Genomic DNA, 62,352 nt, shown 5'->3' on the forward strand with positions numbered 1-62,352 from the left:
TACATGACCCGAACCCGATGCATAGAGTATGGTTTTTAGAGACAATAATCAGACCTGAACCCAACCCGGGTATTGTCAATACCAGTGCCGAAGATTCCTTAAGGCCCGGGGTGGCCCCCCTTATTTTTTTACGTGGTAGTGTAAATTTACCTGTTTTCGTCCGGAAATTTTTATACGTAGTGTATATTTAGCCGTTTTCGGCCCAAATTTTTTATACGTAGTGTAAAATTTAGCTGTTTTCGACCGAGTTTCTTATACGTAGTGTAAAATTTAGCCGTTTTCGGCCGAAATTTCTTATACGTAGTGCAAAATTTAGCCGTTTTCTACCGAAATTCTTTATACGTAGTGCAAAATTTAGCCGTTTTCTGCTGAAATTTCTTATACGTAATGTAAAATTTTGCCGTTTTCGGCCGAAATTTTTTATACGTGGTGTAAACTTAGCCCTTTATGGCCGAAAATTTGAGTCCGGCCACCTTCGTTTGTGAAATTTTGTATACGTTTAGAATCCGCCCCCCCCCCCCCCCCCGGATGTCTTGGTCCAAGCTTCGTCACTTGTCAATACCCGATTTTCCAATACTCGGTCATACCCGAAACCGGGTTTTTAGAAAACCGAATTTATACACCTCTACTTGGAACTATTAGTATCAAGTATCAACTACGCTCCCCCATCGCGTAAAAGGCCCAAAAAAAAGAGTGGCAAAAGACCCACCGCACGAGAACACTACTTGACATAAGACATATATAGTCACCACACGAGTTCACTACTAGACATACAAATACAATGTTTGTTTATGACTTCTACGAGTTTATTTTTTAGATACACACATATGTTATGTCTATATGTCAAATGACAATACATATACATTAACAATATATACATACATGTTAAGTCCTGACATGCATTCTCATATGAAATTATGAATTACACATTTTCAAAATAACTCAGGTCATCACAAAAATTATAGTACTGTTCTTGCTCACATTAAAGGTTTCATGACCACTAACAATTCATTAAGATATTGAATGGAAATGGATATATGTACCTGTCAATTCATAACAAGGGAGGCGACGAGTTTAGAAACATGTCGTCTCAAACTCTTAAAGTAGCGACAACGTTAGGCTAGTAAGGAGATAATGAGGGAATTTGAATTCTAATGGGACATATTTGGAATCTCTCTATAAAACGACGACAATTTGAGAATTTTCTTTAGAAGTTAATGTTAATACCTGAACTCGTTAGGAAATTAAAACCTTAAAACCCAGACGTGTTACTTTAAAACCTTAGTACCTGTAGGTGTTACTTTACTCAAACCACATGCACTGTAACTGTTTCGAATTGAAAATACAATTTAATTTTTATGCTAGCGGGTGTTTGGATGAGCTTATCGAGTGAATAACGCAAGAACCATTATAACAATGGCCTTATCGAGTGAATAACGCATCTTCATCCATTATTTTGTTTCAGTCTAAATTCTAAATTAACAAAACATTAATCAAAGTGTGTTAGAACTCAAACTAGTTATCATATAACCTAAGTATTTAACTTTCTAAACATATAGACTCCTAATATGTGACTAGTGGGCTATTTATGTAATTAACTCCACACTTTTTATGTTTCATTGCATTGGACAAGTACCCTTCTTGTTGCAAAAATGATAAAATTTAAATTTTAACTTTAGGTTTTTAAAATCCAGGAACAACCCTTCATTTATATCGAACATATGTTTTTACTCTTTTTCATGTTAACAAACTTTCAAAATAAGTATTGCTAATATATGAGGCGTATTGGTTTTATTAATCTCAATTATTATCTTTTTGTCGTTGTCGGTCCCAATTAACGATTTGACTGATAACAATTCCACCTTTTATCATATTTGTTTCCAACGATCTACGATTAACAGAATTCTAATGGCGTTAGTTGCAGGTCGAATTAACGTTTTTAACCGTAAAACTAACTTTTTTCTCGAAAACTCAACAATTCCGTCCCAAACAACTTTGTAACCTCAGACCGGACATTTAGGAACCTTTTTTTTTATAATAAATTTTTTTATAATAAATGCTCCAATTATTGAGGTCGCCCGAACCCTAGAACCGTCGTCAGAATCGGTTGGCGGTGCTTGGTTGGTGGTGCCGGCGGGTTTCAGGTGACTTTTCCGGCAAAAAATGTGACTATTTAGGTCAAAATCATTTTTCCGAGGACCTGCAAGTAACGACGTTAGGATTCTGTTAGTTGTGGACTTTTAAAAACAATACGTTAAAAGATGGAACGTCAGCAAACAATTCGTTAGTTGGATCCGATAGCGACTAAAAGATAATAATTAAAATTAATAAAAATCAATTAACCAATATATGAAGTACTTCTAGCACATAGCACATGTTGAAGATTTGGCTTTCAATAGGAGTTGGATTTAACTTATTTGAGTGAGTACACAGACTATATAAGATTGCACATTAAGGCTTTTAAATTGCTAGATGATCGAATCGAGTAATAATGATTTTTTTAGTAACTAAGTTTAATTATCATTTGATTTTACTCATGACAATAATCACAACTTGGCCATAAACTTGATATAAAATATTGGGGGTTATCCAGCATATTCTTCTTGTGTTTTTTCGTTTGTGTTCATATACGCCTTGTTCTTGAGTTTTTTAATCAATGAAAGAAAAAGAAATGAGAGTGAAGGATAAGAAAGAGAAGCGAAGGGAAGGAGTTTTTTTTTAATTATGTGTGTTCTTGAGTTGTAAGGAAATTAGAGGAAAGGAAATAATAACTATGTTAAAAAATAGTTATCCTTAGTAATCATCTCATTTTAGGGATGATAACTTATTGGGAAAATACATTAATTTAATCCATCATAACTCTTTCTACTCATTTCCTTTCCATCCTAAAAAAAACTCAATAACACCAATTTTTTAACTATCCGTAGTTTTTCTTTTCTTTCTCTCCTTTAAAAAAGCTCAAGAACCGGGCGATAATGAATGTTGATTACTTAAAATCGCTAAAAAATGAAGAAAAAAATGTATAAAAGAGGGCAAATTGACTGATGACAAGTGGCGGTGTTATCCTAGTTCGACATGATTTCCGTGATATAGTCAACTGAATGATAAAGAGAGAAAGTTTGAAGAAGTTGTGTTTAAAATGGCAAAATAGTTTAAATTGTTTAACAACTCTTTTTTTTTTTTTTATCAAAATAGTTAATAAATTTCAAATATAGAATTTCACATTAATTTGATTAAAAGCTTGCTTAAAGATTATATAAGGGCTCTTTAGTAGTCTCTTTATTATTTGCATTAAGAGAATACGAGGCTGCATTTGATTCGTTCAAAGGCAGAGCATGTTCTATTTATTTAAAAAAAAAATCCTTAATGATTCATGAAACCTTTTAATGAGTAAGTTTTAAAAACATACCGACCCATTTAAAGACTATCTCTTAATCAATCAAACTTTTTAATAACTCAACGAAATTATCATCAGCCAATAAGCCTGAAAATTGATGTTTTATTAAGCATGGGTACTCATGGTTTCATATGTCCACATGACTGGTAATATCTTTATATAATTTGTAATGTGTTTAATAACCACCTTGGGTAATTTGTTACTACATTCCTTGTAAACAAATTTGTGTATGCAAGTAATTAATTAACGAATGTTAATATTTTTTATGTGGGCCCAAATGTTAAAGACCGGGCTATTATGTTTCTGGAGGCCCAAGATCGCGCTACAAAAGGTGGCCTACAAAAACGGACATAACTTGGCCCACGAAGCTCCGTTTCAGGCCCATTACCAGTCAAATCGAAGCTTGAGACGATGAGCACGTTATGGCAAACGTCCTACAGTAGTTTGACCCCTGTTCGAAGCCCAAAAACGCCTTCTAAATAAAGTTATAGGCTTTTTATGTTTTTTCAGTACTTTCTATGTTTTTGTTTTTGGGTTAGTGTTTGGCCCGTGACCATTTTTAGATCCATTTCGTATTAGAACCTTTATTTATATACTAGTTATGTAATTTGGACTGACGGACTTTAATTTTAATAATAATCATTTTTCTCTTCACTTTCTCTAACCTTTGGGAGGGATTTAGGTGTTTTTGAAATTTCATCACGGGTATTCTTTGAATCAACATGATTCAATCTTCATTATCGCATTACCGCTACATCAATTTTGGATATTAAGTTTCACATACCTTGAATACAAATCTCTTGGTATAATAATAAATATATTAAAGAAAAACATGTTTGTTTCAAAAGATGTAAAATAAAATCCCTTTATTTAAAAGCTTGTTTTCCGCACAACTCACGTCAAGGATCTCATAGTGATACTCTTCTAGAAAGTCAATTAAACCTGTTTTATCATAATATTAATTTCAACATTAATCAAGACGTAACATGAAACCATTAACATCTACATCTACATGATTCCTTATTATGAATGAGCTGTAACACTAAACCAGGGCCGTCTTTAATATTTCAGATGTCTAAGACGAATACTAATAAATTGTCTTTGTATAATTTTTTCCTTAACTGATTATCCATATTGATTGCTTCATTGCTAGGCTCGAACTCATTAATATTAGATTACTTAATGTTTAATCAGCCCGTCTAAGAGATAGCGAAATGAAGTTAGATACGTCTTTAGACCCTCACTTTCTAAGGCCTCCAATTTTCAAAACAAAATTAGTAAGTATATATACAGATGTAATTTGAAATTTGGATTAATATGTGTGATTTGAGCCGCTTTTAACCCAAATTAGGTCTGGGAATGTGTGAGAAATTGTATTACTTATGTATTCGTAAAGAATGATGACAAGCTCTTAATCTATTTGAAGGAAAAGTAAGATAATTTTTACAATAAGACCTCATTTTTAAACATAGTTTTAGGCCACTAAAGTGGTTGGTTGCTAGACTTGTGTTTAATGAACATGTTCAGATTTTTGGCCCCTTACTGGTGTTTTTTTAACAACCATTTTCAGTCTAATTCATTAGTAACGGTTAAACAAAGTTATACACATACATATTTTTTTAAAAAACATTTTGGACACTTATCGAGATTATGTCATATATAAACGACGACCGAGCCCTGTATGAGATCTAATACGACCCTACGGCCTACACTAAACCTTCAAACTTATAACAGGAAGATGTAAGCAAATATATGTGTACTATAATACTATTAGTATACATGCACAAAATTAAATGTTGAATATACTGAATATGGAAGAACATATTTTACGTCTAATCTACCACTTCCTTTATTATTATTATTATTATTATTATTATTATTATTATTATTATTATTATTATTATTATTATTATGATTATTATTATTATTATTATTATTTTATTTTTTCGAACGATAACTTTCACAGTTAAGTTATCTACTGCGCGAACACATCGCGCCCCGCCACCCCACTCAGGCCAACTATGTTGACATGATCGGGATCCACGCTGGTATCCGAGTTTGGCTTGGCGTTCCCGGTAAAACCCAATTGGCTCACCCCGCCCGAAGGCACGACAGGTTTTAATGCTCTGGTAAAATCTGGTCGGAATCAGGATTCAAACCCGGTCATCCATTATGTTCCCGGCCATTGGGACAAGCCCCGCTGGTTATTATTATTATTATTATTGACATAAACCATTACGTCAGCAGAATTATATATTTCGTGATTAAAAGGAAACACGAGTTCATTCACGCCATGTAATCATGTATATATATAGTAATACCTACAATATTATCATCCTTCATTCATCAACTAATATTCTTAATCACCTTCCATCAAAATGCAGAAAATCGACTACTCCGAATTCGCACCGAGCTTCAGTTGCTACACTTCCAACAGTATAACATCCAACGTTGTCTCCAAAGTCATCCATGAAGAAGATGCAACTCGCTCTCAGGATATCTGCGACGATTTTGAGTTTTCGTTGGTGTTAATCGATGAAGAAGTTTCAGAGAAAGATATGGATTCACTGTCCACGTCATCGTTAACCAGAACAACCAGAACAATTCTGGTTAACGATGACGTGGATTCACAATCTATGTCGTCATCGTTAACCAGAACTAGAACAATTCTGGTTAACGATGATGTGGATTCACGATCTATGTCATCATCGTTAACCAGACCAACCAGAACAATTCTGGTTAACGATGAGGTAGATCGTGAAGTTATATCTTCGTCTTCTTGTTCATCATCAGAAGCTGACGAGTTGGAACGTGCACGTTCTGGAGCTTACTGTGCATGGACAAAGGCGGTTATAGCTAAATGCGAGAAGAGTAAATCTACAGGATCTGGAACTGGATCGAAGAAGTGGAGATTGCGGTATTTGCTTCGACGAAGCAACAGCGAAGGTAAAGAGCCGATGATGTTGTTAAATCCGAAGAAGGTGGATTGTCCAAAACAACAAAAACCGAATTCGGGTAGGGTGTCGGGCGAGGGGTGGAGGGCGCAAAGTCCGGTTCACGAGCAATTTTACGTGCAAAGAAGAGCGGAAAATGGAGTCGGAAAGAGAAGGTCGTATTTACCTTATAGGACGGATCTCGTAGGGTTGTTTGCGAGTGTAAACGGAATGGGGAAAATGCTTCCGTTCTAAAATCAAATCAGTTTACAAACTTGTTACTTGTTTGCCTTCTATTATATTTTAATGTTATAAAATTATTAAATTTTGAAGGACTAATTAACTTCATGTTCTAAATGTAAATATACTTTTATGTAGCTTTTGTTGTTTTAAAAGGTGTGTATATATTTTTCCTTTTCTTTAACTACAAATATTAAAATAATTTTATGATTTGAAGAGTAATGAGATAAAATTCACTTTTTATTTAAATATAACACGTATTTAGAAATCTCAAATATTTATTCGTATATTTCCCTTGACCACTAATTTATTAATTAATGTTAATTAATTACATAACACGGTTTTTAAAAACAATTATAATTTAACCGGTTTGATCAGTGAACCATTATACCGAGTAAGGTATTGTAGTTTGTACATGGATATGTAGTGACAGAAAGAAAGGTGTGAAGTGACTCCTTAACATAATATAATAGTTGTTGTTAGGTATCATGTAAATGAGTTGTCAAAATCACTAACTAATTAACATCATAGTAGTACAACATATTTATGTTGATAACAAAACATGTTTATATATAATGAGAGAGATTATTTTGGAGTTTACTTAATTATATGTGAATTTAATGGTGGAGACGCGTTGTTTGAACCTTTAAACTTTCACAATCAATATGATAAATGATAATGTTTGAATTTGTTGTAGCATTTAGCCATTAGCATGCAAGCAACACATTATTAGTTATATATGTTAATTAAAATTAAGAGTGAACTGTAATTTTCGTCTATGTGATTTGTTAAAATCTGTGGTTTTAGTCAAATAGTTTCGAATTTGTGATTATCGTTTATATCGTTTCATTTCACTTGCAATTAAACCCGACTACACTAACTCCGTTAAGCCTTGTCGTTAAAATCCATCAGCGTGCCCCTCACGTTAGGGCGGTTTTGTCCTTTTTTCCCCAAATACATCCCAACCCCTCAAGTGAGGGGGCTTGTGAATTAAGACTGGAGATTATTTCGGGATAAAAAAGACAAAACTACCCTCACGTGAGGGGAACGATGATGAGTTTAACGACAAGGCTTAACGGGGTTAGTATAGTCGGGTTTAATTGCAAGTGAAATGAAGCCATGAGAACGAAAATTACAAATTCAAAAGTATTGGATAAAAACCTCATAAAAGAAAACCGTAGTTTACTCTAAAACTAACAAATATCATAGATGTTATCACCTAGCGAGTTGTTTATTTATTTATTACTTGTACACATTTAAACACACATGAGTCCAGTTATAAGTTTAATTATATTGAAAAAATATATTAGCATATTAATCTTACATTCAAACATATATAATTATTTTATCCGTTAAGTAATCTGAAATTATAATTTGTTCTGATATATTCCAATTCATTTTTTATTTCAACGCACCTATAATTTCATGTGCTAGCTTTTAAATCTATGTTTTTTAAACTCTAAACTCAAATATAAATTTTAATCTTCAGCCAAATTTCAAATTGTCAATTGGATAGACGTACATATTCAATCTCAATATCGAATAATCACTTCGGGTAAGATAACTAGCTCGTTTTAAAAACCATGAGTCCGAGTTAGGACTTGCGGATAATACATACCAGTATGTATGTTAGTCGAGTTACTTAACAATGTCAAAACATATCTTGTTCATGTGCGACATGCACGACTTGTCATGTACAAACTTCTCCTAAAGTGTTAATTTCAGGTGTGTGATTCTCACCTTGATAACGACATAATATGTTCAATTGGACGATTTTATTATAATTTAACAAAATCTAATCCAACATGGACTATCAAGGTTGTTGGCCTAGCCTAAGGACTAGATGTTCTTAAAACTATATACTTGATGTATGATTTCCTATACAAAATATACAAACTAATCCCTTAATTAATGTTAAATGTGTAAAATGAAGTTTCTTGCTTTCCACACTTTGCTGTTTATACTCTTCTAGAAAGTCAATATAATCCTCTTTTATTATTACATATTAAAATATGTGACGTCTTCTTTATTGTTTTAAAAAAGCAAAGGAGGAATACAAGATGACCTAAATATGGCAATATCATTCATACATGCATATTTTAGCCAGTGGTATAGAAATCAGTAAACTGTGTAAAATTAATTATCGTTTAATTTTGTTTCATATAATGTAATAATAAACTAGTTTTAAGAGTAATGAGATAATATTCATTCTTTTACATTCGAATATAACACGTATTTAGAAATCTCAAACATTATATTATATATACTTTAAAGTTGGTATACTGTAAAAAATAATCAAAAGCAAGTATTATTCAAGGTTTTTGAATTAATAAGTATGGGAAGGTTAACGTACAAATGAAATTAACTTGCTAAATGTAAGAATCAAGTAGAGTAATTATATATACAACTAGAGCAATTATCTAATTACATCATAGAGTAATTACATAATTACTCTACTTGTATATATAATTGCTCTACTTGATTTTCACGTGTAACACGTCAATTTTATTTGTATTTGATCAAAACCTTTAATAAGTATAGATAATAATAACAATAATAATAATGGTTAATTAATACACTTATAAAGCATATGGTTTATATATTAAAATTCAAAATAGACCATAAAAAGTTATATTCACTGTTAAAAAAAGGTGTTTAAGTTCAACCTTGAGCTTGTTTAAGTTCGGTTCGGTTTAAGCTTTTAACGCAAAGCTCTTATTTAGTAGTTCACGAGTGGCTCGACTCGTTTACAAATTTATATTAGCTTATTTTTATAAACTTTAATTATTAGACAGATTTATTATTACCTGTAATTACCAAAGAAGGATTTATAAACAAAATATAAATGTATTTTGTTACCAGTAGCCTACTTTAATAACAAAAAGTGCATACCATTTTCATTTTTTATTTTTAATCAATTGAAGTTTAAAGTTGAATTTACATTATTACATCTTTTTATAACTTATATTTTTAAATTATAAGTTTTGATGCTAATTAATAGATAATAATATAAAAATGTAAAATTAGAAATTACGAAAATGAAGTGACGAGTTGAATGAACACATAAAATACCTATAATTTTATTATCGTTTAACTGCTTTATGTAAAATAGAAAAACTTGGTTGCTTTCCATGCACACAACTCATGCCATGGGTTTGTTAATTATTTTTATTATTATATTAAGTTAAAGTAAAATTGGTTGCACCTTCTTTGTTTTTATAAACTAAAGGAGGAAAACGAGATGACCCAAATACGGCAATGTCATTCCCAAATGCAAGTTTCAGCTAGCTGAACAAAACTAAACCGTTCACACGAAAGACCAACTGATCCAATGATAGCTTGCAGCTTAGCTCCTGATTTTTTTCATGAAAGGTCGCGGGTTCAAGTATCGTTTGGAGAAATTTGCTCTAGGTTGAGTAGAGGGTTTTTCCCAGTTGTTTGTTTTCCTTTATACGTCCTGGGTTTCAGACGGAATGGTTGGTCTATTTTGCTAGCGTTGAATACCCTACACGTATAGCACGTGTAAGTAAAGCATTCAATTTCACAAGTCATAATCTTTAATTTCTAAGCATCTTCGTTAGTGGGTTATGATTATGATTATGAACAGTATAAAAACGACTAAGCATTATAATGACTTAAGAGACAAAAGAGTTAATTTCATTATGTCTTGAAGGTGCTAAATATTGGACGGTAGCAAGGGAGTCAAATCCAAAAACATTATAAAAATTTGACTACCTGCATAATAATATTATTATGCATCACATTTCTCTTGCATAAAGCAATAATACTTAACTTAATGATTTGTTTCATCTGTAAGAAGAATATTTCAAGTGCACTTCTAGAAAGTCATTAGTAATATTATTAATTAAATCTTACCTTTATTAATTATTATTTAAAGTAAATGAAGAAAAACGAGTTGACTCACCAACAACCCCCCCCCCCCCCCCTCGCGGGTAAAATCAGAAAATACAACAATGATCATATCCAGTAAAATTTGAAGAATATGAAATTTTGACTTGTGTATTAATTAATCATAAGAACGTATCTACCTTTATATCCTCAACAAATTTGTAGCCTGGTATCCTCTTGTTATCGAATAGTCTAGTTTCTTTCATAACTATAAAAACATAGTTTGATATCCTCTTGTTATTGAACAATCTTCAATTTAATTAATCACCATGTCCCATGGTTGCAACTTATTCATTATAACCAGTGCTGCAAAAATCTCGACTAGTCACTGATTAATCGCTAGTTCTCACTTCACTGATTAATTTTGGGCCAGTCGGCCAATTAATCGGTCAATGGAAAAATCCGGCCACAATCGGCGGTTTCCGGTCAAATCCGGCCATAATCGACGGTTTCCGGCAAGATTCCGACCAAAATCAGCGGTTTCCGGAGAAATTCCGACCAAAAATCAGCGGTTCCGCGTGAGATTCCAGCAAAAACCAGCGGTATCAAGCGATATTCCAGCCAAAATATGTTTGTGTATGTATTAAAACTGAAAATTGCATTTAAAAATTTGTGCGTGCATATATGAAACTGAAAATTATAATTTAAAGTCCAATCAGATTAATCCTTATTAATCCCGATTATCGCTAGTCTCCACCCTACCGCCCGATTAGCGATTTTTACAACATTGATTATAACCTTTAGAACTTGCTCCTTTAATCTATTATATTCCATGGCTATATAAAATAATAAAAATGAAATTTACTTTAATCTTACAAAAAAGTGTATACACTTTGTTCATGCTAATTATGCTAAATTCTTATGGTGATAACAACCGGCCATCATACGACCACTAGTTTTTAGCTTCATTAGTCCTCTCACAACAATCAACATTGGTACCTGAAATCAGGTATTATTATTATCTATCAACCAGGACAAAAACATGTAAACCACTTCAATCAACCACCACAAAACTGAAGCATTGCCTCAGATGCAGGCGGCAGGGGAGCCATGCATATAGCCTACTTTTATCGCATTGAATTATATATAATAAGACAGTATCAATGATCTAATGATCGGTCTAGTGGTATATTATTTGTCCATTTAAAAAGTTAGGTGGCGGTTTAAATCCTTACAAATGCAAGATGAAATGGATTTTATATATAAAAAATGACAACAATGACAAAAGGTATACTTCGTTTTCATTTTTGATTTGTTTTAAAAAGGTTACAAATTGAATGAAAAGCTTAACATACTTTCTATTTTATGTAAGCATATATATATATATATTATCATAACATAAGTAGGGGCAAGATATCGTACAAAGGGCTTAACTTGCAAAACGTACAAAGGTAGCATGATCACACATGAAATAAAATAATTACGTATAAAATTAATAAATAACCAATGTTTTCATAACCGGATCGGCATGGCCGGCTCAAGGAACGTAGAGGCCTAAATCGAAATAAGATATTGGGGCCTTTTTGTGACAATTTACTACAAGTTTTGAATTTATAACCTATACTTTAGTAACAACCAAGCCTACCACCACATCAATACATTACTTTCAAATGTACTTTACTAATTATAATATATCTATATATAATGTTTTTTTATACTTGTAGGCCTTAATTAAGTGTGAGCCTAAAGCCCTAACTTGTTTTCGCTGTCCCACTATCCGGCCCCGCGGATCGGGCATCAAACCGGACAGGTAACCGGTTGAACTGGTCGTACCAGCCGATCAACTTTGAGGAAAAAAATGACGGGTAGGGCTGAAAAAGGTTTTTCGAAAAAAATATATATATTTTTTTCATAGTAAAATAGTTCACTGAGAGCCAAACGAACTACAGAGAACCGGACTGATCGGTGGAGCGAATCCCAATCGGACCGGTCTCAGCATATATAAATAATTACGCAACTTAAATATCCGTATCCATGTACAGTTATTACACAAATTTATAAAAAAAAGTTACACAACTGATGTTATTAATTATGCATCCTATATATATTTAATTATTTTTTCGTACGCGTTGTTTTTTTTTTTTTTTTTTTTTTTGAACATTCAAGCTTTTTCTTCCTACTATTTACATTATACCGCCAATGCCAGGAATCGAACCCTGGACCTCTCACTAAAATGCCAAAGCCTTTACCATCCCACCAAAGTGGTGATGGCTTTTCGTACGCGTTGTGCTTTAACACTTTACACTGCTTTATATTTAAAACTCTTTAAAAATATCTATGTCCATTAAATAAACATATGGGGACACTAAACAACTTTAACTAGCTAGTTGCTTTACTTTAATAATAATGAATTAATGACAAAGTAATTATATAATCTTAAATTCAATATTAGCTCGTGACTTAATTAAAAACTAAAAAACAATACTCACGCGGTCACAACAAAAAAACGCGATAACATATTATAATTATTAATCACATTCCTAATTTCTCATTATAAATACTTGTGCTACTAAAACTCTCATTAATCAACCTTACTTTCAACTTTTCTAGTATTAAATCCAAGCACTGAAAAATATGAAGAAAATAGAGAATTTGGAATTCGCCCCGAGCTTTAGTATTTACTCTTCTAATAGTATAACATCCACAGCGGTTGCCAAAGTGATCCGTGAAGCTGAGCTAGCTCAGTTTCACGGAACTGGAGAAGATTTTGAGTTCTCGTTAATTTTAAACATTAACGACGTTGATAAACAAGAAGAATCGTCTTCGTGGTCATCATCAGAAGGTGACGAGTTTGAAAGTGATGTAAGTAAATGTAAGAAGAGTAGTTCCACGGGATCAAGGTCCAAAAGGTGGATATTTAGGTGTTTGCTTCGATGGACGAATAGTGAAAGTAAGGATGTGAAGAAGGTGGACAATTTGAAACAAAAACGGAGTTTTGAGGGGCGGTGGAAGGTGCAAAGTCCGGTTCACGAGCAGTTTTACGTGCAAAAGAGAGCGGAAAACGAAGCCGGAAAGAAGAGGTCGTATTTGCCTTATAGGAAGGATCTTGTAGGGTTGTTTGCAAGTGTCAATGGAATGGGAAAAATGCTTCCATTTTGAAATTGATTTAGATAAAAAAATTTATTTTCATCAAACATTTGTAGGTGATTTAGTGCAAATGTTTTTGAGTGAGTTTCTTCTCCATGTTGAATCCGTCCAAAATTTAATTCTAGATTGATGATATGAAATTAATTTACTTGGGAAATTTTAAGTGTTTGTGTAACATATTTATTTTGATTGTGCATTAGTGTGCTCATTATTGTAACAATCTCACTTAGCCGCTGATTAACACTAGCCGATATCTTACTGATTAATCGCTGATTAATAGCTATATGGTCAAAATTGGATAAAATTAAAAGATATGTATATATAACTTGTTATACATATGTTTACTTGAAAAACTGCATATAAATTTCAATATGATTAATTTTTGTTATCCCGATTAACTGCTAGTCCTACTCCACTGCCCGACTAGCGCTTAACGAGTTCTACAACACTGAATGCGCCACAACTTGAGTTTTGATACCAGACTTGATTTATGTGAGATAAGGCCAATGGTTGACATGAAAAAGGTTAAAAACGGGGAAAATCAATTTCTAGCCCGAAATCGCCCCACTTGTAACATCCCGAAATTTCCAAAATAATATTAATTATATTACTTAATAATGGAGGGAAAGTTTACTCGGGTTATCGGGAAATAAATAAATAGAGTAGAAGTTGGTATGGGTCGGGCTAGTGTTGGGTAATGGATATGGGTTATGGACTTGGGAAGGAAGGAAGAGATCCATAATTATATAAACCTTAATCCCCATTTTCAATTCATTTCACACATATTCCATACACCACCAAAACACACACTTAGCTCTCTCTCATCCTACTCTCTCTCTCTCTAGCCGAAATCAAGAGGAAGAAGAAGGATAAATGATTTCCGACCCGAGGTAATGATAGTTTAATATTGTACGAGCCTAAAACGTTAGTTATAGTCGCGTAACGACGAGCCGACACCGTTAAACTGTTTAAATCACAAAATCCGGGTGAAATCGGGTATAAACCGGACCTAAGATGAGTTTAGGGATCACCCTAGCTCAAATCTGGATCAAACGGGACGAAAAACGATGAAAACGGTGGAAGAACGAGTGAGATCTCGTTTTTCCGGCGAAAACGCGGTTTTCTGGCGAAGACGGCGCCGGAAAGGCGGCGCCGGAAAAGATAAAGGTGTCAGGGAAGGTTCCCTGACCTAACCCTAGTTCGCTAAGGAAACTTAGAGAACTAGAGGGTGATTCGTTAGCTAATTCGCTAAGGAAACTTAGAGAACTAGAGGGTGATTCTTTAGCTAGTTCGTTATGGGAGCTTAGCGAATCAGAGGGTGATTCGTTAGCTAGTTTGTTATGGGAGCTTAGCGAATCAGAGGGTGATTCGTTAGCTAGTTCGTTATGGGAGCTTAGCGAATCAGAGGGTGATTCTTGTAAGGCCCCGAACCCGGTGACCCTACTTTTGCGTCGGATTTACTCATAAACACAGTTCTTCAAATCAGAGTTTTTTTAAAACTTTTCGCGGAATATAAAACATCAATCATTTGTTACAAAACATTAAATCTTTTCTTTGATACCATAACACAAAACTTTATTTTTAAAACATCTTTACTTCTTTCTTCAGATGCCAGCCGTTCAATCCATGCCGTGTGTCATCCTCATGCTAACTCTATAATCAGCTCACCTGCGTGCATACTAAAAGTCAGCTACGCTGAGTGAGTTCTAGTTAATCAGGCAACATACAATTTATTCCCATATATTTCTTCCCGTATCCGAAGACACATATTACTACCTTACCCTCGTATAAATATCCATAGGAGGATCGTCACGTAATATCTATTAAAAGAACCATTACCATTACCATACTATATATAATTTCCATAGGAGGAACACTCTGTATACTTTCCATAGAAGGAACACTATACTTTCCATAGAAGGAACACTATACTTTCCATAGAAGGAACACTATCTATAAGTTATTATTTAATATCCATGTAAGGAGCTATTCACTTCCCTTGACGATACGTGCAATATCCGAAGATCGTTCACGTACCGACAAGCTTTCATTCATAATGTTCATACATCATCCTTACATTACATACAATATTAATATCTTTATTTATATCCCGACAGTACGTGCAATATCGAATATTAGTAGGGTTCGGTTCCCTAGTTCTCGAATATTAGTAGGGTTCGATTCCCTCTTCGTTACCATACAACCATACATCATACCTCGAGTATTAGTAGGGCTCGGTACCCTTTTCGTAACCATACAGCCATACATCATACCTCGAGTATTATTAGGGCTCGGTACCCTTTTCGTAACCATACAACCATACATTATCATTTCTTTCTTCTATTATCTCTATCATGTTCATACACATAAACATACATTACATACTTACCTTATACATAGCGTTACAACCTGACAGTACGTGCAATATCCGAAGATCGTTCACGTACCATCAAGCAATCATTCATACATTTCACATTATCCACATAAGGCATACACTTATCTCTTAGGATAAGTGTATTAACAAACATATTGAGTATGCACACAGCCCCGAAAACATAACAAGGAATGGGGCTAGAAACTCACCTGAACTCTGCTTCTTTTTCTGATAGCTGTAAATCCCTTCTTTAACTGAGCTCGGCTGACTGTACAAGTTACACGTATCAATACTCGCCTGATCTAATCTGGTGGCCTAGTATTAGCTTACTTTAACTTATCGCTTTTAATTTATTTTCTAATCGAACTTGGCTTTAGGCGAAGTTAAACCTCAGGCGAACTTGGCTTTAGGCGAAGTTAAACCTTAGGAGAACTTAGCTTTACAGCGAAGTTGTCATCAGGCGAACTTGGCTTCAGGCGAAGTTGTCATCAGGCGAACTTGGCCTCAGGCGAAGTTACCAGTTAGGCGAACTTAACTTTACAGCGAAGTTGCCATCAGGCGAACTTAGCTTGCAGGCGAAGTTCATCAGGCGAACTTAGCTTGCAGGCGAAGTTCATCGCTTTGAAGGCGAAGTTGCCCAGATGCAGGCGAAGTTGCCCAGACAGCCGCTGTTCGGTTTCTTTCCAGCATTTCGAGCGATTTTAACACCCTTTCTATGGTTCAATATCACCCACTACGCTTTCCGACCATTTTCGGTCGCTTATACACTAAAAAGCTTGGATCTTTAAACTTCAAAGATCAAGAATCATACCTTTTTGAGCTTGTTTGGATCTCGTTTAACTTGTTAACACAACTAATCGCTCTCTCTCTCTCTCTCTCTGATCTCGGTCTTCTCTCGTCCGGGCCGCCGGCGAAGTTGGTGGTGTGTGTGTGTTTTTGGAGTGTTAGAGAGAATAAGGAATGAAAGATATTTTGGGTTTAGGGGATATTTATATCCCTGAAATCCCATGGACCTAAGGCCCATTCTCATTTAACCCGTCTCAATTAATCCAACACTAGCCCGACTCATACCAACTCCTACTCTATTATTTATTTCCTGACAACCCGAGTAAACTTTCCCTCTATTAGTAAGTAATATAATTAATATCACTTTGAAATTTCGGGATGTTACAAGTCTTCCCTCCTTAAAGAGGTTTCGTCCCCGAAACCTAACTTATTCCCTATAAAAGGAAAACTTCTTATATTTACACGCTTTATTGAATCGCCTTCGTTTTCTGAGTTACCCTTCTTACTTCCGACTTTGCAGTCATCGAATGGTGGTCGTGTGTATTAGCTATTTAAGGTAGCTTGTCCATGAGGCCCTCAATGTACCAAGTCTCGTTTCGATCTTCAAAAGGCTTTGTCTTATATCATATTAATGCTAAAGCCTAAGTCGACACTCTATCACAACACAACAATTTATCATGACTAACATGCATTCAGACAATTCGTACCATAATTAATAAACACTAGTCTAAACTTCAACATAAAACAACACGCATCGAGTCATCAATAAGTTACACATAGATTTAATACTTATGGCTAGCATCTAGCCTTCTTGAATGGCTTCTCTAAGCATACGGAGGAATCTGTTTAACCTCAAGCACTCTTCTCTCCTTCATGTCCTCCCTTTGGCTTCTTGCAATCCCTTGCTAGGTGCCCACGTCCTCCACAGTTGTGACACCTATGGTAATCATTACATTCCCAAGAGGAATGTCCTGCTCTTCCACACCTGTAGCAAACACCTAATCCCATTCTGCACTCTCCGGAGTGTCTCTTCCCACATTTTTCACAAGCAGTGAACCCCTTCTGCCTTGCCTTCTTCTTGCGTGGATCCACCTCATTGGCTTCCTTTGGTTCTGGGGTTGGGTTCTTTTTCTTCGGTTCCATCTTCTCCTCTTCACAGCTGGCAAGGTCCTCATAAATCATCTCGGCCAATTCCACGGCCGAGTCAAATGTTGCGGGCTTACTAGACTTAACCAAAGTGCGAACATTCCGTGGAAGTCCCCTTACGTAACACTTGATCCTTTTAGCTTCGGTGTTCACCATGTCAGGTACCAACCTAGACATGCGGTTGAATTCAGTAGTATACTCCCGTTGTGTCACCTCTCCCGCTTTCAAGTTCAGAAACTTCATCTCCACTCTTTCAACTTCTGTATCAGCGCAGAACCTCTTCATCACCATGTCTTTTAGGTCATTCCATCTCATCGCCTTGATCTCTTCACGGGTCTTCCTCTGCTCCACACTCTCCCACCAATACATAGCCTCATCTTCAAATGATTGGGTGGCATAACCGACAGCTTGGTCAGGACGGCACTCGCTAATGCGGATAACCTTATCCATGGCGGTTATCCATTGAAGAGTAGCGATTGCGTCTCCTAAACCAGTCAGCTTAGGCGGGTCACAACCTTTGAAGGACCTATAGTTGCAACCGCCTCGGCCCCTCTTCCTATCATCATCTTTCACAGATCTTACCTCACTTGAGTCACCCCTTTCCCTCTCGTCATCCTTTCTATTATTACCACCTGCCCCTTCAACAGTTCTTTCACGGCTTCCAGCAGACCTTCCCGGGGTAATATTCTTCACAGCAGTGGCCACAGCTTGAACAATAGCTGCTTGAATGGCGGGATCCAGTTGAACTCCTTCATTGTTTTCCGGGTTTCTTCCCGCTGCGCTTCCTTCAGCTTCGGTGTTGGAAGCTGTCTCAACCGAAGGTTGCTGGACACGACGAGGCCTGCCGCGTCGTCCGGTGCGACCTGCAGCTCCAACAATGTCTCCAGCTCCAGCCATTGTATTCTAAGGGAAAACACAAACATCATCACTCCAGGAACCGTTTAGTACAAGGATAGTAAGGCTAACAGGTAATCACAGTGGCCGGCTGTGATTAGCTGATCACGTTACTTTCCGTGTCCTATACACTTCCCTTTATGAGTCTATTTGTGCTGGTTCTACTTAAGCAGTTAGCCAATTCAACAATCAATTATTCCTATCCCTGCCGTTCACGTATCCTTTCTTTCTCATTAACATATATCATTCAATTATACACTTTACCTTTACTCATCTTGCTTGAGCGACACATGGCATTCTTGAACTGGCATCTTCTTTCCTTTCTTACTTAAATCCCATTCTCTGTTCGAGTCTAAGCATGTAGGATGCTTAAATCTCTCAAACTTTGCTCTGATACCAACTTGTAAGGCCCCGAACCCGGTGACCCTACTTTAGCGTCGGATTTACTCATAAACACAGTTCTTCAAATCAGAGTTTTTTTAAAACTTTTCGCGGAATATAAAACATCAATCATTTGTTACAAAACATTAAATCTTTTCTTTGATACCATAACACAAAACTTTATTTTTAAAACATCTTTACTTCTTTCTTCAGATGCCAGCCGTTCAATCCATGCCGTGTGTCATCCTCATGCTAACTCTATAATCAGCTCACCTGCGTGCATACTAAAAGTCAGCTACGCTGAGTGAGTTCTAGTTAATCAGGCAACATACAATTTATTCCCATATATTTCTTCCCGTATCCGAAGACACATATTACTACCTTACCCTCGTATAAATATCCATAGGAGGATCGTCACGTAATATCTATTAAAAGAACCATTACCATTACCATACTATATATAATTTCCATAGGAGGAACACTCTGTATACTTTCCATAGAAGGAACACTATACTTTCCATAGAAGGAACACTATCTATAAGTTATTATTTAATATCCATGTAAGGAGCTATTCACTTCCCTTGACGATACGTGCAATATCCGAAGATCGTTCACGTACCGACAAGCTTTCATTCATAATGTTCATACATCATCCTTACATTACATACAATATTAATATCTTTATTTATATCCCGACAGTACGTGCAATATCGAATATTAGTAGGGTTCGGTTCCCTAGTTCTTGAATATTAGTAGGGTTCGATTCCCTCTTCGTTACCATACAACCATACATCATACCTCGAGTATTAGTAGGGCTCGGTACCCTTTTCGTAACCATACAGCCATACATCATACCTCGAGTATTATTAGGGCTCGGTACCCTTTTCGTAACCATACAACCATACATTATCATTTCTTTCTTCTATAATCTCTATCATGTTCATACACATAAACATACATAACATACTTACCTTATACATAGCGTTACAACCTGACAGTACGTGCAATATCCGAAGATCGTTCACGTACCATCAAGCAATCATTCATACATTTCACATTATCCACATAAGGCATACACTTATCTCTTAGGATAAGTGTATTAACAAACATATTGAGTATGCACACAGCCCCGAAAACATAACAAGGAATGGGGTTAGAAACTCACCTGAACTCTGCTTCTTTTTCTGATAGCTGTAAATCCCTTCTTTAACTGAGCTCGGCTGACTGTACAAGTTACACGTATCAATACTCGCCTGATCTAATCTGGTGGCCTAGTATTAGCTTACTTTAACTTATCGCTTTTAATTTATTTTCTAATCGAACTTGGCTTTAGGCGAAGTTAAACCTCAGGCGAACTTGGCTTTAGGCGAAGTTAAACCTTAGGCGAACTTAGCTTTACAGCGAAGTTGTCATCAGGCGAACTTGGCTTCAGGCGAAGTTGTCATCAGGCGAACTTGGCCTTAGGCGAAGTTACCAGTTAGGCGAACTTAACTTTACAGCGAAGTTGCCATCAGGCGAACTTAGCTTGCAGGCGAAGTTCATCAGGCGAACTTAGCTTGCAGGCGAAGTTCATCGCTTTGAAGGCGAAGTTGCCCAGATGCAGGCGAAGTTGCCCAGACAGCCGCTGTTCGGTTTCTTTCCAGCATTTCGAGCGATTTTAACACCCTTTCTATGGTTCAATATCACCCACTACGCTTTCCGACCATTTTCGGTCGCTTATACACTAAAAAGCTTGGATCTTTAAACTTCAAAGATCAAGAATCATACCTTTTTGAGCTTGTTTGGATCTCGTTTAACTTGTTAACACAACTAATCGCTCTCTCTCTCTCTCTCTCTGATCTCGGTCTTCTCTCGTCCGGGCCGCCGGCGAAGTTGGTGGTGTGTGTGTGTTTTTGGAGTGTTAGAGAGAATAAGGAATGAAAGATATTTTGGGTTTAGGGGATATTTATATCCCTGAAATCCCATGGACCTAAGGCCCATTCTCATTTAACCCGTCTCAATTAATCCAACACTAGCCCGACTCATACCAACTCCTACTCTATTATTTATTTCCTGACAACCCGAGTAAACTTTCCCTCTATTAGTAAGTAATATAATTAATATCACTTTGAAATTTCGGGATGTTACAAGTCTTCCCTCCTTAAAGAGGTTTCGTCCCCGAAACCTAACTTATTCCCTATAAAAGGAAAACTTCTTATATTTACACGCTTTATTGAATCGCCTTCGTTTTCTGAGTTACCCTTCTTACTTCCGACTTTGCAGTCATCGAATGGTGGTCGTGTGTATTAGCTATTTAAGGTAGCTTGTCCATGAGGCCCTCAATGTACCAAGTCTCGTTTCGATCTTCAAAAGGCTTTGTCTTATATCATATTAATGCTAAAGCCTAAGTCGACACTCTATCACAACACAACAATTTATCATGACTAACATGCATTCAGACAATTCGTACCATAATTAATAAACACTAGTCTAAACTTCAACATAAAACAACACGCATCGAGTCATCAATAAGTTACACATAGATTTAATACTTATGGCTAGCATCTAGCCTTCTTGAATGGCTTCTCTAAGCATACGGAGGAATCTGTTTAACCTCAAGCACTCTTCTCTCCTTCATGTCCTCCCTTTGGCTTCTTGCAATCCCTTGCTAGGTGCCCACGTCCTCCACAGTTGTGACACCTATGGTAATCATTACATTCCCAAGAGGAATGTCCTGCTCTTCCACACCTGTAGCAAACACCTAATCCCATTCTGCACTCTCCGGAGTGTCTCTTCCCACATTTTTCACAAGCAGTGAACCCCTTCTGCCTTGCCTTCTTCTTGCGTGGATCCACCTCATTGGCTTCCTTTGGTTCTGGGGTTGGGTTCTTTTTCTTCGGTTCCATCTTCTCCTCTTCACAGCTGGCAAGGTCCTCATAAATCATCTCGGCCAATTCCACGGCCGAGTCAAATGTTGCGGGCTTACTAGACTTAACCAAAGTGCGAACATTCCGTGGAAGTCCCCTTACGTAACACTTGATCCTTTTAGCTTCGGTGTTCACCATGTCAGGTACCAACCTAGACATGCGGTTGAATTCAGTAGTATACTCCCGTTGTGTCACCTCTCCCGCTTTCAAGTTCAGAAACTTCATCTCCACTCTTTCAACTTCTGTATCAGCGCAGAACCTCTTCATCACCATGTCTTTTAGGTCATTCCATCTCATCGCCTTGATCTCTTCACGGGTCTTCCTCTGCTCCACACTCTCCCACCAATACATAGCCTCATCTTCAAATGATTGGGTGGCATAACCGACAGCTTGGTCAGGACGGCACTCGCTAATGCGGATAACCTTATCCATGGCGGTTATCCATTGAAGAGTAGCGATTGCGTCTCCTAAACCAGTCAGCTTAGGCGGGTCACAACCTTTGAAGGACCTATAGTTGCAACCGCCTCGGCCCCTCTTCCTATCATCATCTTTCACAGATCTTACCTCACTTGAGTCACCCCTTTCCCTCTCGTCATCCTTTCTATTATTACCACCTGCCCCTTCAACAGTTCTTTCACGGCTTCCAGCAGACCTTCCCGGGGTAATATTCTTCACAGCAGTGGCCACAGCTTGAACAATAGCTGTTTGAATGGCGGGATCCAGTTGAACTCCTTCATTGTTTTCCGGGTTTCTTCCCGCTGCGCTTCCTTCAGCTTCGGTGTTGGAAGCTGTCTCAACCGAAGGTTGCTGGACACGACGAGGCCTGCCGCGTCGTCCGGTGCGACCTGCAGCTCCAACAATGTCTCCAGCTCCAGCCATTGTATTCTAAGGGAAAACACAAACATCATCACTCCAGGAACCGTTTAGTACAAGGATAGTAAGGCTAACAGGTAATCACAGTGGCCGGCTGTGATTAGCTGATCACGTTACTTTCCGTGTCCTATACACTTCCCTTTATGAGTCTATTTGTGCTGGTTCTACTTAAGCAGTTAGCCAATTCAACAATCAATTATTCCTATCCCTGCCGTTCACGTATCCTTTCTTTCTCATTAACATATATCATTCAATTATACACTTTACCTTTACTCATCTTGCTTGAGCGACACATGGCATTCTTGAACTGGCATCTTCTTTCCTTTCTTACTTAAATCCCATTCTCTGTTCGAGTCTAAGCATGTAGGATGCTTAAATCTCTCAAACTTTGCTCTGATACCAACTTGTAAGGCCCCGAACCCGGTGACCCTACTTTAGCGTCGGATTTACTCATAAACACAGTTCTTCAAATCAGAGTTTTTTTAAAACTTTTCGCGGAATATAAAACATCAATCATTTGTTACAAAACATTAAATCTTTTCTTTGATACCATAACACAAAACTTTATTTTTAAAACATCTTTACTTCTTTCTTCAGATGCCAGCCGTTCAATCCATGCCGTGTGTCATCCTCATGCTAACTCTATAATCAGCTCACCTTCGTGCATACTAAAAGTCAGTTACGCTGAGTGAGTTCTAGTTAATCAGGCAACATACAATTTATTCCCATATATTTCTTCCCGTATCCGAAGACACATATTACTACCTTACCCTCGTATAAATATCCATAGGAGGATCGTCACGTAATATCTATTAAAAGAACCATTACCATTACCATACTATATATAATTTCCATAGGAGGAACACTCTGTATACTTTCCATAGAAGGAACACTATACTTTCCATAGAAGGAACACTATCTATAAGTTATTATTTAATATCCATGTAAGGAGCTATTCACTTCCCTTGACGATACGTGCAATATCCGAAGATCGTTCACGTACCGACAAGCTTTCACTCATAATGTTCATACATCATCCTTACATTACATACAATATTAATATCTTTATTTATATCCCGACAGTACGTGCAATATCGAATATTAGTAGGGTTCGGTTCCCTAGTTCTCGAATATTAGTAGGGTTCGATTCCCTCTTCGTTACCATACAACCATACATCATACCTCGAGTATTAGTAGGGCTCGGTACCCTTTTCGTAACCATACAGCCATACATCATACCTCGAGTATTATTAGGGCTCGGTACCCTTTTCGTAACCATACAACCATACATTATCATTTCTTTCTTCTATTATCTCTATCATGTTCATACACATAAACATACATAACATACTTACCTTATACATAGCGTTACAACCTGACCGTACGTGCAATATCCGAAGATCGTTCACGTACCATCAAGCAATCATTCATACATTTCACATTATCCACATAAGGCATACACTTATCTCTTAGGATAAGTGTATTAACAAACATATTGAGTATGCACACAGCCCCGAAAACATAACAAGGAATGGGGCTAGAAACTCACCTGAACTCTGCTTCTTTTTCTGATAGCTGTAAATCCCTTCTTTAACTGAGCTCGGCTGACTGTACAAGTTACACGTATCAATACTCGCCTGATCTAATCTGGTGGCCTAGTATTAGCTTACTTTAACTTATCGCTTTTAATTTATTTTCTAATCGAACTTGGCTTTAGGCGAAGTTAAACCTCAGGCGAACTTGGCTTTAGGCGAAGTTAAACCTTAGGCGAACTTAGCTTTACAGCGAAGTTGTCATCAGGCGAACTTGGCTTCAGGCGAAGTTGTCATCAGGCGAACTTGGCCTCAGGCGAAGTTACCAGTTAGGCGAACTTAACTTTACAGCGAAGTTGCCATCAGGCGAACTTCGCTTGCAGGCGAAGTTCATCAGGCGAACTTAGCTTGCAGGCGAAGTTCATCGCTTTGAAGGCGAAGTTGCCCAGATGCAGGCGAAGTTGCCCAGACAGCCGCTGTTCGGTTTCTTTCCAGCATTTCGAGCGATTTTAACACCCTTTCTATGGTTCAATATCACCTACTACGCTTCCCGACCATTTTCGGTCGCTTATACACTAAAAAGCTTGGATCTTTAAACTTCAAAGATCAAGAATCATACCTTTTTGAGCTTGTTTGGATCTCGTTTAACTTGTTAACACAACTAATCGCTCTCTCTCTCTCTGATCTCAGTCTTCTCTCGTCCGGGCCGCCGGCGAAGTTGGTGGTGTGTGTGTGTTTTTGGAGTGTTAGAGAGAATAAGGAATGAAAGATATTTTGGGTTTAGGGGATATTTATATCCCTGAAATCCCATGGACCTAAGGCCCATTCTCATTTAACCCGTCTCCATTAATCCAACACTAGCCCGACTCATACCAACTCCTACTCTATTATTTATTTCCTGACAACCCGAGTAAACTTTCCCTCTATTAGTAAGTAATATAATTAATATCACTTTGAAATTTCGGGATGTTACAATTCTTTACCCAATTCGTTAAGGGCAAAGTAACGAACTTGGAGTTTAATATAAAGACAAAATGGTCCCTGAACTTAGAAAAGAATGATTTAATTACATATTAGCCCTTGGACTTTGATAAATTATGAAAGATACCTTTAAAAGGTTAACGAGTAACGATTAACTAACCGGTAATGATTCAATGAAGTAAAACTGGCTTAGACGCATAAGACTGATTAAGTAGCAATGAGAGTGGCTAGAGTAGTATTTGATATCCAATTATTAAACAGTTAGACGCGCACAGCTCGAGAAGGAGTAACCGTTAACAGAAGAAGTAGCTGAGATCAGGTGAGTTTCTAGCCTCATTTCCTTGTTATGTTTTCGGGGCTGTGTGCATACTCGATGTGAAGTGTGAATACACTTACCTTAAGTGGTAAGTGTATGCTATAAATGTTATACAAGTAGCTATTATATAATGCTTGTCGGTACATGAACGATCTTCGGATATCGCACGTATCGCCAAGGATAGTGGTTGTCAAGTGGTTGTTAGTGTGTATGTATTCTACGATGTGACTTGCTTATTATGTAAATGTTGTATCGGTATAAAGTGTGTTGTAGACAAGTAGAGGTAGAGTGTGATAGAAGCGGTAAGCAGTATAGTAAGAGTGTTAGTGGCATGACGATAGTACGTGGTAGGGTAAGCCTATACGTGACTTCGTTATTAAAGTGGCATCAAGTGGCATAACGATATTCGTTATTAAAGTGGCATCAAGTGGCATAATGATATTCGTTATTAAAGTGGCATAAAGTGGCATAAAGTGGCATAAGTGGCTAAGCTGTAGGGGTAATTAAGAGGCTAAGTTGTAGGGGTAATTAAGCGGTTAAGCAGTAGCATGTTAGACAGTGGGCTACGTGTCTTCGGATACGTATATGATGCATGTAGTGGTTGTATGATAAGTTGCTTGATTAACTAGAACTCACTCAGCGTAGCTGACTTTTAGTATGCACGCAGGTATATATGTTTATCGAGAAGGCATGAGGATGACACATGGCATGGATTGAACGACTGGCATCTGAAGATGGAAGAAAAGATGTTTTAAATATAATGATTTGTTTTATGGTATCAAAGAAGAGATTGAATGTTTTGTAACGAATGCTTCAAGTAAACGTTTCCGCGAAAGTTTTAATTAACTCTGATTGCCAGAACTGTGTTTATGTGTAAATCCGACGCTAAAGTAGGGCTACCGGGAACGGGGCCTTACACCACTCCTCACCCCACTACACATAGCCTAATATTACGAGACCTATGTCTACTCCTATGTCTAAATTAGTTGATTTATCTTCCTTGGGATCCAACTGATCATAGAATAAGAAGTTTAGATTATCATCTAAATCAACGAGAAAACGTAAGGAGAAAATCTTGGTTAAACCTTAAAAGGATTATAACATTTTTAGATATTTTGTTGGAAGTAATTTCAGACTCCAAGTCACAAGTCGGTGAACTTGAGGGATCAATAATGACAAGCATGTTATAATTGGTTGTGTTTCCTAATTACATCATGTTTCCTAATTGTATTGTAATTATAATTGGTAATGTATTGGCTAGCAGGTTAGGTTAGTATATATAAACAAAGTCATGGTTAGACATTTTAGAGTGTGGAGTGTGACATGTAACCGAGTTAGGGTTCATCTAGATGCAGCCAAGTTAGGGTTCATTAATAGTCAAAACGAGTAAGGGTTTGAGATATTGTAATCAGTTTTTTAAGTGATATTTTATGATTAATATAAACAAAAGTTAGTCGTTTATTCGTATTTGATTATCGATCTGGGACTTGAGATTTATAAACTATGTCATTTTATGATTTTAAGCTACCCCATATTATGTCACTGCTACAAACATTTATATACTCGTCACTACATATATACCACTCATGTGTCTACACGAATAACCAACAGATGGCGTTCCTTTGGCTTGCCACCATATGTTAAACCCTCAGACCTTCATAGCCATATAGTTTACCTGTCAATACCATTTATTGATAGTTAATGTTTGTTTACACACGTAAGCAACTAACTTTTGTCACTCCAATGTCATCTATATATAAATGAATCTTATTGGTCACACACAACAAGAAAAAATAATGTTCATACACGTGTGGTTTAGATGCATGCAGTAGATAACTGACTTTTTGGGTGGTAGTAATGTAGCATGGAGGTATACCTCACAAATTTAATGTTACCAACCAACACATTTCTTGTATTTTGATATTGACAAATATCTATAGCTGATAATTTATTAGTTGAATTTAAAAATATAAAGTTTAACTCATATAAATTTGCCAATGTCTATTATATGTTATGTAAAGATGATGATCATCAAATTATGGTTAGATAATTGCCTATTTATGCATATATCTAATATGAAAGATCTTCTTGGTTGCGGGATGTAAGTCAATCTCACATCGATCAATCACATTATTGAGTCATCGATAAACTGTACAATGTAAAATCATGGTGATCGTGTAATAACTTTTGTTGTGTGTTATTGAAGACTGCCGAATCCACAATATTTTCGTACATGATGCAAAATACAGGTCTAGTGAAAATGAATCGTGTAACAAATAATATATCGTAAGAAAATAACATTCAATATAATTAAGTGAAAAATATAATCTTTTTAAAGATAAAAGTAGGAACTCAAAACATAATTGGGCAAATAAGTACCCTAGCTATATGTATAAGACAATTTACTTTGTACTAATCATCTCTGATATTAGTTTTTTAAGTTAGCAATTGAGTTTAATATGTAAGACAATATATTACACATTATAAAACTGGGTTAGTATCATTTAATACCTCTAAAAAAAGTTAAGAACTTTTAAGAACTTTAAACAATCAAACATTTTTTAAATTTTTTTATATACTAACATTATTTAAGAGTAGTTCTATCATATTTTATATAAAAAAGTTTTAATTAAATATATTAATTATAAGTTTACATATGTGTAAAATTTATGTACTACCAAATTTACATAAGTGTAAAACAAAACATATAATGTATAAAAACTAATTTTCAAAATTGTAATTGTAAATATAGATATACAAAATGATGAAACTACACTCAAATAACATTAACGTACAAAATTTTTTATAAAAAACGTTAGGTTTCAATGGTTTCTTTAAGTTCTTAAATAATTTAACAGTTCTGTAATGATACCCATCCTTATGAAACTTGTGTCATCTGAGTATATAAACATTTCTTTTTTATAAAGTGATATTATATTTTCAGATAATATACTCACATTAACAATTTATTATCTATATTTAAAGTGAGCTTCTAACATGTTTCCCAAGTCTATAGCGTGTGTGAAAACTTTCTTGCTTTCCACACAACTAATTATGTCACGGATTTGAAAATATTATATATCAAAGAAATTAAGATAAATAAAATATTAACATGAAAAGGGCGTATTGGTTTATCATTATTATCATTAATTAATTAATATAATGAATCAATGACATAAGGTATTATATCAGCTGAAATTGATTTATTAAACTTTTATATATAAAAATTAAAAAAAAACAACCACCATTATTGACCACTTTTCCTATATAAATACCATGTCACACACCAATTCATTTCTCATCCTTCACCTCTCTTACAATCATTAAATTATAATAACCAAACAATTTTATAGGATCATTTTTCATCAAAATGCAACATCAACAACATGAAATCAAAGATCATGGATATGCTCCAAGCTTTAGTATTTACTCTTCTAATAGTGTAACATCTAGAGCACTAGCCAAAGTGATCCATGAAGAAGGCGTGGCTCGATATTACAATAACGTGGACGTTGATAGCGATGACTTTGAGTTCTCGTTAGTGTTAAGCGACCAAGAAGATTCGGTTAAAGACTCTTCTTCTTCTTCGTATTCATCATCAGAAACCGACGAATTTGAGAGTCCACGTTTGGATACTAAATGTAAGAAGAGTGGTTCTAATGAGTCTAGATCAAAAAGTTGGATATTTCGGTATTTGCTTAGGCGAAGCAAGAGTGAATGTAAGGAGGCGAAAAAGGTGGATAGTCCAAAACATAAACGACACTCTGGTGAGGAATCAAAATTTGGTGGCCGGTTTAAGGTGCAAAGTCCGGTTCACGAGCAATTTTATGTGCAAAGAAGAGCGGAAAATGAAATGGGAAAGAGGAGGTCATATTTACCTTATAGGAAGGATCTTGTAGGGTTGTTTGCAAATGTTAATGGAATGGGAAAAATGCTTTCATTCTAAAATAGTAAAAATGCATTTGTTGTTTGTTTTTGTAATATTTTAAGTTGTAAATATGTTTGAATGAGACTATTCCTAATTAGACTTTTGTCAACTTTTAAAAGCTTCTAGAAAAAGCTTTCAACCAAACATATATTTGTGAGCTTTTATCAACTCATCATCTTGAAATTCTAAAGTGATGATCCACCAACAACCTATTTAAAAGAAATAGTGAAAATGTTATTCCTTAGTAACTATGATAAATATAATGCGAGAAATCAGTTTACCGCGATATCAACTATGATAAACTAATTTCAAAAGGTGCTGCCTACATACCCCCACTTGGAACCCTTATTGCTTAGTATCAAAAGAAGTTTTAAATTATAATAAGATCAAATAAGTATATATCTCACATCCAACTTATTTCGAATCATCTTACGGTCAACTTGATCACCAAATTAATCTCCAATTAAGAGCCAACATTTTCCAACATTAACTTATAACTTCTTAACCTTTCAATTCCAATTGAGCTCCATTACCAACTTCATGTAACTTAATAATAGTACACATAGAATACTGAAGAGGTAGGTCCCAGCAGAGCCTAGTTGGACCCGCAAGACTCACCTAAAAGAGGGACGTCTGCGCAGAAACCAACTGGATCCGCAGGACCAACCATGCTCAGAGACGTGACGTCCTTACGCGCAGTACGCAAGCTGGTCCCGCAGGAAATGCCTCCCGATGGTGAAGGACTCCGCCTGTTCCCGCAGCCTCGGATACAAGCCATCAGGGAAGGCCACCCGCGCAGCAAGGCTACACGCACAAGGCACTTAGCTCTCACTTAGTGTCACCTGAAGGAATGAGCGAAGCCGGGAACAATCCCGCACAAGGGCGGGAGGGGGAATACTCCCGCCCAAATAAGCCAGTCCGTACGATACAGGAAGATCTTCTGTACTGTACCTGACGAGGTATGGGAAAAAGATCTGACTAAAGATACGACAGCTTACTGACAACAGTATGGCGAGCAGCATGCTCCTGCACTGTATGTCACTATTAGCCGCTGCCTACTCACCAACTACTGCCATACCACGTGCGTAGCCGTCAGTTGGTGGAACAGGAATAGTATACAGCAGGCCTGGTCGCTATCAGCCGCTACCTACCCACCAACTACCAGCAGGGCACGTGCGTAGGCTACTGTTGGTGGAACAGGAACACTGTTGCAGCCGGCCATACCTCTTTGGAAACCTACCTTCGGCTATAAATACCACAAATGGTATGACCGTCTCATCATCATATCTTACTACATTATCATCATATTATACCTGATATCTGCTCTAGCAATCTCTTAATATACTTTTATATTTAAAGAGCAATCTAGTCTGATTCTCACGCCGGAGGGTGGTCACAAGGAGGAACCCCCCCTTCTCAGTGACGAGCTCACGGTGTCTGTTTTGCAGGTTATCAGAAGAACCATCTTCCAAGGGTCTAACCCCTCGTGGGAAACATCTATCTAACCCCCAGGTTACCAGTAATCTGCCCGGGGTCCGGTTAGTGTTTCTTCATTGGCGCCATCCGTGCATAAAGCTAGAACTTTATTTTTCTCCAGTTTTTTCAAACTTCTACAAAGATGGTTAGAGAAATTCCGGTAACCACAACCCCAGCTACTGGGGTGAATACCGGTAACACAGTTTTTACAAACACTACCCCGGTTACCCAAGCCGGGGCAAGTGAAGTAAATTTTACGAACACTACCCCAGTTACTCAGGCTGGGGCAAGTGCAGTAAATGATCGCCTACTAGGATCCACTGATACCCAGGTTGAGAAACGAAGACTTCCCCGCCAAACTCTCGATGAAGTCAAGGCATGGGCGGAGGCACGACAAAAGGAATTCCAGGCTGAGTTGGACGAACGCTTGCGTTCCATACAACAGGCCGACGAATTCGAATACTGGGAGGATGATTTGGAGGAATACGACTCCGACGCGAACCCTCGCCATAGGGCAAAAAGGAAGCGTAAGGAAATGGAATCCCAACCGAAAAGGCATTTTGGACAAGCCTTCAAACCAAAAAGCACAGGTGGAAGTCCACGAGACTTCTCCAAAACGTTCAGGCCAAACGTAGCAAATGCGGGAACGTCCAAATTTGCAAGGGACATTGCGGAAGCAATCGCCCCAATGAGTGCCAAACAAATGCCTAACATAGGCACATATGACGGTATATCTGATCCAGACGATCATTTGAACAGGTTCATAGCGGGGGCAACCGTCAGCAATTGGACGGAACCCACGTGGTGTTACATGTTCCAAATGACGCTTGTTGGGGCTGCTAGAGCTTGGTTTGATCGCCTACCGGTCAACCACATCTACGACTGGGCAGACTTCCAGCAGAAGTTTAGCCAACACTTCAGCCAGCAACGGAAGTATACCGAGGAGCAATGGACAATCCTCAAATGCATACGAGAAGAAGATGAATCTCTGCCAAACTTCATCACTCGCTTCAACTCAAAGAAGCTAAGTTTGGGCAATATCAGCGAAGATCTTGTTCGCGCTGCCTTCATCCAGGGCGCGCATGACCCAGAGCTCATCCGCACCCTAACGGGTAAAGATGGCATGCCGTCCACATGGGATGCCATCATGACAGCAGCAAAACGCTATGCGGAAACGGAGAAGCAACTGGGTAGAGATCTCCCACAGAGCACAAACCTCTACACTCAGAAGACGAGAGAAGACAACGTCCTCACCGCCCGACTAAATAAAAAGCGGAAGCAAGGCATTTGGCAGTCAAGGGTAAACTTTGACACCTCATCCGGCTTGCAACATCGATTGGGCGGAAGGGATAATGCACAGCCGCACCGGAACTCCAGATGGACGCCACTCAGCAAAAGCGTCACTGAGATATTCGCCACTGAAGAGCTCCCGTGGCCAAAGCCTCCAATAATCCGACATCGTCACGATGCTGATCGGAGCAAATACTGTGACTTTCACAAGACAAAAGGCCACAACACTGAAGAATGCACAGACGTAAAAGACATGGTTGAAGCATTTGTCAGAGATGGGACGCTCGCGCACCCTGTGGCGCAATAAAAGCTGAGCAGGCGGGTGCGTGTAGAACCCCAGCTGGGGAAAACACGAATCAAAATTCCAGCTTCAATATCGAGACTACATGCTGCGTAAAGAACGAGATCCCGAACCAGGTGCGTATCGGCTCGATGGCACTCCCATCCCAACATGATGGAAGGGAGCTCATTTACACAGTTTGCATGTAAATCAATTCCAATTTGTAAAGAAAAGGCCAAGAGCCACTTCTAATGGAAATGATTCTCTTTAAGAACATCGAAGCTGATGATTTTACATTTATACTTTTCTGAACACTAATATGCCGGTTTTCACCGCATAATTACGTGAAGTCATTGCGTGGGAAGGCGGTCCTACCCGCACGAACCCAATAACGTGACAAACCTTCACGCAGGTCAGTTGAAGAGGAAAAAGTTCAGCACCCAAAAATGAAAGTGCCGGTCTATCCGCACCAATCATAACGAGGAAACTGAATAATAACCTATCAACAACCGCGCGTCGAATGGTTAAACTATGCAACACTGGTGACGGCATCCACATTACGTGAAGTCGTTGCGTGGGAAAGCGGTCCTACCCGCACGAACCCAATAACGGGACAAACCTTCACGCAAGTCAGTTGAAGGGGAAGAGTTCAATTATCCCATTAAATGAAAGTGCCGGACTATCCGCATGAATCATTAAAGGAAACTGAACACTAACCTATTGACAACCGCGCGTCGAACGGTTCAAAACAAAATTCTTAAAAGGATGAGGAAAACCTACACGCAGGTCAGATAAAGGTAAAGTTTTGCCATCCTACTAAGTGCAAGTGACGGTTCTACCCGCACAATCACGAAAGAGGAAGCAAAACTTCACACCTATTTATCAACCACGTTCAAAAGGTTAACTTATCAGGATGAGGAAAACCTACACGCAGGTCAGATAAGGGTAAAGTTTTGCCATCCTACTAAGTGCAAGTGACGGTTCTACCCGCACAATCACGAAAGAGGAAGCAAAACTTCACACCTATTTTCAACCACGTTCAAAGGTTAACTTATCCTCAGAAAAGATGAGGAAAACCTACACGCAGGTCAGATGAAGGTTAAAGTTTAGCTATCCTACCAAGTGCAAGTGACGGTTCTACCCGCACAATCACGAAAGAGGAAGCAAAACTTTAACCCATTATCAACCACGTTCAACAGGTTAACTTATTCTAAACACTTGGAAAATTGCTAATTTAAACTAAATATGCAAGTCATAAGTTTATAAAGCAAGGAACCCAAAGAAGGAAATAACGATCTTATACGCAAAAAGATTAATATTTCACATGAATTATTACAAGAATGGCCGGGTAACTACCCGCCTACGAAAAGAAAATAAATACATCCGTACAAGACTATCCTAGCAATGGGAAGGGATCTTCGGATCAAGCCTCAAGGCCGCCTCCACTTGGACCCGCTCCATCAGAAGAACGGGGCGGTTCGAGGAAGGCTTTAAGGACGGCTAACCCATCATCAGCAGCAGCTACTTGGTTCACCTTCTCCACCACTGGATGCGGGAAGGCAGCATATTGATTTACTGCTTGGTCATATATGGCTTCAGTGTCAACATTGTACAAAGGGAAGTTGGAAGGCGGGAAGCCTTTCTCAACGAACCCTAGACCAAGCAGGAAGCCAGCCCGTTCCCCATCCTCGTGAGAAGCGTTGAGGGCTGCGCTCATAGCATCGTCGTAGGATGTCTCTGAGAAGACCCGATGTACAACCTACAAAGAAAATACAAGTGTCAAACACCTTTTCTATGTACAAAGGAAAGCGTGAAGACGTAAAGATAAAATACCTAAGGCAACGCTTCTCGAAGAAGCCATTCCTTGGCAACCAGGGCTTGGGTGCAGGCGCGTTCGGCTTCGCTTTTATTGAGGTTGGCAAGTTGCACTTCCTTTGCAGCAGCCTCTTCAACGCCCTTAAGCTTCCGCTCGGTGTGGTCAAGCACGCCCCTCTGGTCCAGGATCTCTTGGAGCTTCTTGGCATCTTCCATGGCCAAGGCATCATGAGCACGTTGGAGAGCCTCTAGTTGGGCCTTGAGCTCCTCGTTCTCCATGCGTAAAGGCTCAGCAACGGCTTCAGCCTTGGTAGCCCTCTCAGTCGCGTTCCTCGCAGTCTCCTTAGCCAGCCGAAGCTGTTCGTTAACAGCTTGGGCAGCCTTGGAGCGGGCCTCGAGTCGCGCTTGAACTTCAACCTCGAGGGCCTTGAAAGCCTTCTCCTTCTCCGCAGCAGCTGCGGTCAATCGTTGGTTCTCCTCCCGAAGAGCACGCGCCTGAGATACGTCCTTGGCGCGAGCTGCTTTCAACTTGTCGTTTTCACGACAAAGCAGCTCGACGCGCGGCTGCATCCGGGCCTGGAGAACCCGAAGCTCATTGGTTAGCCTACCCTCCTGGTAGCTAGCCATGGCTTCCCCCAACGCACCATGAGGAGCAGCGTGGCGAGCCCATTCCACGCACTCCACTGGGGTGCGAAGGGTTGTTCCTCGGCGTATGTTCCATCGCGGAACATACACTTCATTGGAATCCGACACTGCAAAAAACAAAAAATCAGTTAGGAAAAGATGATAAAAATAAGTTAAAAAGAGCCAAAGGAACCCTACGCACCTGTAGGGTCTATAACAGGCCGATAGCCGCCGAACCCATCACCTGAACCCAAAGGAAACCCATCCAAAAGGTCAGGCAGATGGGAAGGTGGCAAGGACTGGCGAGTACTCCCATGCGTACCTGATGGGCCGGCCATCGGTGCCGGTGGCGGGGGCATGGTGGCAGCCGCCGCAGTCGCTGCCGCAGAATCCGCAGCAATCGTAACCGCCGGCTCGGTGAAGGACGCCGTAAAAATCGCACTCACGGCCGGCGGGTGGCGTAAACTCGGCTGGAACAGTCGGCTCAGAATGAGCAACTGAACCAGCGGGACCAGGCGCAGGCGCCTGGGTCGACGCCTCAGGTAGGCTGACCAAGCCTACCGTCATCGGCGGAGAGGTACTACTCGGTACTTCACCCTGGAATGCGTCAACATCCACGCCTGCACAAGAAGATAAGTGTTCAAATAAATTGTGAAATCTACAAAAAAGAATGTTTGTACTTACGGGTTTTCTTGAGCCTGAACGTACGGAGGGGCGGGGACAAGCCCGATGGGGCCGGTCTCTTGACGCTGGTCACCGTCGTCGTCATTGGTTCTCCGGAGGTAACAGTCGTAGCCTCCGGAGCAGTGGTCTTCTCACCACCGGGGTTCCCCGCCACCTCTTCACTATCTGACTCGGTGTCAGATAGAAGCACCGGATCAGCCGTGGAGGCCACCTTCTCCTTTCCCTTCCCTCCGGCAGCCTTCTTCTTCCGTACAAGGGGAGGACCATCTGCGGATTCCTCAGAAGAAGACAGGATGTAAGGATTTCCAGCAGCGGGTACAGCATTGAGGGGTTGAGGATAGAATATCGCCTTACCTGGCCGCCGGTGGCTCAGGATCTCTTGGCCCGGCGGATAGACCTCCACAAACCGATCCGCCGTTTGCTCCAGGATGGGCAACTCATTGTCGTCCAGAGCACGAGTGCCCACCCGCACGGGACCGTCAGCTTCCCGCGGGAACAGGAGCGACTCCAAATTATTCCCCTCTGAAACAAAAGAAACAGTTAGAAAATAAACTAATATCAGCAAGAAAGACAAGACATACCATAAGGAATAGAGTTCAAACCGTATTCGAGAAGGATAGGAAACCGAGACGCCTCCTTCCATACCCGGCTCATCCCCAGCAGCACCATCCCTGACTCCGCAAACCGGTAAACCGGAGATTGGACCCGGGATATCTTCGCGAACCATTCCGCCTCCTGGTAGCTGGAAGCGTGAAGGCTCGGAAGCGCTTGACCCTTCTTGAACTTCATGGCAATGGGGATGGCGCGGGCAGAGATATAGAAGAACTCCCGCTTCCACGATCGGAGATTGCGCTCGGTCACGCAGATCTTCAAACCCTTAGTACGGGTTGTCAGGGTGTACCACCCCTGGATGCACCTCCAGGTATAGAAGGTCATCAGGCGGTCCACGTAGGGCTCAATACCCAGAATCCGGCACACCCACTCGAAGTGCCGGACCTTGGCAATCGCCATCGGATGCACCTCGGTCAGGTGCACACCGTGCCTCTCCAGGACACGGTACACAAACTTTGTCAATGGGAACCTAAGGTTCCCATAAACAAAGAATGCAGCATATACCCCGATCTTGCCACTGGGGGCATCGTACACAGTCTGGTGGGATTCAGGAAACTCAGGCTCAAGAGACTCAAGCATGAATTTCCTGACGATATACTGGTACTGATCGACAGGTAGAGCACACTGGCACTCGCCAGCAGTACTCCTATCATCGGCTACAGCTTCAGCATCATGGGAAGACATTTTGCAGAAAGAAGAAAGTGATTTCGGGAAAATGCTTGCCTGAAAAGGGGAGTATTTGCCGGAAATCACTAAGAAGAAGAAGGTGAAAATGTGGATTACAAAGAGGCCTCTCCCCCTTTATATACTAATCGCAATTAATGCGGTGAATTTAATGCGGAGGAGAGAGAAATCGAAGGTGCAATGAAACTATGACACGTGGCAAAAAGCAGGCTGGTAACAGCTGTTGACAGGACGTGTGCCAGTAATTTCGCGGCCACGCGCCCGAAAAATCGCGCCCACGCGCCGTAAAAAGCGTCTGGAATGACCATATAATGTCACGTCACCATAACTTCCTGCACGTCCTGACACAGTCAGAAGAAACTGTCGCACGACGTTTCAGAGGTTTGGACTGTTCCTATCTTTCCACCAACCTTTCGAATTTCAAAAATTCAAAATTTAAAAATATTAAAAAGTAAGCGGGAAAATACCCCTTACCTTGGCAAACAAGTAACCGTAAGACGGATGCGGGTACAGTGTAAAGGCAAAACCCTTCACATACCTAGCACCCGCAGGGAATTGAAGCCAAGTAAACCTTGGCAAACAAGTAACCGTAAGACGGATGCGGGTACAGTGTAAAGGCAAAACCCTTCAGATACCTAGCACCCGCAGGGAATTGAAGCCAAGAAAACCTTGGCGAACAAGTAACCGTAAGACGGATGCGGGTACAGTGTTAAGGCAAAACCCTTCACATACCTAGCACCCGCAGGGAATTGAAGCCAAGAAAACCTTGGCGAACAGGTAACCGTAAGACGGGTGCGGGTACAGTGTAAAGGCAAAACCCTTCACATACCTAGCACCCGCAGGGAATTGAAGCCAAGTACCTCGGCAGCCAAGTAACTATAAGACGGGTGCGGGTACAGTGTAAAGGCAAAACCTTTCACATACCTAGCACCCGCAGGGAATTGACGCCAGGAATACCTTGGAAGTAAAGTAACCGTAAGACGAGCGCAGGTACAGTGTAAAGGCAAAACCCTTCACATACCTAGCGCTCCGCTGGGAATTGAAACCAAGAAGGATCTTCTGGGCAATGCTTGCGGAAACGGAAATAACATCCCCGCATAGCGGGAACGTCGAGAACTACGTTGTTTGAAGCTCCAGGATGGAATTGGTGGTTTTAACATAATTGATCACTATGTTCAAAACTACCAAAACCTCATGGAAAATCCACACAAGTGGGACTCAACGCTCCTGACTTGCGAGGAGGTTACAGACCTGCCCGCATCATACCCAAAGACCAAGCAGGAAACTCGGGAATTTCTGCAAGTGGCAAGGACTTCCGCGGGAAGAATCCCCATGGAAAACCTTAAAAAACCCTTTTCAAAACCCTCTGCTTAAACTCCAAAAGTTCACCTCACTTTATTAAACACTCATGAGAAGAACATTGGACTGGGGGGACTTGAAGAGGTAGGTCCCAGCAGAGCCTAGTTGGACCCGCAAGACTCACCTAAAAGAGGGACGTCTGCGCAGAAACCAACTGGATCCGCAGGACCAACCATGCTCAGAGACGTGACGTCCTTACGCGCAGTACGCAAGCTGGTCCCGCAGGAAATGCCTCCCGATGGTGAAGGACTCCGCCTGTTCCCGCAGCCTCGGATACAAGCCATCAGGGAAGGCCACCCGCGCAGCAAGGCTACACGCACAAGGCACTTAGCTCTCACTCAGTGTCACCTGAAGGAATGAGCGAAGCCGGGAACAATCCCGCACAAGGGCGGGAGGGGGAATACTCCCGCCCAAATAAGCCAGTCCGTACGATACAGGAAGATCTTCTGTACTGTACCTGACGAGGTATGGGAAAAAGATCTGACTAAAGATACGACAGCTTACTGACAACAGTATGGCGAGCAGCATGCTCCTGCACTGTATGTCACTATTAGCCGCTGCCTACTCACCAACTACTGCCATACCACGTGCGTAGCCGTCAGTTGGTGGAACAGGAATAGTATACAGCAGGCCTGGTCGCTATCAGCCGCTACCTACCCACCAACTACCAGCAGGGCACGTGCGTAGGCTACTGTTGGTGGAACAGGAACACTGTTGCAGCCGGCCATACCTCTTTGGAAACCTACCTTCGGCTATAAATACCACAAATGGTATGACCGTCTCATCATCATATCTTACTACATTATCATCATATTATACCTGATATCTGCTCTAGCAATCTCTTAATATACTTTTATATTTAAAGAGCAATCTAGTCTGATTCTCACGCCAGAGGGTGGTCACAAGGAGGAACCCCCCCCTTCTCAGTGACGAGCTCACGGTGTCTGTTTTGCAGGTTATCAGAAGAACCATCTTCCAAGGGTCTAACCCCTCGTGGGAAACATCTATCTAACCCCCAGGTTACCAGTAATCTGCCCGGGGTCCAGTTAGTGTTTCTTCAAATACAAATAAGCTAAATTAACAAAAAGTAAGTTTCGTCCATTCTTTAAATTAAGCAAGCGTCATTATACACATAATAAATATTATCTCCATAATAAATATATCATGTCTCCACCCTTAACCAAATACTTATAACAAACATATTTGTCAAGAGAAAAACGTTGCTTTGTTTTAGTTATGATGACTTAACAGATTATAACATCAAAAAATTAATTCCAAGATTTTAAAATGAAAAACAAGACTCACATTCTTTCTCACTATAAATATCATTATATACCTTTCATACCAATTAACTTCTCATCCTCTCATAAAAAAACTAACAATAATTTCTTAATTATTTTCATGGAACTCGAAGATCATGAATTCGCTCCGAGCTTCAGTATTTACTCTTCTGACAGTATAACATCTAGAGCGGTTGCAAGAGTCGTCCATGAAGAAGAGGAGGCTCGATTTCACAAAAGCGAAGATATTGAGTTCACGCTAGTGCTAACCAATGAGTTGGAATGTCCACGACCGTGTTCTGCTAGAAAGTTACCCAAAAGGTGGAGCAAAGACGAATGTAAGGAGGCGAAGAAGGTGGATAATCCGAAACAAAAACAAAAGGCACATGAGCGGTTATACGTACAAAAAAGAGCCGAAAGTGAGGTGTTAAAGAGGAAGACTTATCTACCTTATAGACAGGATCTTGTAGGGTTGTTTGCAAATGTCAAAGGAATGGGGAAAATGATTCGGTTCTAAAATAATGTTTGTGGCACCTTAATTATAGTAGTCATAAAAGGTTTGTGACATTGTATATTGGATGCTAGTAAATAACATGTAATACAACAAAGTTTGTGAACATGAATCTATTTCCAGAAGTTACTATAGTAAGTTTGTATATGAGTTTTTGTAAAGTTTTAATTACCCACGGTTTTATATGAGTGCTAGCTTTCATATATTTGACTCTCTCCAAAACTATCATGGCCGACGTGACATTAGACGGCACAGTACGCTAAGGGTATCTGTAGTGGGCTACAAATTTGGGCGACAAGGGGCGAGAACACCGCCCCGGGGTGACAAAGGGCTGGGCGACGAGTTTTTGTCGCCGGCTTGTTTGGAAATAATATTATTACGTGTGTGTGATGTGTATATATATATATATATATAGGGCTACAACACCATTACACCCTTAAAACAAAAACCCTTTATTTGCTGACTGGGCAACACATGACACAAAACGCCTCATTTTGTAGTCCCTCCACTACACATAGCTATGTGTAGTCGAGGGGTTACAAAATGGGGCGACTTGCGTCATATGGCGCTCAATCAGCAAATTGTTGGTTTTTTATTTAAGGGTGTAATGGTGTTGTAGCCTAATATATACATGCATACACACACACAAATATCCATATATATATATATATATATATATATATATATATATATATCACACTATTTAAATAATAGAAAAGATCGGCGGCACATATTTAGCCCACCCCCCTATTGTCGCCGGTTGGTGGGTGGGTGGGTAGGGGGGTTCACCACAAAAGTCGTCTCATTTTTCTTGTTTTTTCGTCCCCCTACGGATACCCTAAAGAGGGAAAACGAGAAGCCTATATCTATGTGTAGTAGGGTGTTTTTTATTATGAAATAAACAAAATATAGAAAAAAGTAATGATCATGTGGAAATGTAAGGAATTTTACTTTTTGTATGAAATTGTGTGTTAATTTGAAGAATGAATGGAAATTTGATGTGAAAACTGATCGAGTTTATGACTTATAAGTACATGTTTGTTAACCCTTTTGGTTTCGAAGATAGTTTTAGAGAATGTGTTACATACTTTGTGAATGTGGAATGAGTCATGCAGGCTCACCACGCTCACTAGAGCACAGGTTAGACGTGAGCTATTCTTTTTTCTTCAAATATTTGTTTAATATGAACTTCATAAGTGTTAATAACTTAATATTAAGGACAGGATATATATAACTAATACTCCGTATTAATTATTTAAATAAAACCACTCGTTATTAATCACTCATTTGGTATAACCATATGGTATGGTGGGTTATCCTACAAGAAAAGAAATAGGAAAACAAATCTTAAATCATTTCTTTGGTTACATGGTTTATAATATAGTGGATTTGTTTTCTGAATTGTCTTTCATGGGGAAAGTGAGTACGGTGCTGTCACGCACCTAACATAAGACGGAAAACCTTTTAAAACTATGTAGTTTTGATTAAAAGCTACCAAAATTAACTTGAAATCTCCATGTCTTATACTTTTTTTTTTCAGATTGTTCATGGCTCTTCTATCGCAGTTGAGCAGAGCTTACGAGATAGTTCATGTAAACAATAGTTATGAGATTATTTTTTAACATTACACAAACATAACCTTCACTACTTTAGTTAAAATTGAAAAAGAATGGAAGCAACCAACCCTGCCAGGCAAGATTGGAGAGTGCATGCTACAAAATGGGAATTCGTAATCACAAAAAAAATTTTGCTTTTATAATTGTATTATTTTTTGCAGTTTTAATTGAAAAACAACATTTTTAGGGTTAGGTTTTTAATTGTTTCCAGCTTCAATTAAAACAAAGGTAATTAAAACTAATTTTAGTTATAAGTTACTTTTTATTTTTTTTATTTAATCGGAACAAAATATATAGTAAGGGATATGAAGATTTCAAATATTTTTAGTAACTTTTAATCAAAACTACATAGTTTTGAAAGGTTTTTCGTCTAAGGTGTAAGGCCCCGAACCCGGTGGCCCTACTTTAGCGTCGGATTTACTCATAAACACAGTTCTTCAAATCAGAGTTTATTAAAACTTTTCGCGGAATATAAAACATCAATCATTTGTTACAAAACATTAAATCTTTTCTTTGATACCATAACACAAAACTTTATATTTAAAACATCTTTACTTCTTTCTTCAGATGCCAGCCGTTCAATCCATGCCGTGTGTCATCCTCATACTAACTCTATAATCAGCTCACATGCGTGCATACTAAAGGTCAGCTACGCTGAGTGAGTTCTAGTTAATCAGGCAACATACAATTTTATTCTCATATATTTCTTAACGTATCCGAAGACACATATTTCTACCTTAACCTCGTATAAATATCCATAGGAGGATCATCACGTAATATCTGTTAAAAGAACCTTTACCATTACCATACTATATGGAATTTCCATAGGAGGAACACTCTGTATACTTTCCATAGGAGGAACACTTTACTATCCATAGAAGGAACCCTATACTTTCCATAGAAGGAACACTATACTTTCCATAGAAGGAACACTATACTTTCCATAGAAGGAACATTATACTTTCCATAGAAGGAACTCTATATATATCCATATAAGGAACACTATCTATAAGTTATTATTTAATATCCATGTAAGGAGCTAATCACTTCCCTTGACGATACGTGCAATATCCGAAGATCGTTCACGTACCGACAAGCTTCCATTCATAATGTTTATACATCATCCTCACATTATATACAATATTAATATCTTTATTTACATCCTGACAGTACGTGCAATATCCGCAGATCGTTCACGTACCGTCATGCAATCAATCATATCTATCACATATATCATACACGGCATACACTTACCATTTAAGGTAAGTGTATTAACTATCACATTGAGTATGCACACAGCCCCGAAAACGTAACACATAAATGGGGCTAGAAACTCACCTGAACACGGTTACGTTCACCGTTAATCGTAATCCCTTTCTTCAGTTGTGCACGGCTGACCGTATAACAAGTATACGTATCAATTGACTATCACTTCTCATAATGTATCTCTATCCTTATATGACCCACAACGAACGGGGGTCCGGGGGCAGCGCCCCTGGCAGCGGGGTCTAGGGGCGGCAGCCCCTAGCAGGGTCCAAGGGGCAGAGCCCCTGGCTGGGGTCGAGCTGCCAGGTCAGCTTGGAAAAATTTTATTTCCATTAACTGTCTTAACACATTTTCCATTAGGTTTTTAATTTATTTTCTAAAAGAACTTCACTTCAGGCGAAGTTAAACCTCGGGCGAACTTGGCTTCAGGCGAAGTTAAACCTCGGGCGAACTTGGCTTCAGGAGAAGTTAAACCTCGGGCGAACTTGGCTTCAGGCGAAGTTAAACCTTAGGCGAACTTGGCTTCAGGCGAAGTTAAACCTTAGGCGAACTTGGCTTCATGCGAAGTTATCCTTAGGCGAACTTGGCTTCAGGCGAAGTTAAACCTTAGGCGAACTTGGCTTCAGGCGAAGTTATGCTTGAAGGTGAAGTTACGCTTGAAGGCGAAGTTCATCAGGCGAACTTAATCTTGTAGGCGAAGTTATCGCGCTGCAGATCTGTTTGCCCATAAATCCTTCGTTTCTTAGCCAAATAACTCGATTTTGGTACCCACGGAATCGTATGATCGGCGCCTACAAATCCCAACCATCAAATCGGCCTAAAATCGACGTTTTAGGGGTCCGATTTGGGCAGTTTGGGTTTTGGGTCCGGTTAACCCATCCAATCCTAACCATTTTCAGTAATATTAGCTTTGTTGGATTTGTTCTTACCTTACCAACTCAGATCTATCAACAAAATCTCGGGTCTCGGCTTCGAATCTTGATCGGTTAGAATGTGTGTGTTTTGAGTGTGTGAAGAAATAGATGTAAATGAAGATATTTTGAGATTTTGGGGGTATTTATATCTCTGAAATCCCATTCTCATTTAACCCATCTCAATTAATCCAAATCCATAACCAACGTCCATTACCCGACACTAGCCCGACCCATACCAACTCCTACTCTTTTATTTATTTCCTGATAACCCGAGTAAACTTTCCCTCTATTATTAAGTAATATAATTAATATTATCTTGAAATTTCGGGATGTTACATAAGGTTAGGTGTATGACAGCACCCTATTCACTTTTCCCATATATATTTGATATTATTGGAACATGTTGTGTAAATATATTTTTGTATTTATCAGTTAGTTATTGGTTAACATTAAATATATCTTTTAATGTCCAAAATTGTATCGGCCCATCACTTGTAAAATTTTTTATCAGCACATACAAGTTATTTAATACTCCAAACTCATATGTTATTTATTTTGGACATACTAAAATACGGATACGATGTTTGAAACAAATTCAAATGTTGAAAACGTTTCTCACGACAACTATGAATATGAATATGATGTTTGATCAACACAATCAACAAGTATCTAATAAAAAACACGAGGCTGTTTAAATGAGAAAACAACATAAATAGTGTATAAAACATGTTTCATTAACATGTGTTGGAAGCAATCGATAGGTATGAATTAGATGCTTCACAATCAAATGTGACACCCCACGCAATGTCCATCACTCCGTACGTGGCCCGAAATATTATTAGACAACTGTTACCATTTTAATATATAAACTTATCAATTTAATTAAAAAATTAGAAAAGACACTTTAAATATTGTATATGAACATCAATTTGATTTCTTGATAGTTTTGTTTATATCTTCTCAGATTAAGTAGGTGTTTGAGTGAGCTTATGAAAATTGTTAATTTCTGAAAAGTAAAAGCAATTTCGAAAAACTTCGTTTTGAAGCTTTTCAACGTACATCAATATTTGCTTACGAAACAACTTTTGCTTTTCATAAAGTAAATACGTACTTTTCAGAAGCTCACCCAAACGACCCAACTACTAGCAACTTATATATAATAATTTAATTACCCTACTCAAGTTACATTTCTTTCCTTCTTTTTCCGTTAATGGCGAAACTTGAACTTTCACCCCATAGAAAATGACTTAGCTAACGTATTGGTGCCACTAGACCAAAGACTATTTAATTTAGGGGTTGAATTAAAACTCGTGTATGATATCAACTAGGTTAAACCTGGATGTTACAAAATAAGGTCAGGCAGTTCACTTAATTTCACTAACAGTAAAATCAATGATATGTTATTACATAATCATATAGGTTTTCACATTATTTATGAGAAATTATTATTATTATTATTATTATTATTATTATTATTATCTGTATTTACTCTTAAATCGATATATTTACATAGTTTTATTAGTTTCATAATCTAAGTCTTCACAGAAGAAATGGAAAGAAAAAAAACATGAAAGAGAAAATATAAAACTAATATTAACAAATATATTTCTTCCTTTTCTTTTCTCTCATAAAGTGATCGAGAATTCACACTTGTTAATTTTATACAAATATACATTCCACAAATAAAGTGGCATATGGTACGTTAAAACTAGGGTTGTTCACGAGCCGAGCCGAACCGAGCGAAGGCCTGCTCGTTGCTTGGCTCGTTTACAACCGAACCGAACGGCTGAAATTCGAACCGAGCGTAAACCGAAACGAGCCAAAATCGAATCGAGCATTTTTCGAACGAACGTCGAGCGATTTCGAGCATTATTTATTTCTTTTTCACTTTGAAATTTTCAATAAAAACAAAATTTGAAGGTTGTAAATAATATATTTTATAGATAAATTAGTAGTTTCTAGACAAACGTGTAATATATTGTAATTTTTTATTAAAAAATAAGTTTGAAGTGAGACATAATGATCATTTAAATAAACTTCTAGTATTCTAAAAACTTGAATCGAACAAATAAAACTATAAAATTGGCGGATTATGAAAAATTTAAAGGGGTAAGAATAATTGTAAGCTTATATTTATGTGTTTTGTCTATATATTTATATATTTGTTCATATATAATTATATATAAAATAAATTAAAAATATTCGAGTCGAACCGAGCCGAACCGAGCAAACCTTTGCTCGTTGCTTGGCTCGTTTACAAACCGAACCGAGCAAAGCGGCCCGTTTTCAATCGAGCATAAAAATGAGCGAGCATTTTTCGAACAATTTCCGAGCGAGCGGTGAGCGAGTTCGAGCGACGAGCAATTTGAACGGCCTAGTTAAAACCCAACACCTCCAACTCCTACCAAGTCTTGACTGGTCTCGGGCCCTTGGCCTATGTCATATGTATGATGGTCTTGGCCCAGGCCCATGTCATATCTATGATCAATATTTGCCAAATATCATATTAATTCATATCCCACAAAAGAGAATTTATTTTTAAAATTATAATATACGTTATTTTTAAACTATACTGTACGAGATTTATTTGTCCACTTGAGGTGCCTTGTTAACATGGAGAAGTGGAGGGGCTCTGTTTCACAGCTCGATTCATATTTGATACAAAAGTTGTAGTGACTAGTGAAGACGTTTTTAAAATTTGACGCTTTTATTTCTCTCGTTACTCTTTAATAATTTGGATGTTCTTGTATGTTGAATCTATGTTTTAAGTTTTAGTAAAACATTTTGATCTATTATCATACTAGCTTTTGAACCCGTGTATTACACGAGATTTGTCAAATAATAAAAATAAAAAGATTCATTATCTAAAAGAAATTAACGGAATTATAGGTAAAAAAAGATAAAATATATAGTATAAACAATAAGAAGTCTAAAATCTCGAATTTACAAATTTGATTTTTATATATACAGCACTTGGAAAAATTATTTTGACCAATTACCCGTGGATAACTATGATAAATGAGATGAGACATTAGAGAATTAAAAGAGAAATTATAACTCATTTCTCAAAACTGTTTTGTCTCATGACCCATGGATATGTAGGATAAATAAGATGAAAAACTAGAGAATTGGAAATGAAATTATAACCCATTTGCCAAAATTATTTTGACCCATGACTAATGGATAGTTAAGATGAATGAGATGATAAATTAGAGAATTAGAAAGGAAATTATAACCCATTTCTCAATATGGTTTTGCTTCATAACCCATGGATAGGTAGGATGAATGAGAAGAGAGATTAGGCCTAGAATGAATATGTGATTGCCACATCATCCTCATTATTTTCATTTATTAGTATAGTTAGATTCTTGAATCTAAAGTCATTTTCTCAAACCTTATGAAGAACGGTTTTAAAGAAACTGCCAATTTTTACATAATTTTTACACCATGGTCGACATCGCCTTTCAACTCTGACACCACCAGTGCTAGTGCGACACATTGTTAGTTTTGCCTCACCATTGCCATTAATCATCATAATAATAAAGATTGTGTCTGAAGCCATTTTGATATGTTTCGCGCTAAAATGACCCATTTCAGTTTAATTTCATATTAGTAAAACTCATTTTGACCCAAACCTAATTAATACATTCTTAAAATAACAAGTTATGGAAGGCATAAGCTTTGTTGTGAATTCCAGCTCACTTCTTTGTTGGCATGACTTGCTAGATTTGTATCTCTTCAAAGACATGATCGGATATAGAATTACGTTCGCCTTAGTTATTGTTTTTCTCACCATTTTATGATATTGATATGAACCTAGTACCATTTTATGTCATGTTGTTACTTCTTTGTTACTATTATCTACATTATCTAGACGTACTACTATATTTTAAATAAACTTTTAGAGTTGGTGGTCTCAATCGAGAGTGGCATTTCTATCGCATTAGATAGAAGAAAGGCCCACACTCGAACATGTTGATCCTCCAAAGTTTGGATGATGATTTGTGTTGGCCATTATTTCGAAGCACAGTTTTGTACATTTTCCCTAAAATTTTTTACCTATTAGTCTATAATTACTTCAAGCATCAAAAGACATACCTATTTGTAACATTTAGCCCTTTTTTATGAAGACAACTTAATCAGAATTATTCATCAAATCACATTGCTTTATTTGAAAAATATTTCGTGAGAACACTTAACTTATAACACTAGGGGATCCAAAATATAAAATGAATTGAATTAATTTAACCCCCCCCCCCCCCCCCCTCTTCTTAATTTGTCCATAACTGTTTTATGGCCCACAAACATATAATGACATATACAAAAAAGATTTTGTATAGGTATATCAAAAGGATGTTAACATACATGTCGAAATAGCAACTAATAAGCTAAATATGTTTATTTGGATTATTTCATATTAGCAATAGAATGATGCCATCATGTATACATATATACTTTCATGGTCCCTGTATAAATCAATCATCTACTCCAAACCATTATGTTACTTCGGGTTTGAGATTTTGCACCCGTGTTCATGAAAAACTTGTGATATTACAAGGCACCGCGGTGACTACAATGCTTAAGGAACAAAGATAATATAGACGGAGTGGTATATAGCATATTTGAACACGTAAAGTTTCAAACTTTCTTGTTCAAGATAAGCGTGTATTCAGGTATTATTGGTGTGTAATATATATTTAATTTTGCGGTTTTCAAGCTCCCCTTTTTTTAGATGTTCAGTCGCTCTAACTAACTTCTTGTTGATTAATTCATGACTCAAGATAGGTATGGATCTATATGTCTACTCCGAACGACATTTCGACACGTGAGAGGATCGAAGACGATCATATATTTTGGTTTAGCTCATTCTTTGATTCTTTTTAGTATTATTTTGCTTGTTTACTTTTGGTTAGAAGTATGTGAATGAGATGATGTATATACCTTGTACCACATATTCTAAGGCATCTAGGTTGGATAAGGACATAGTGACCATCCAATGTAGATAAAGAGAGCAACTCATACCACCACCATCTTATCCCTCTTATCATCATCCTTTGCCTTTCATCCATTGCATGGCAAAAGACTTAATTACAACTTAATGGTAATTAATATCATGTCATCAAAATCATATATTCCGATAAAGTGCAAGCCGATATGCAAAATGAACGATAAGCATGCACATTATCGATACTTGGTCATGCGATTTGTGTCCTCGTGTGTTTCATTAACAAAATTGCAATGAGTTGGGTAAATATATATGTTGATTAAATAAAAAAAGATGTTAGTTATAAAAAAATAGTATGTTTATATATATATATATATATACTAGTTTTTATCCCCCCGTATTACGGGGGTTGCTTTATATTGTTTGTTCTAATATTTATTTATTTTTTGAATTTATATTTTTTTATTGTATGAAAGTTAATAATATACTTATAGTTTGATGATAAATTGTTTCACAAATAAATGAGATGTTATAACCCGGTTTAAAAGCTATATGGTTTTGATGAGACCCAAGACCTGTTTATTTTTTTTACTATAAAATTGGTTTTTTAATTATAAATAATATTTATGAAAGTTAATAATATACTTATGGTTTGATGAGATCCAAGACACGTTTATTTTTTTACTATCAAATTGGTTTTTTTTTAATTTAAATAATATATATATCTTTTTTAAAAATAAATAAGATATTAATTTTTATTATATCCTATTTTATAAGATTTTTACATCAATAATTTGGTAAGAATAATTTTTAATATAATGAGATATTATAACCCGTTTAAGGAATATCTGGGTTTGGTAAGACCCATACCCATGAATTCGGGTCAAATGCATGAGAAGCCTCCATTTAAAAATCAAACAAATCTGGTGACTCCAAAAAAAGGGGGCGACCACATCGCGACACGTAGGATTTTTTTTGTTTTCGTTTATATATATATTATATATATAATATATATATATATACATATATTTTTAATGTTGGTCTCATGGTTTGATATTCAAAATTCAAAAATAAAATGCTTCTAGACACTTCGTCCCCAAGGGTCATTTTCTGTTATTGGCAACCACATATTGACATTCATGGTAAGGTAACATGATTAATCTCACACCTAAGATGTATACATCCTCCTTCATCCATGACCATTCATCAATGATCATGACATATATAATACTATCTGCCTAGATTTAGTGAGGTGTATGAACTTGCATTTTGGTTAATTGATTTTGTGTATTAAAACCATATTTAAAGTTTTTGAAGAAATTAATAGATTGAAAAATGAAAATGAGTTAGGAAACTCAAGAAATAATCAAATGTAAAAATTATGGCTAGAAGGGTTAAAAAAAAAACAAAACTAGAAAAGCCTCTATTGTTAACCTTTTCTTTTAAACCATATAACTTTTATACTTAAAATTATTAAGTACAGTCAAGAACTTTGAGCGTTTCTATTATCTCATTTGAAAAATGACTGGTTATATGAACATGTATGGTACATAGTTATACGGACATGTATGGTACTATAAAATGTGTGTTACGTCCCTTGTTACCTAGTATGCGTAGCACGTACCCAAAAACCAATTCGTACATCAACCAAATTGGCTATATGTCAACAAAAAAAACACACATATATATATATATAAATATGTGATTGATTTCATGGTTCTAAACTTAACTTTCACTAGTTCATATATAGTTCATTATTTAGATCTACAAAAGTATATAAAACTCCATCTTCATATCACTTGATCATGACCAAATAAGGACATATATTATATATTTATATAATATATATATATATATATATATATTATATATATACGTACGTATACATATAGCACCATGCAAGATTAGGGCTGTCACTTTTACCCGAAACTCGAAACCCAACCCGAAAAAACACGTATTCGAACCCGAACTAACCCGACTCGAAGAACCCGAACCCGAGAAAAGACTAACCCGAACCCGAACCGAAGTAATTCGGGTTGGTTCTCGGGTTTGAATTAGAAGATTTGGGCCAACCCGAATAAACTTTTAGTTTTGAAATTAAATATATTTATATGTATAAGAGGCTAAGTCTTAGTCACTAAAGTTATCAGAATCTGGTTCTAATCGATTGTTGTCATTCTAACTATTATGGATCGATTTCTAATTATTAATTTATGAATTCCGTTTATTACTTATAGCAACCGTAATCGAACAACCAAATCACGCCCGATTAAATACGATTATGTTTCGAGTTAGTTTTACTCTTCTTTTGAATTGTTTTATCAAGTAAGGTTAGTTTATTATTAGATTATATGTGTTATAAGCAAAGAAGAATATGTTGTTTTAATTTTAGTATTTTAGTTTTTAATTTTTTTTTGGTTTTTTGTTATTTTTTTTAGGATACTCGAAACCCAATTAACCCAACCCGAAAAAACCCGAACCCGAATTACCCGATCCCGAAAAACCCATGAGAGATTTGGGTTGGATTTCGGGTCAAGATTTAAAACTTTGAAACCCGAATAACCCGACCCGAAAAACCTGAAACCCGAAAAACAAACCCGAATAACACCCCTATGCAAGATATCCGTGGCGGCCAGTAATGGCATGGGCCCTAAGAATTTTAATTTCCCGTCATCATATGTTTTTATATCAATGCTTCGACGTTTAAGCCTTTTAAATATGTTTTTTTCTTACAAATTCATGTTTACGAATTTATGTTTATGCCGCCGATACTAACAAAATTTGCATCGTTCACAACTATAACGTTCCGGTTTTTTGGTTTTAATTACATGTGATAATTTGTTGTATTTTGGCATTGAAGGATTTATTACTTGTTAAGTTTTAATGTTGTAACCTGATACAAAATGCATGAATTCGCGTCAACTTGCAACGTGTTCGTGGTTTAACGTTTTTACGTATGTTTTTTTCCGGTTCAGTGGCCCCATCGCGAAGAGCGGGCCTAAATTCTAGTTATATATTAATATAATAATATATAATATATAATAATATATACGTACGTATACGTATAGCACCATGCAAGATATCCGTGGCGGCCAGTAATGCATGGGCCCTAAACTTTATAATATAATCAACTTTAGTTTTTGCCTAGAAAACAAATCAAACCAAAAACAATAAAACTGAAACCAACAATAAGAATTAACTTCTGTATATATACATAAAGACGAAATCTTGTGAATGATTTGGAACGCTCATACCTCATCGGTTTATCTAAACACTACTATAAATTCCCGAACCGATATCTGATCGATGTCAGTTGCGAATATTAAGTTTGCGAACAATGTCGACCGCCACTGCTTTCGCTATTAATGCTCCATCTTTCCTCAATGCTTCATCTCTAAAGAAGTCTTCAGTTAAATCCGGTTTGTTTTCCGCAAGGTTTACATGCAACTCATCCTCGTCGTCATCGTCATCTTCAACTCCTCCTAGTCTCATTCGTAACGAGCCTGTGTTCGCGGCGCCTGCTCCCATCATCACACCTAATTGGGTACGCTTTGGATATGTTAAACTGAGATATATGTAACCCTCTAGATATTTTGTTTAGTTATAGTAAAAATGATATTCAAAGTGTACTGTTTACGTAGTAACATAAGGTAAACAGACAATAAGTTGCGCTGCTGATTAGTGTAATATATAATATGTTTATTAAAAGACATTATAACATAGAGGATTCAAGGTAGTGATTTTTCCAAATTATATATTTTTTATTAGGTTCATCATATTTAGCTCGAATTAATTTGATTCGAGCTAGATATGACTTGTATTATATATAAAATAATACAATATAAGGTAGTTTTCTTGTTGATTCATACATATTTTCAAGTCTACTCTTGATTGTAATTTTTTTAGTTTAGTAATGAAAAGAATTGTTATTTGAAGAAAAAATAAAAATTATGAAATGTGCTATTTCTTATTTCTTTTACTTATAGATTGGTAATATTAATTTGAATCTTTGTTATTTGAGAATTAAATGAAAAAGAATTAAATTCGAGTTGTATATCAAGGTTGGACGAACATGTTGACTCGAGTTAACTCGGTTCGTATTTTATTGGTTAGAGTACAAAATTTTGACTCGAGTTTTCTTGTTGAACAGCCTGCAAAAGACTATAATAAAAATATAAAGAGTAAGAATTATTAAAATGTGTGACTAAGTTTAAACCAACATTATTATTTTTAAATGTCCTATTAAATAAGTGTATGCAACTAGAAATGGAGCACAAAAGAATTACAAAATGTATGTTTTGTTCATTATGAGTCTAAATGACAAGCTACTTCTAGTAATTTTTTATCGAGCTACTTGTAAATTTTATAAATTTGACGAGATTTAAGTAGACTCGAACTTGAAATTGAACTTGATTAATAAACATGTTTGCAGACAGAAAATGAATCATACGAAGAAGCCATTGCCGACCTCAAGAGACTTCTCATGTAAGTTGCAACCAAACGTATTTTACACCAACATTTTCACTTTTAACACATTAATTTATTATATTAAATGTAATTTTCGATTATTAAACAGCGAAAGGGGCGAGTTAGAACCAACGGCGGCTGCAAGAATCGACAACATCACAGCTCAAGCCGCAGCACCCGCCACCAAGGCTCCATTTGACCCTGTTGAGAGGATCAAATCCGGCTTCATAACGTTCAAGAGAGAGAAATACGAGTAAAATATAACTTTAAACATATTTTTAAAGTTTTTTTTTTTTGTGACATTATGTCTAATGTAACATTATTTGGTGCACATGTATGCAGAACAAACCCAACCTTGTACAATGAGCTTTCCCAAGGCCAAAGCCCAAAGGTCTAGTCATGTTCATGTTCTAGTTCTAATTCTACTCTTGAACGCGATCGTATATTTATTCGTGTCAGAATCATCAACCCTAATTAGCACACACTTGAACATGACCGTTTTTAATACTTATGATAATCATTAATGAAACCCCCCAAAAATGTGGTGGTTTAAAAACTAACACCGGTACGTTATATATGTGTAACAGTTCATGGTGTTTGCATGCTCAGACTCGCGTGTTTGCCCATCACACGTGCTCGATTTCCAGCCCGGTGAGGCTTTTGTGGTCCGTAATGTTGCCAACATGGTCCCTCCTTTTGACAAGAATAAATATGCTGGAGTAGGAGCTGCTGTTGAGTATGCAGTTTTGCATCTAAAGGTATGAACTTATTTTCTATATATGTATTGAATAACCGAAAATCGGATACCTTTATATAGAAAACTTACATTAAATATATGATTAGTCTAACCATCTAATTATAATGATAAAACGTCAATAACTATTAGAACTATCAAAGTAACTCAACGACGCCGAAAAATGATAACTTTGTTTTTAGTAGGATCGGTTTTGCCATTCAAAAGGGGGTGGCGGCGCAGCTTATTGCCCACTTACCCGCATTTCTATTGTAATTGGATCCTTTTATTATAATATTTACGATATATATATAATATGTCTAAGTAACAAACAACCTTAACAATATATAATAAAGCAAAACATGATAACTATGATGGATAATAAACTTTACTAACAATATGAAATAATTGAGATGATTAATGACGATGGGTTCGTGTAGGTAAGTGAAATTATTGTAATCGGGCATAGTCGTTGTGGAGGAATCAAGGGTCTCATGACTTTCCCAGATGAAGGACCTCACACGACGTAAGTTTCCTTGTATCTGACTATATCATGGTTTTTACAGTTCTCTACTTAAAATATAGAGTGAACTGTGGTTTTCGTCCATGTGGTTTGTCCAAATCTGCAGTTTAGTCTAATAGTTTCAAATTTGCAATTTTCGTCCCTATGATTTTATTTCATTTGCAATTAAATCTGAATTCATTAATCCTGCTAAATCTGGTCGTTAAATCCATTAGTGTACTTTTCACGTGAGAGGCCGTTTTGTCTTTTTTCCCCCTCAAATACACCCTAGCCTCTCAATTGAGGGGACTTGCGAATTAGGAATACGGTTTATTTGGGGAGAAAAATAACAAACCTGGCCCTCACGTGATGGGCATGCTGATGAGTTTAACGACCATACTTAACGGAGTTGATAAATTTGGGTTTAATTGCAAGTAAAATGAAACTATAGGGACGAAAATTGTAAATTTGAAACTATTTGACTAAAATCACATATTTAGACAAACCACATGAACGAAAACCGTAGTTTACTCTGAAATATAAGCAACTTTATATATCATGTGTTGGCAGTGATTTCATTGAGTCTTGGGTGAAAGTATGTCTCCCCGCAAAGTCGAAAGTGGTAGCAGAACACAGCAGTATAGGCCTTGATGATCAATGTGTGCAATGTGAAAAGGTAAATAAAATGTTGAGCTAAGTGTGTACAAATAAATAAATAAATAAATATATATATATATATATATATGTGTGTGTGTGTGACTAGATATGTTGATATGTGTCTTGGGTGTGTAGGAAGCTGTGAATGTATCACTCGGAAATCTGTTGACATACCCGTTTGTAAGGGAAGGATTAGTGAAGAAAACACTAACACTCAAGGGCGGTCACTACGACTTTGTTAACGGGACCTTTGAGCTATGGTCACTTGACTTTGGGCTTTCGACTCCTACCTCTGTATGACCGCGAGTAAAAACTCTATTTTAAAACCACCCCTTCGTTCCCGTTTTGTATTTTGAATAAGTAGAAGGGAATATAATATTGTTGTTACGATCATATATGAATATCATATATGATATGATATGATATGTTATAATATAATTAAAGCGGTTACTATATTATATATGGTTATTTTTCTTTTATTTCCCTTTGGTAGGTAAAAGATGTTGCCACTATATTGCATTGGAAGCTCTTCTAAGAGGTGATGTTTCTTTGAGTCACAAAGATGAAGCTTAAGGGATGGTTATGTACATGTCAAGTTTTCTATAAACAATTCATAACCATGTAGACCCATCACAATTCTAAATAACAAGTTTTTCGGATCGATCCATTAAGATAAAATGTTATGTTTTTGTGGGAACAAAGATCTGGACCGTCCATGTACTTAGTAAACGGGCACAATTACTAGATTTAGCATCCAAAATAGGATGAATTTTGAAGTCGATAGTAAGAAAAAAAAACATGGTAAAATTACTCTTATCGGGATGATTGATTAATCGATCACTTGGTGTCGCTAAATAACGTATTATGGATACTACTATTGAATTATAATCCGTATTAACACACCGCAAACGTTAGCATGATTGTCTTAACAAGATATATATATTAAGAACAATATAAAACCATTTTCATTAGAATATTATTTTTATTGTATTTTTTTAGAGAATGTCAAGCCAGTTTACCTAAAACGCCCCAAGTCGATAGTCTTGGGGTATTTCTTAAAAACATTGACTTGACCAAGACTCGTAAACTTTATGTTATCGTTCATAGAGCTTTAAGGACATTGACTTGACCAAGACTCGCAAGCTCTAACCGAGCATATGGAATATTTTACTCTGATTCTGACAGGTCTAGCCTAAAATAGATGTCGCAAACTTAAGGTGTGGCATCTTCTTACTAATGACGAATTTTGTCATTCTTTAGCAGAATCTTGCAACACACAAATATGAATGTGGAAAAAATAGTTGGATGGATTATTGTACATTAATTTGTACACAAATAATTATACTTATCTATAAGTTATATAGCTATTTATTCATGGGATAATATTCTCTTTAATGAGATTGTCCTGATAAGCTAGTGTGTGTAAAACATAGAGCTAGTATGAATTATTTATAAAATTATAAATGCTCATAATAATGTGGAACTTGAAACAAGGAAATGGAGTTGGAGTTGTATATAACTAAGAACCTTGTTTATTTTTCCTTTAGCAACCAAGAATAAATTGGAGTCTAAACTCTAATTAGTGCGAAGCATTCTGACACGCGTGCACAAAGCATGCGAATGATTTGTCTGATGTGATGTTTTAATGACACATTGTCTGGATCAATTATAATATTTTTAAAGGTTGGTTTAGCAACATGCGTGAACCGGCGTGTCTTAAAACATTACAAAAAAAGCGTAATAAAGTTTTAAAGCTGATTACATATGTATTTGAATCTCCTTAGTAAGCATTCCAAATGCCCTCCACTCCTATGTTATGAATTTGGTTCATCGTTTCTTAACGCTTACCAGAGAACATGGTAAAAAAAAATATGTCACTTTCGTTGGATCAAGTATTGTTTATAATAATTTCCATATACATGTCTCAGTTTTGAATGCATTTAACATAAATTTATCTGTTTGAAGCTGGGACGTGTATAGGTGTCTCGGTTCTCATAATAATTAATAACTAACAAATCAACCTACAAATTAAAACATTTTATTGTATATATAGGGAAAATTGAAATGGAAAATCTGAAGGAAGAAGAACGACTTGAATATGGATTGCATTGTGTATTGGTATTATAATTACACTACGCTGTATATATGTAGCTTAAAAGGACTGGTACGCGTAACTAACTTAAAGGGTTACACTATGTTTCATATATGTATTGTAGACGGTAGTATAATTACACTATCATATTGTGTTATGTTTCGCAGGAAAAGAAACTTTTTGTACTTTCAATTCGTAGACTAAATGTGTTATGTTTATCCAAAATGTTGAACTAAAATTGTAATTTAAGAAACTTAGACTATCTAGTTAGCCGTGTCCTAGCGCATTTATATGTTTGGTTTCCTAAGCACATGAGATTGTAGAGCTAGTTAGTCATGTTCAACAGATCATGAATAGTAATGTTATGACCCCACGATCTATGAATAATATTTTTAAACGACTTAATTTTGCTATCTAAAAAGGGTTGGTAGCACAACTTGTTACTCGTTTGCCCTTCTATTTCGATGTAGGTATTACTCTTTAATGTATTAAATGGGTTTATATATATAAAAAAGGAATGTTGATTTTAAATAATCCCAAATATTAACTATTGGCAAATATCAGTCCCAACTAACGAGTTGATTGCTTACGGTCCCATCTTTTCACTTATAACTATAGGCAAATATCAGTCCCAACTAACGAGTTGATTGCTTACGGTCCCATCTTTTCACATATTTGTTCCCAATGGTCCGCTACTAACAGAATTCTAACGACGTTATCTGCAGGTCACGGGAAAATCTGTTTTTAATAATCCCAACTATTGACTATTGGCAAATAACCTATAATTGGGCAATTGATTAAATTCTAACGTCGTTAGTATTATGTTAGTCATGTTCCGTCATGAACAAATACGTTAAAAGATGGTACCACCAGCAGTCAACTTGTTAGCTGGGACTGTTATATGTCAATAGTCAGTAGTTGGGATTATTTAAAACCAACATTCATAAAAAAAACAGTAATAATTAATTAGTTATTGTTTTGTTTTCTTTCATATCTGCTGTAGATTGTAATTGTGAAAATAGAAACATCTAACATTAGAACTCGAATAGAGTTGCATCGGTTTCTCGTGGTTTTTTATATTAGTGAAGTATACCGAATGCAAGAGGAAAACCCGATGATAGGAGCTGGGATAACTGATCGATTCGTTGTTATAAAACGCGTGTTTTGTTTGGTTGCCTCTTTATATATATACCTTAAAATTTCTAATGTGTTTTTATGGAAGCATAAATTGAGCAGAAGATTATATATTATGTTTACAATACAATCTAATTATTTTAGCAGAAAAAAAATGTTTCCATATATAAGAAATACAATAGTTATAAAAACAAAAATATAAGTATTGTACATTACAACAATTTTCCTCATAAACCATACCTCATAAGATAATGAAAATTGACAAATTAACCAGCAATCTTGTTAATCTTGTAGCTTGGATTAACAAGATTATCCAACCCTGAAACCACTTGACTCGAATCGATTACATCTCCAACCTTCAAATCGGCTAAAAAGTCCTCATTATGCGTCACGTATCCAAACACGGCGTACCGACCATCCAAAATGTTTGCGTTACTAGGAGTTAACTCGCTCTCTTTTAAAAGCCAGAATACCTGACTTGAAGCTGAGTTGTTCTCAACTTCCTGTAAATATATACATATATATAACTCAATGTGTGCAAGAAACCGAAAAAACGATCCAAACCGAAACAAAAACTGGCGGATTGGTATTACATTTTTGTAAAAACCGAACTAACGGTTCGGCTTTGTTTTGCATGTAATAAAAACCGAAAAAACCGAACCGAACAGAATTCCTAATCTTTTGTTTTTTATATTTTATATTAAGTAATTATAAGAATTTAATAAATATTTAACTCAAATACTTTTGGTTAAATCTATAATAGTCTATTATTTTACAATTAACAAAATTGTTTATATCTAAATTCATTATTTTTTGCCAACTTTGTTTTCGGCCTAAAACTTTCAAGCTCAAATGGCAAAATCCGAAAAAAACGAAAACACCGAAACCAAACGGTTTCAAAAAATCCAAAAACCGAAGTTTTGGTTTTCGGTTTGGTTTTAGCAGAAAACCGCACCACGCACATCCCTAGTGCAGATTTATTTTTATATATAAAAAAAAAAAGTTTCTTTGATTACAAAAGTTTTATTGATTTACAAGTCATACCTCTCTAGCCATAGCTAGAGGTGGTCAAAAAAACCGGTTACGGAACCGGTTTGGCCGGTTTAACCGAAAACCGGTTTTTTAAAAACCGGTTTTTTTAAAAACCGGTTTGACCGGTTTACGTAACCGGTTTACGTATCGGTTATAAGTTTTGGACCCAAAACCGGTTTTATAACCGGTTATAAAAAAAACCGGTTTTTTTTAATAACCGGTTATTAAAAAACCGGTTAACCGGTTTTTAAAATAACCGGTTATTACCGTTATAAAAAAAACCGGTTTAACCGGTTTTTTAATAACCGGTTAACCGGTTTAACCGGTTTTCGAACGTTACCAAACGGCCTTATAGCCGTTTTTTTGTGTTTTTGACCGTTTTTTAGCCGTTTTTTTTTGGTTTTTTTACCATTTTACCCCCACAAACATCTATATATAGTTTAGGTTGGGTATTGGTTAGATCACACTTGATTATACAACTCCAAAAGCTCTAAACGTTTATTTCATACGCGATTATACAACTCCAAACGCTCTTCTTTCGTAGTCGTTTATTTCATACTCGAGTATACCACTCTTAATTCGTAGTCGATTATCATGGCCTCCCAAAGTGCTGCTTCATCGGTCAACATGGGTGCCTCGAACACGGGAGAAACCGTCGTTCGGGTCATCCCCACGAAACGAAACCAAGATATTTGGCAACATTTCGACCTATGCGAAATGTCTAACGGAACCCAAAAAGCTAGATGCAAACATTGTTTGAAGTTTTATAACAAAGAAGCAAACTCCAGTTTAAGAGCTCATGTAGAAAAGCCCTCTTGCAAGGTCTTGAAGGACGAATCCGGAAGTAGTTCGCAGCCGGAGATGACGAATCAAGGAACGGTGTTTACGTACGACCTTGAAGCGGTACGTCAACAGTTTGGCAACTTTGTGATTCAACAATCACTTCCTTTCAACCACTTCGACAACCCTCAATTCACGCAGATGATGCAAACGTATGTTCAACCACGCTACCAACACGTAAGTCGTTCGACCCTTAGAAGAGATATGCTTAAAGCATGGAAAAACGCTAAATCCGAACTAATTTCATACTTTTCAAACTTACAAACTGGTGTGAACTTAACCACGGATGTGTGGTCGGTACCTAATGGTTCGCCCGACTCATACATTTGTGTGACGGCTCATTGGGTTGACCCCCGGTCGTGGCAAATGATGAAACGAACCGTTGCGTTTCAATTGTTTGATTACCCGCACACGGGTAGAAATATTTTTAAACTCTTGGATAAAGTCATTCGACAATACAAGATTGAAGATAAAATCTTTTCAATATCGTTTGATAACGCGTCCAACAATACGGCCGCGGTTGGCCATTTAAAATTAAAGTATAAACCTATCTGTGATGGAGCGTTTTTTCATAGCCGATGCATTGCACATATTATCAACTTGGCCGTGCAAGATGGGTTAAACGTGATCGAAACGCAAAGAAACAATTTTAAAAGAATGTTACGAGATGTTTTTAGCAACAATTCAACATTTTCAAGATACAAAAAATTTTGTGAAGAAGCTAACTGTCAATGGTTGGGGCCTAATTGGGATTGTCCAACAAGATGGAACTCGACTTGTGAAATGTTTGAGAAAGCCATCCAACAAAAACAATCGTTAATTGCGTTTCATCAAATTTTGTCAAATAGGGGTAAATGTGCACCGTACGATCCTAGAAACTGGTTATTGATTGAGATCGTTACGGAGGTTCTTCAAATTTTTAAATCTTGCACAAGTAGTTTATCCGGGGTTTACTATCCAACAAGCCCCATTGCTTTACCAAAAATTGCTGTCATGTGCACAAAGTTGAGTGACCTTCATTGTAGGGGTGCACCTTATTTTGATATGGGTGTAAAAATGAAAGAAAAATTTAAAAAATATTTTCAAGAACTACCCGCTGTTTTGACCTGTGCTGCTGCGTTAAACCCTTGCATCAATGTTGGTGGTGTTGAAGCTTTAATAGAAAAAATTTGTGATGAGCTAGGGTTAAACGACGATCAAAACCCCTATTATAGCCAAACTTTAAAGAATGATTTCAACACCACCTTGGCAAACATGTATGATGTTTACCTTACAAGATACGGGTCGTCTTCCCAAATTCATGACTCGTTAAGAGCTGTTGCCCAATCCCAATCCCAAACCGACCTTGAAATGGGGATGTACTACATGATTTGGGAAGACGCCGGTAAACGTCAAAGGGTAAACACCCCAAGCAGTGAACTTGGAAGGTATGGTGGTACCAACTTTGTGAAACACATGACTCCGGATGAATTTAGAAGTCTTGATTTGCTGGCTTGGTGGAGAGGTAAGGAGGATGAGTTTCCGATCCTCGCCGCCATGGCCAAAGATTTACTAACGGTCCAAGCTTCCACGGTAGCTTCGGAGTCTGCTTTTTCTGTTTCTGGCAGGGTTATATCGATTAGGAGGACTCGACTCACTCCACCAGCTGTAGAGATGTCGATTTGCTACAAGGATTACTTGGACTCTTTAGACAGGGCACAACATCAACGCTCACTCGAGGGGGAAATGGACTATGAGGCGGCCTTGTATGAAGACGAGGTCAATCAAGGACACACTCAACCAATGACCGATGAAGAAGCCGCGTACGACGATTACCTAAGGAATAGCTCGGGATCGGGTAGCGAAGAAAATGAGTA

At 37.3% G+C, this 62,352-nt stretch overlaps 1 protein-coding gene across 2 annotated transcripts; it reads left to right on the plus strand.

Annotated features, from left to right (window-relative positions):
- The first annotated feature begins 52,323 nt into the window (after nucleotides 1–52,323).
- On the plus strand, nucleotides 52,324–56,087 carry LOC143570372 (carbonic anhydrase). Of its 2 annotated transcripts, none has more exons than XM_077056036.1 (9): nucleotides 52,324–52,583; nucleotides 53,472–53,524; nucleotides 53,616–53,759; nucleotides 53,849–53,897; nucleotides 54,094–54,264; nucleotides 54,680–54,765; nucleotides 55,312–55,417; nucleotides 55,534–55,692; nucleotides 55,892–56,087. In XM_077056036.1, exons 1-9 carry the CDS (start codon nucleotides 52,377–52,379, stop codon nucleotides 55,931–55,933), a joined length of 1,017 nt encoding a protein of 338 aa, XP_076912151.1. In that variant the 5' UTR covers nucleotides 52,324–52,376; the 3' UTR covers nucleotides 55,934–56,087. The 2 variants fall into 2 exon arrangements, with proteins under 2 accessions (XP_076912151.1, XP_076912152.1); XM_077056037.1 differs by having other exon boundaries at nucleotides 52,326–52,583; nucleotides 55,534–55,704.
- The last annotated feature ends 6,265 nt before the right edge of the window (nucleotides 56,088–62,352 follow it).

The sequence above is a fragment of the Bidens hawaiensis genome, unplaced genomic scaffold (assembly GCF_021521415.1).
Source record: "Bidens hawaiensis isolate Kalapana, Puna unplaced genomic scaffold, B.hawaiensis_p1.1 tig00024901_1, whole genome shotgun sequence".
Lineage (NCBI taxonomy): Eukaryota > Viridiplantae > Streptophyta > Magnoliopsida > Asterales > Asteraceae > Bidens > Bidens hawaiensis.

What these genes read in the sequence shown, in the direction of transcription:
- LOC143570372 (XM_077056036.1), top strand. Translation starts at nt 52,377, where the DNA reads ATGTCGACCGCCACTGCTTTCGCTATTAATGCTCCATCTTTCCTCAAT. An exon ending in GACCTCAAGAGACTTCTCAT is followed by an intron (nt 53,525 to 53,615) that starts GTAAGTTGCAAC and finishes ATTATTAAACAG; the next exon opens with CGAAAGGGGCGAGTTAGAAC. An exon ending in TTCAAGAGAGAGAAATACGA is followed by an intron (nt 53,760 to 53,848) that starts GTAAAATATAAC and finishes ACATGTATGCAG; the next exon opens with AACAAACCCAACCTTGTACA.